The sequence below is a fragment of the Euprymna scolopes genome, chromosome 20 (genome assembly GCF_053919585.1).
Source record: "Euprymna scolopes isolate OS-2025 chromosome 20, ASM5391958v1, whole genome shotgun sequence".
In the NCBI taxonomy this organism is placed as follows: domain Eukaryota; kingdom Metazoa; phylum Mollusca; class Cephalopoda; order Sepiida; family Sepiolidae; genus Euprymna; species Euprymna scolopes.
In genome coordinates, this window is record NC_136501.1 from 3,709,714 (window position 1) to 3,781,802 (window position 72,089).

A 72,089-nucleotide genomic window follows, 5' to 3' on the forward strand; every position below is an offset into this window, starting at 1 on the left:
AAAATATGCAATCTGTATGATATTAAGACAGTATTTAAGAGCAACTCAACACCCCGAAAACGTCTTGCGCAAGTAAAACCCTCGACAGAAAAGTCATGACAAAACTGTATTTGGGATTTCATGTAAATGGTGGAAACGGTGAAATGTACCGCCCCCTCAAAGTAAGACTAGAAGAACACCAAACAGCTGTCACATGCGGAGAAATTGAAAAATCAGCCCGAGCAAACGGGAAAGAAAAAGGCACCCATTGCGCAATGATGTCAAAATACTTGACATAGAAGATGGAGGATCAGGAAACAGCACATATGGTGGAGAGCAATAACAATACCCTAAGCCGTCCAAGTATCAAATTTAACCACATTTGGATTCCATTACTTACAAATTTATGTGAGGAAAAATAAATACAAAAAATATGCCCAGCCTAAGGGAGGTAATTCCCTAATAAAAAAAAACTAACTTTTCTTATTTACCTCCCTTATACTGTGCTTAAAACACACACACAGAAACATGCAATTAGCAAAAGGATTCAGTTAAAATTGAATCATGGAAGTCAGTGACTCCTGAAGATGGACTTTTTTCTCAAACCCATGCTCTGATTTCTAGCAATACACAACTAAGCTCTTTTCCTTAGTTAAAAATGAATTTTTACACCCGAAACATTGTGCCAATAGTTGAGAACAATTAGCCGAACAATCAAAACAATACAAACATTAATACCTCATCTCAAATGCGACCATACCAGTGACTTATTCATGCTGACCATTCTTTTGTTGGTCAGATTTCAAATGACAAGCATACATATCTAAGCAGTTCTGACTGTCCATTGTCCACGCTAAATTTAAAAGCACTTTCATAGATTAATTTCAATTAAAACATTGTAATATCTAGCTTTTTGTTTTACTTGAAATTATGGTGAGAACAAAAAATATATAAACACACATAATTGAGTTATATAATGCCGCATTTTAAAAAAATTTAAATAAAACTTATATCTAATTTTTTTTAAATTTATATTTGCAAATTAAAATATGCACATATGTAATGGAGAGTTGTGTATATTTAATAATGCAATTTTTTTTAATATTTAAAAATAAATGTCTTATATCGAATTGAAATGTTTTATAATTTATACTTAAAAAAAAAAAAAAAAAAAAAAAAAATGCACATCTTTTTGGATTTTGAAACAAATCTTACATTCTGTCCACACAAATGACTTATAAATAATTACAAATATTTCGAAAGAGATCATGAAAAACGTTAACATGCAAAACAATAACAAGAGACAAAAAACATTCATGAAGCAGAGAAAGATACAAAAGAAAATCCCCAGAATAGCTACTTATCTGCCTCCCCACAAGGACTGGATGTGACCCAAGATGAGGATAATTGGGTGTATAATAAAAAATTTAATGTTACAGAAGATATAGAACCATCACCACACACCATATCGTTGGTGATATGAGTTTTTTAAAATGAGCATGCAAGATTATTCTGAATAAACAGAATATAAAAATGTTTTTTTAAGGAAAAAAGACTTAATGGTTTAGAACCTCTTCATGAACGTCCATTATCAAAAGTACAGGGGGACGGGGATACCATAGAATATATACTTTTTTGAGGAAAAATCACTACCCTGGTAAGTAATGTGGGAGCGTGTGTTATACATGGTTTAATCAACTGACATACTTCCTAACCTCCAATCTGGCTGCTATTGAAAGCAGTAACAAGGCAAATCAGTTTCTTGGCTTTTTTTTTTTCTCTCTCTCATACCTATATCTTCCCTATGCACATACTCTTTATTAAATTTCTACAAAAAATTTATTTGGTCTTATTTTAATAATTTTTTAAAATAATTATTAAAAATACTTTTTAAAATCTTAGAACTATTTTGAGAATATCATGTACTAGCAGTTTAGCCCAGCTTTGCTTGGGCCCCTATGTACAGTTCATTACTTCATGTGCATATATATATATTTAGTGGAGATGGTAATTAATAAAAACTGAAGAAAGTGCTCAATACTGTTGTAGAGCAAATATGCGTTTTATTTTTTATTACCGTATCTTTCTGTTAAGTTACATTATGGAATAACAATGTAACTTAACAGAAAGATACGGTAATAAAAAATAAAACATATATATATATATATATATATATATGAAAAGGCTTGACATGTCCCGGTAACCTACATGTAAATTTTCACGTGTTTAGACCCAAAATTGGCAAGAATTTGGTAGGATCCGCAAAGGTCCAAATTTTCGGCCAAAAAACGATTAAAAAGCTTTCTGCATAGCTGCATGCCCTTTATGTAAAAATTCAAATGCTTAGACCCAAAATTGACTGAATAGTTTGCTAGAGTTTTTAAATAAAAATGAACTTATTTTTTTAATTTTGTTATTAAAGGTATACAATAAAAATTTTGTTAATTTTTATTGTATACTTTTTTCAATAACGTCCTTTTATTTCAATAAATCGATTCACAATAGAAATACTGAAGAACAATAAAAGTGAAAGACCTGATTTGCCATGTGTTCCGGTAGCAGCCATGGTGGAAGTTAGAAAGTACATTAGCTGACTATAACCATGTATATGCATGAGTGTGTGTGTGCATGCACATACATACATATATATATACACACACACACACACACAAACATAACATACACGGTTATAGTTGGCATAATCACGTTGACACCAATTCTCATCAGACTACCAAAGTTAAGCAACACCAAACCTGACTAGTACCAGTTAGGTGACCATTTGGGAATTCTGTATGTACTTTCCGATTATCAACATTGCTTCCAGTCGTCCTGAACCTCCACTTGCCACTGGTATTCAACGATGTCGACTCAGGAGAGTCGTGGCTGGAGATTGTGCAACTCTTGCCAGAAAAATTCTACACACAGGCACTCTTACAGTAGGTATCTATAGTCTGTCAAGACTGAAGGAAGCTGTGTGTATTTGTGTGTAAGGGGAAACCTTTGCTATACGAATGTCAATATTGTTTCTAGGTTCAATTTATGTGTCAAGTGAAGACACTGCTAGAGACGGATCCATAAGTTTAAAAAAATGTTCTCGGTTAATTAAAATTATTTGAAAATACTCTCCTGCATTACTTAATTACTTGGACAACGGCCACAAAGGACAAAATATGGTATCCAAATTTAGCAAAAATTGTAGAAAATCAGATTTTATTTACCAAGAAGCGATTAAATTTAATTCTATGAAATTCCAATGTAGCATGTCTACACCTGAGGAAATGAAAGATAATATCACATTTTTTTTTTTGTTGTTGGAAAACAAATGAAGTAAATAAAAAAATTCCTAGAAATGTGTAATTTTTTACGCTAAAATATTGATTTCCGACCAGATAGAAAATACTTGGAATAAATAATTATGATCGATTTCTGTAAAAATATCCTTTTACAATATGCCATTTTTGATAAATGATCTTAAAATGTATTTCATTCATAAAATTACAAAACCATTGATTTAGGGAGATTCTATCAAGTTGAGACGTCGAGCAGCACTTCCTGCACAAACAGGTGGCTTCTCCTGTGACTGCACATTTGTGTTGGACCGCTTTAATCCAGCCAGAAGACTCAAGTGAGAAGATGAAGAATCCAAGTTTGAATTTGGGGTATTGCGGAAAAAAGAACCTGGAGTGGCAAATCGTTGACTATCAAACAGTGAATGAGGTGATTGGAAAGAGATTTGGTTGCACGGCGTTGACGTTAATTGATTGTGCATATTCAATGGGGTAGGAGTCTTCATCTGAATATTTCCTTGACCATTTGCATTGCATGATGATTGGACGAGCTGCACAGATGCCAGGGTCATGGCAGGCTGTTGAGACACAGGGAAGGCGACTAACGTCTGATTGGACTGTTGAGACTTGTCAGTGATGCCAATGGTTGGAACTGGCGAAAACGTCAGGATATGCGGGCTGGGCAGATGATGGATCTTGACACCACAGGAAGACATGTTAGCCAGAGTAGAGTTAATATCTGTATTCGAATAAGAGAAGCTGTTGGTCACCTGGGCAGGGCTAGCTGTGACACTGGCTATAGCCAACAGTGGAAGCTGCATAACAGAATGAGGTGGGGTCTGGTTCGGAAGAGGAAGTAATTTAGGGGTGCCTGGTTGGTTCGAAAAGAAACAATTACAATTGTGAGTCAAGCTGTTTGACACAGGCGTGGATGATATTGGGCGGAAACATTTATCTGTATCATTGGGCTCGGAAACTAGAGGCACAGCCAGATCATCCTTACCAGTTTCCAGGGATTTTCCATCTTCAGATTCTGAACTCTTTTCTATTTGAAATTCAGGTTCTAGATGTAAAACACGGATGGGCGATTGACGTTTACCATTTTCTCCAGATCCGGATCCTTCACATGTGCGGTCTACAGATTCTCGAAGTTGGCTTTGCTTTGAAGGTTTTTCAGTGTTTGTACATTCTGACTGTGTAGTCAGAGATGTTGGATCGCTTGGTTGTTCTGCTGTAGGAGATGACTGGGTTGAAGCATCGACCAGAGCTGATCCAGAAGGAGCAGCAACTGGAACCGGATCTTTTAAAGATTGAAGTACAGCTTTCATTAGTTCCGGAGTTAAGTGATTATTCGTCATCAGCGGCGGGTTTAAAAGAGCATTTGGGGTCAACTGTGACGTTTCAGTTGCATCTGACAAAATCTTAGAAGCCACAGTAGAAACGGGAAGTTCATGAGTTCTCACAAGGGTGTGAGCCGATGTGAGCGAAGGAATACTGACGGGAGTGGCACTATCACCATTCAGAGTTGTTACTGGCATAGCTGTCGTTTGAGGAACGGGATGACCAGGACTGGGGATCAAATGGTACTCATGAATTTGATTGCCTTTCTGCACCCAGATGATCTGTGGATTATCTTTTGGGGACGACACTAATTGTTTCCATTCTGAGGAGAGAGGAAAAAAAAGAAAAAAAAAGAAAAGAAAATTAAAATTTTATTTAAAAAAATTTTAATTAGAAAAAAAAAAAAGAAAATCATACAGATGGATAAATACCGACTCCCTTCACTCAATGTTATAAATTTTATATGAATGCATCTAAGTAGTTTATAATGTAGTCATTCAAAAAGTACGAAAGTAAAACTCACGATTGACAATTACTAAAATGCATCCAATTTCAACAGTCTCATAATTTTTTTTTTTTTTTTTTTTTTTAGATGCAATAATTATTTTTTAAATCACATATTGCTATCGAAACAGATTGCTGCTATTCAATCCAGAACATTTTTAAATACTGATAGTTATTTAACTGTTTAATTTGCATTACTTTTTAAACTAATGAATTGATAGTTATTTGTAATTTTACTGTTCTATTTAGCCACTTAGTCGTGAGGGGTAGGGAATTGGGCAGCGAGATGTCTTTACATTATACTTGGATTTCTGCATGTCAGTAGTCAGGGTAGCAGGGGCACAGAAGGGAATTATAAATTGCAGCAGTCTGAGGGAAAAATCTATTCTAGTAAAAGGCTTTACAGCATTTAGGTATCTCAGTGTAGTGGTTTTGCTGCTTGTCCGGTTTGGCGGCGAAGGAGTATTAGTGCTCAGAGTTTGAAATACTTGTAAAACAGGCATAAGGATGCCATGTTTCGGCGATTGGTAAGGAACTCTAGAGGAATACCTGCAGGCTGTAGCGTAATGAGGCGATAACTGGTTTTTAACGTTTAATGCTGCTAAAACTTAAGCTTATTTCATTTAACAATTCCAAGAAACTTCTCAATCACTGATTGCCATGTCTGTCGAATTATCTGCAGCACTTACGTTCCTTCCAAATGTGTGTATTTTGTAAAAATAATTTAATGTCATCTTACACATAACTTATTTCTGTTGCTTAGAATAGGTTTACTAAGGCACGTATATATAGGCTTAACATGTAATTCTAGTTATTTTTATTTTTAGTTTTTATTCAGACTGATACACAATTGAAATATGGGTGTTAAAAATAAAATAAATCTATCAATATACTCTCCTTTGAAGACTAAAAAAAAAAAAAAAAAAAAAAAAAAAAAATGGTACCTCATTTCCCTTTTAGTGAAGCCAAATTCTTTGTTTTTAAATTTTTTATTTTGGATTCTCCAATCCAAAATGGACAATTAGTAATATCATTCATGTATTTTCAAGATGAGAGGTTGTTTCCGAGCAAAAGATAGGTTAGATTACTGGTTGAGTAAAAAACAATTGAAGACAGATGAGAGATTCAATTCATTGTGAGGATGAATCTTATTTTAAATAAAGAGATTTGGTCAGTCTTTATGAGATCAGTTGGATTTATTTTTTATGTGTAGTTAATAGTGCATAAAAGGAGACACTAACTTTTAAACACACCGAAAGTTGGCACCCGCATCTCAATTGAGGTATGGAAGCACAGAATCGATATAATTTTCAAATATATTTTGTTTATTTTTTCACCCCCTTAAAATAAAAATATATAAACTTTTTGGGATCAAGTAAAGATTAGATACCCCGTAGCAGAAGATGAATACTGGCACAAATTTCAAGTGACACCGGTTGTTCGACCTTGACATTGCTTGTTTGTAAACACGTCAAAGAGCAGACATGCTTGAATGTTCGTGAGCAAGATTTTTTTTTTTAAATATATTTACAAAAACTTTTTTAAGATTTAAACGAAAAAAATACATATTTACAAAACTTTTAAGGATTAAAAAAAGTTTCTATGTACAAAAAACCTTTTAGTGTAAGTAACAAAACGAAAGTAAATTTAACAAAATATATTTAAATAAATGGTGTCTTTCTGAGTGAATTTTTTTAAATATATTTACAGAACTTTTTCACTAATAATAATAAAATAAATATAATAAAAATAAAAAGAATGAACTATATTAATTACAAAACATTAGAAACTGAGAATTTCGGATGCTAAACTTACTTTTATTTAATTTGCCCTTGTAGAGAAGTAAGCCAATAGGAAGTATTTTTTTTTTTAAATAAAAATAAAAATTATAAAAAGATTTGTATCTTGTGATACTACACTTCATCTTTATAAAAATAAAAGTCATAAAAGACATGTGAATAAAATATATTTTTTTTAAATCTCGATTGTTTATACTTGTGATTTTATTATGCATAAAAATTGCCTCGGTCTACAATGATTTCTCCTTCACTGACTACCTACATACATTGCACTTTAAATAAATATTGAATTGTATTAAAAACGCAGAAAAAAAAAACACACTGTATATAAAAATTAATCTTGGTCGCAAAAATCCAAACCAGTCAGTTATTTTATATTTGTTTCTGCCATTAAAAAGTTTGGTTATAATAATTTTATTTTATTTTTTAAAAAATTATGTATTTTTTTAATTGACACTATCCGAAAGTCTCAGTTATAACGGCGATGTATTAATTTGGTATTATTTTATGACCTGGCCCAGCGTAGTATAAATGCCCCCAACCACACTGTTAAGAACAGCTTTCAGAATAAACATCTCCCAACCTCCCCATTGAGATTGGGGTGTTTATTCTGAAAGCCGTTCTTAACATAGGGAGGTCGGGGTGTTTATAATACGCTGGGACACGTCATAAAAATTTACAATTTATTTATTTATATTATTAATTTTATTAAAAAGTTCTGGAAACATAATATATATATAAAAATGCACTCAAAGACACCCATTTATTTCAATATATTTTGTTTAAATACGTTCGTTTTATTACTTACATTTAAAAGTTTCGTGTAACTAGAAAAATTGTTTTTATCCGTAAGTTTTGTAAATATATAATATTAAAAAACATGTTTTGTAAATATATAATATAAAAAACATGTTTTGTAAATATATAATATTAAAAAACATGTTTTGTAAATATATAATATTAAAAAACATGTTTTGTAAATATATAATATTAAAAAACATGTTTTGTAAATATTTATTTTTTCGGTACTTGTACAGTTTAATCAAGACATAAAAAAATGAAAATATCGAAAAAATTTAAATTGTACGTATCTACGGAATGAAGTTCTCGAAATTTTTTTTTTTTTTTGCTTAATTTCATCAAGTAGTTTTTGTTTTACAGCGAAAAAAACAAAACAAAAATAATTTGTTATGATACCGAGCATAAGGTTCAATTTTTATGAAGAAAAGCTAGTATTACAGATGGAGAGGGAGTGTCGGCACTTTAACTGGAGTTATCTCCTCGTGGCATTTCAAAACTCCAAACAAAAATTAAGAAAAAAATGCAAGATCCTGCCTTCAACATGCTCTCATAAAAATGTGTTTTTCCGCTGTAAAAACAAACTACTCGATCAAATTAAGTGAGAAAAAAAAAAAAATTGGAGGGGGAGAGAGAGAAAGAGAGAGAGAGAGAGAGAGAGAGAGAGATATCTTCAGTTCAAAACAGATACGTACAATATAATCTTTTTTTTCTTCACTATTTTCATTTTTTAATGTCTTGATTCAAATGTACAAATACCATTTTTTCTTTTAAATCTTAAAAAGTTATGTAAATATATTTTTTTTAAAATCTTGCTCGCGAACATTCAACCATGTCTGCTATTTGACGTGTTTACAAACAACCAACGGCAATGTCAAACAACAGCTGTCACTTTAAATGTGTGCTAGTTTTCGTCTTCTGCTACAGGGTATCTAATCTTTACTTGATCCAACTTTTTTATCAATTAATTTTTTAAGTGCATATCTTCATTATATATATATATATATATATAACTTAATTAAACAGTTATTTAAAAAGATATACGATTAAAATTTTTTATTTTTAATTAATAGATAAAAAAAGTTTACATATTTTATAGATTTTTATAAATTTTACAAATTTTTTGTTATATTTTTTTCAAACATATTTACTTTTGGTCTTTGCATCACCGATTAAAAAATATAACTGTTTCAGCAATATCATCTACTAGATTCATACTTGCGTTTAAATTTAGTGTGTTTTTTTATAAACATATGTGAAATATTCATTTTTAAACTTCAACTATTTCCTGTTACACATTCACCATTTTTAAACTGCTAAAACTAAAAAAAAATTTTTAAAAATGACACATTCATGTTTATTTCATGTTTCTGTAAGTAAACATTTTTTAAAACATCTAAATAGTTTGATAAAATATAACATTAATTTAAATAAACATTTTTTTAAACATCTAAATAGTTTGATAAAATATAACATTAATTTAAATAAACATTTTTTAAAACATCTAAATAGTTTGATAAAATATAACATCTAAATAGTTTGATAAAATATAACATTAATTTAAATAAACATTTTTTAAAACATCTAAATAGTTTGATAAAATATAACATTAATTTAAATAAACATTTTTTAAAACATCTAAATAATTTGATAAAATATAACAATTTAAATAAACATAGTTATTGGAAAAGATATGCGATAAAAAAAATTGATAAAAAAGTTTACGTATTTCATATATTTTATTATAAGGAGGGTGAAAAAATAAACATAACTGAAAATTGTATCCATTTTGTGCTTCCATACCTCAATTGAAAGACGTAAGTGAAAACATCCTTGAAAGTTAGGCTCTCTATTCACAATTACCAATGTGCATAAACTAAATTGGAAAAAGCAAAACTTACGAGCCAAGTTTTTATCTTTGGATGGGCTACAAGGTTGAGAGGTAGACGAGTTAGGTGATTTGACTGAAAACAATTTCGTTCTTTCTTTTTCAGCCACTTCGCAAATGCTATCGAATGATGCATGCCTCAAGAAAGCCTTCTTCCCATTGCCAGGACCATTTAAAGCAATCGAATCATCTGCAAAAACAACAATGAGTGATTAAAAAAAAAGGTAGGCATCATATACAATTATATAAAAGATTCACTTACCATTTACAAAAACAACTTCAGTTTTTCTGGGTTATTTGATGCCAAATAATTATTTTCCTAACAACAATTATATTTACTAGTGGGATCTGTGGAAATTCCACGGCAGCATCTTTCATATGTAACAGAATGATGCTGGACATTCTGTAATATTATTGTAGCCATTTTGTTAAAACTATAAAAATATCTAATCTGGTAATGTATTTTTTTTTTTTTTATTCAATTTTCACCCCAAACAAGGCACAGTGCCACTTTGAAGCAGGGGGCTACTATTAGGGAATTAATTAGCGGGGTCATTATGAAGGGAGAAGAGTAGAAAGATGTTTGTTAACATTACACTTGAACTTCTGCATATCATTGCAGTTGGGAAAGCAGAATCCTGGAAGGGAGTTCCAAAGACCCACAGTTCTGGGGAAGAAACTATTGGAGTAAAAGGCTTTCTTGCACCTAGGGATCTCCACTGTAAAGGGATGAGACTTAGTAGCTTGTCGGGTTTGTTGGGGGTAGTTACGTCGGGGAGGTACAAGTGTTTGCAGTTCGTCAGAGCATTCACCATTAAAGTATTTGTAGAACAGGCATAGGGATGCAACATCTCGTCGATGGGACAGAGGTTGAAGCCTAGATGACAGTTCAGGACCTATTAGGTTGGCGACTCTTTTTTGAACCCTGTCCAGGAGCGAGAGACAAGCAGCAGATGCACCAGCCCAGATGTGACAACAGTACTCCATACATGGGCGAATGGTTGCCTTATAGAGGTATAGGATACTGTCAGGCGTAAGTAGTTTTCTAGCACGGTAGAGGGAGCCAACCTTCCTTGCAGCAGCCTTGGCAATGCTCTCAATGTATCTATTCCAGTTCATATTCCCTGTAAACGTTAGGCCGAGGAGTTTAAAAGAAGTACTTTCAGGCAATGTGCTCTTGGCCATTGCTATTAGTGGTAGAGAAGGTTTCTTGTTGTTGAAGGAAAGCTTAGTCTTAGCAGCATTGAATGAGACCAACCATTTTTGTCCCCATTCCACTACGGATTGGAGGTCATCCTCTAGTGTTTCTGCCATTTTCTTGGATATGTGTTCATTTGTTTTCCCCTCATATCTGTTATAGAGAGTGGTGTCATCGGCAAATATACCCATCTCCGAAACAATATTATCAGGGAGGTCGTTTATGAATATCAGGAACAATAGAGGTCCAAGGATAGACCCCTGAGGCACTCCCGCATTTATGTCATATTGTTTGGATGTACGTCCGTCGAGGACAACTTTGATTTTTCTATTACTTAAGAAGGATTTAATTACGTTATGAATTCTTCCAGTGATTCCATATGATCTAATTTTCCTTAGAAGACCATCGTGCCATACCCTGTCAAAAGCCTTAGATATATCAAGGGCCACCGGTCTACCCTCCCCTGTTTTATCCAATGAACGGTATATACGTTCAGAAACTACAGTTAAGATATCTGCTGTTGAACGGGCTTGCCTGAATCCATATTGTTTGTCAGTCAGGAGTTTAGCAGCTGTTAGGTGCTGGACTAGGACTTGATTAACTAAGGACTCAAATATTTTGGCGAAAAGCGGGAGGAGGCTAATGGGGCGATAATTTAGTGGGTCAGTTCTTTCACCAGAATTCTTGAACACTAGTACCACAGAGGCGGTTTTCCAGCAGTCGGGAATGTCAAAATATATCTGGTTATTACGGTCTCCAATATCCTTATAGGAGACTGTGACATATTTCCATTGTATGGATGCAAGCCTGCCGCAAACGGAAAAACTATGATATCATACCTACAGTAGACAGAACAGATACTACCCTTGGATTCTAGCTTAGGATTAATTTTGGTTCTATTCAGAGTTTTGTAACCATTTACGTCCCACGTTTTATGACAATAAATTTGATCATGATCGAAACTGACAAATTTGATGCATGGATCTGATGCTGTTTGATAATAATCACCATGCAAATATTCAGTCTGATCAGATAGTTCTCCATATTTCCATGAACTAAGTTTGGAATACTTCACAGAACATGAAAAGGTAAACAAGACCCTGGCACATTCTTACATTGACTTTTGTTCGTGTGTATGATGTCAAGCACGCATGATGCAGTGGTATAAGAATGTATAAGAAAAACTCACATTGTATTTTTTATTGCTGTATAATTTAGAAATACAATAAGCTCAACTCACCTTGAGAAGTAAGAGATCGGCCGATAGATTTCTTGCCAGGTTTACTAAGAATGTGAGCAACTGAAAAGCAAATGACCAAATAAAAAAACTGAATGAATTTGTTAAAAGGAATTTTTCAAACGATTAAAATTATTAAAACAAAATAATTTTCATATTTGTGCACTGCTATCTTCATAGTTGATGTTTCACATTTCGGCCAACTCATCCTCTGGCCTTCTTCAGATGGTTCACCGCAACAGGATAGGAATGCCAGAGAAATAGTTGACTGAAACGCCGCGAAACAACAACATGCAGGATAACAGTTTGCAAATAAATACACAAATTACTCAAAAGATTCGAAAAAAGGAAAAAGAAAATGTAAATAAACTGATTTTTCGATATATTTCGAAAACCAAGAATCTTGTTTTGTATATCGAATGTTTTAGAAGGTCTTGGTATATTTCAGCTAGTTCTCTCTTGCTATCTATGGTAAGGAGATGCAAAACGAGAAAAATAGCATCTTTTTTTTAAAGAAGCCTAATAATGAATCAACCGACAAATGACAGATTTTGTTTTTTTTTTTACAATTGAATATATTAAAGTTTAGTTACAGCTGTCTATTAGTTATATTTCCGGTGCTAGTGCACTTACTGATCCGCGCTATTTTTTTTAAATCGTATTTCCAAGTTTAATTAAAGTTTTACACTCTTTTTTTATTCAATCGTAAGGTTAAAGTATAGAATAGGTACAAAACACCCTCCCCTCACCATGTTAAGAATAGCTTTTTAGGGACCCGAACCTTGGATTAACCACTAAGGAGGCTGTCCTATCAGCAGGTGCAAAGTACTGGGGCTGCTGTATTGCCATTTGGTGAATGGAATCTGGACCATGCAGTAGCTTCTGGTGGGGCCTCTCGATGCCATACTAGTGGGTAATTGTTACGGCTTTACCTTATCATGTGGTACAAAAAAAAAAAAAAAATTCTTCGTTTCTTTTTCTCTTAGTTTCCCCTCTCTGTCCTGCTCTAAGTAAATCTGTCGACCTAGTCCACAAATTCCAAAATTTCATCATGACAAGTTTCAAGAAAAAATACACGATTAAACCCGGTTCTCCAACTTCCAACGTAGACCCCTACTACCATGTCTCCTTCTCCAACATCAGGGGTCTACGTTCTAACCTTCCAGAGGTTGAAACCCAATTACAGGAGACTAAACCAGACCTTTTATTTTTAAGTGAAACTGGCATTGGACAGGCTATTTCCCTTGATGAGTTTGCAATTACAGGATACTCTAACTTAACTTCTAAATCTGACCCCCAAGATCGCCATGGGCATGGAATATGTGCCTATATTAAAGATAGCTTTCCATGTGGGAGGGACATCTCCAGGGAAGATCCTAACTTACCTTATATGTGCTTCCGGGTTGCTTTAGCTCACACTACTGCATTTATATTTACTCTCTATCGCCCCCACAACAGCGGAGTTACTATCTTTCAAAGCATATCTGAGAAAATTGACCAAGTCCTTTCTACTTATCCTTCAGCTAACATTCACGTATGTGGAGACTTCAATGTTCACAACGTCGAATGGTTGACCCACTCAAACAAGACCGATGATGAGGGGAGGTTCTGTCATGATTTCTCCATTGCCTATGACCTCACTCAGATTGTTCAGGAACCTACCCGTGTGCCCGATAATGACGGCCAGTATGCGAGCCTACTAGACCTTTTTCTCACAACTTGCCCTGAACTATGTTCATTTTCTGTTCTGTCGCCTCTTGGATCTTCCGACCACTCTGTTGTATCAATTAAGATAAAAATGAAATGTAATAAGTCCCCAGACGTACCTCTTCATCGTACAGTATATCGATACACTAAGGCTGACTGGGATAGCTTCCGTACATTTATATCTGATCTACCTCTGCATTCCATGTTTAAAAAGGATGTGTCCTCTATAGTATTAGACCTAACTGAATGGTTAATTGTAGGTATTGACCATTTCATACCCTCTAAAAAATTTCAGCAAAAACCTAACAGCCAGCCATGGTTCTCTCCAGAATGTGCTGCTGCCATTGCGCACAGAAATCACTTTTTCCACTGCTTCAAACGTAATAGATGTATGGAAACTAAAGCCGTTTTCAGGACTGCCAGCAACCATTGTAAGAAAGTAATAAGGAACGCAAGAGAGTTGTATGCTCAATCTGTTAAGTCCAAAGTAGCTGAGCAGCGGCTTGGTTCCCACCAGTTTTGGCAAATAGCAAACAGAATCCTGAACAGAAGCGTGTGCTCCATCCCAACTATTATCAATGGATCTGAGGTAATCTCGTCAGCATCAGACAAAGCCAAACTCTTTGTCAAGAACTTTGCAGCTAATTCTACCCTTTGCGACCAAGACCGCCAACCCCCAATATTTCCTCTTGTATCAGAAAACACGCTATGTGATATACGTATATCTGTACGTGATGTTGCCAAGCTAATCAAAAACCTTGATTCCAGTAAAGCAACTGGCCCTGATGGTATTCCAATTATAGTACTCAAAAAACTTCAACCTGAACTAGCGCCCATACTTACAAAACTGTTTAAACGTTGTCTTAAGGAGAATAGTTTCCCATCTCCCTGGAAAATCTCATCAGTATGCCCTGTATTTAAGAATTCAGGTGATCGCTCATCCCCCTCTCAGTACAGGCCAATAAGTCTCCTGTGCGTCATGAGTAAGTTGCTAGAATCTGTATTAAATACAGAAGTAATCAAACATCTCAACAAAAATAACCTTCTTAGTGACACTCAATATGGTTTCCGTTCTGCTAGATCTACAGCAGATGTCCTTACAGTTATATCGCATAGGATTAGCAAATCTCTCGACGGTGGCAATCTTTCTAGGGCAATTGCTCTTGACATATCTAAAGCCTTTGATAGGGTATGGCATAAAGGTTTACTTCATAAGATCGCTAGCTATGGTATAGCTGGAAAAGTCTTCTCAATTATTAAATCATTTCTTTCTGATAGATTCATAAGAGTAGTAATTGAGGGGCAAAAATCAGAAGCTCACAATATTAATGCCGGTGTCCCTCAGGGATCCATCCTGGGCCCAACTCTTTTCCTGATCTACATTAATGATCTTCCAAATCATATCCTTACATCATTTGTAGACATTTATGCTGACGACACTACCATTTATGGTACCACATCTAAGACAGTAAACGAGCAAGTTCTCTCCAATTCTCTCTCCTCTGATCTTGAGCACGTAGTACAATGGGGAAAGGAGTGGCTGGTTACTTTTAATGCATCTAAAACCAAGCTTCTCTCTTTACATCATCAACATTCTAATCCACATTTGTCATCAATTGAAATGAATGGCTCTCGTCTTCAGGAGGCCTCAAGTTTTGACAAGCTTCTGGGCTTGACCATTACTCCTGATCTTAAATGGAACACGTATATCAAATCTGTTGCCAAGGCCGCTGGAAAAATGGTGGGATCTTTCTATCGATCCAGTAGATATCTCACTGCTGATGCTATTCTCTATCTATATAAGAGCCAGGTACGTCCAAGGATGGAATACTGTTGCCACATCTGGGCAGGAGCTGCTAGAAAGAACTTGTCCTGCCTTGATAGAGTTCAAAATAGACTTCGTAGCCTCGTAGGAGATGTCCTTTTCTCCTCCTTGCAACCTCTATCTCACAGAAGAGATGTTGCGAGTTTGTCTCTGATGTATCGTTATTTTCATGGAAAGTGTTCAACTGAGCTTCAATCTATGGTCCCCCCTCGCCAAACTTTCACAAGAAACACTCGTCTAGCTGTAAACACTATCAATAATTTCCCCCACTCTTTATCTGTGCCTAAACCTAAACGTAGATTCCATGAACAAAGCTTCTTTCTTAGAACTGCACGCCTGTGGAATTGTCTTCCGTTTTCCTGCTTTCCGGCTGACTACAATATGGTTTTGTTCAAATCTAAAGTAAATAAGTTCTTGATGAGCCGTTCCATATAAGTTATTAAATTTACCAAATTTTCATTACTAATGATTACTATATTGACCAACTTCTACTGTACACTCTTTAACCCTTATCCTTGAGTGGCCTCTGGGCCTTGATAATGTGGTGATGCCTTTGTAAAAAAAAAAAAAAAAAAAAAAAAAAAAAAAAAAAAAAATATTCTCAAAGAACATGCAAACTTTTTTGGTAATTTCAATCGAGACATACTTTTCTGGTTTTTAACACAATCCAACAAGGAATGTCGTGAACTCGGCCGATGACAACCATCTGTACTGCAAACTGAATAATAAAAAAAAATTTTTTTTTTTTTAAATTATTAATGACAAATGTATTCAAAAGTAGAGATAACCATATTTCATCCTCTCCAGAGGATGATAAACCAGCAAATAAACAATTTAGTGCATGTCCAGAATTCAACCTAATTAAATTTTTATCTATTTATTTTTTTTTAATTTATATACATACATAATCGATGTCATATTCCAAAAATCACAATTTTAGTAAAAAGAAAACCCTACTTGATAAATTTACATATATATTTTTTTAAATTTTTATTTAGTTAGATTCTGGATAAGAACTGCATTTTTGTATCTTCAAGAACAATACAAACTGAGCAGTAATAGGGAAATGTGTACAGAAGCGGAGACTTTAATAATGGAGAGTTTTGAGTTAGTAGACGTAGAACAGTTGAGGTAGCAAGGTCAGGTCAGAGAGGAAGGTTATGGAAAACGAGAAAATGATAAAAGTTGACCTGATGAGATAAAGACCTAGACAAAGATGTTGGTTTATTAAAGCTGTTTGATATATGATCTAGACAAAGATGTTGGTTTATTAAAACTGTTTGATATACGACAAAGATGTTGGTTTATTAAAGCTGTTTGATATATGATCTAGACAAAGATGTTGGTTTATTAAAGCTGTTTGATATATGACAGACAAAGATGTTGGTTTATTAAAGCTGTTTGATATATGACATAGACAAAAATGTTGGTTTATTAAAGTTGTTTGATATGTTTTTTAGTATGTAAAGCTGACAGCAAGACAAATTTGATAAAACATCACAAAAATATACACACAAATATGAAACATTTTACTTACTAGTGATATCAGTTGCGTTGTCAATTTCCGGACCAATGTATTTGAATGCTGGTTTCCGCCCTCGTATTTCAGTTACATGAACTTTTTTAATCAGCTCAAGACTTGTGAGGATATTTGCAATGTCATAAAGACGGCGGATTTTAGCTAAGAACAAGAGAAAAATAGCAAGTTTTTAAATTCACTCAATTCAATTGAAGCCATGAAACTCAGAATTCACAAATGCATTACTGAAGAAATAAAAATTAAAAACTTTAGTTTTTGTTAATGTTGAATAAGCATTAATTTATACTGTTGTGCAATTTTACTCCCCCCCCCCCCCCAGAAAATACTGAGCAGATTCGGCTGAAATTTTGTATGAATCTTTATTGTAAGGTGCAGCGATCTAAGTATTATGGTATCTGTTTGATGCACAGTAAGGGAGAAATAGCAATTAGTATTTAACACAAAAAATGAGCACAAATTTAATCATATTCAACCAACAATTTAGCGTAAAGCTCTAAGTCAATGAATTATAGTCACAACCTGCATTTAATTTAAGTCTTTTATATTTCTTTAATGTCCATTTAAATTTTAGCACTAATCACTACTGGGGATTGAGTGGACAAAAATTCCTGAAATGGAGATGATTTCCCAACCTTTAATTCTATTAGTAATAATTTTGAGTGACAAACAAAACTTTGTAAAACTATGTCATCTAAATATGTAGGCCTGGTAATAAAAATGACCTAAAATTGCTTGGAAATAAATATAGGATAATTTTATGTCCAGAAATTGTCGACTGTTTTAAAGCCATTCATTGCTGCAACAAAAACGCTTTCTGATTGATCACATTTTTAGAAGCTTCTTTACAATGGGATATAGTAATAATTCACTCCATTGCGTCATAATTATCTAGTTACGGAAGAAATATTGCTAGTATTGTTGAACTAATATACATTTTTTGAAACTGCAAACACGAGACAAACCCGTCCAAAATTCTTGTTTTCAACAATTTTTAAAAGGTTCTTAGTTAAATTCATTTGAACTAAAAAGTTTAGAATTCATATCATATACAAGGATCCTGAGCCATAAATGAATGTGTCCATTGTCACTTAGTCGATAGATTGAGAACAGGGTTAGTACACATACCAAACAACTAATGATTTAAAAAGCATTAAGTCATCTTTCAAAATATATATGGTATGTAGACTACAACCATTCTATTACTAAATATGAATTTTCTACACAAAATTTATGCAAAACTAAACCAAATTGTGACAAAAGGTTTTAAATTCTTAAAAAACTGAAAATATGATAAACAATTTCAAATTGATAATTAACCAAAAATGTAAAAAACAATTTCAAATTGATAATTAACCAAAAATGTAAAAAAACAATTTCAAATTGATAATTAACCAAAAATGTAAAAAACAATTTCAAATTGATAATTAACCAAAAATGTAAAAAAATAATTTCAAATTGATAATTAACCAAAAATGTAAAAAAACAATTTCAAATTGATAATTAACTAAAAATGTAAAAAAAAAACAATTTCAAATTGATAATTAACCAAAAATGTAAAAAAACAATTTCAAATTGATAATTAACCAAAAATGTAAAAAACAATTTCAAATTGATAATTAACCAAAAATGTAAAAAAACAATTTCAAATTGATAATTAACCAAAAATGTAAAAAACAATTACAAATTGATAATTAACCAAAAATGTAAAAAAATAATTTCAAATTGATAATTAACCAAAAATGTAAAAAAACAATTTCAAGTTGATAATTAACTAAAAATGTAAAAAAACAATTTCAAATTGATAATTAACCAAAAATGTAAAAAAAACAATTTCAAATTGATAATTAACCAAAAATGTAAAAAACAATTTCAAATTGATAATTAACCAAAAATGTAAAAACCACATGAGATTGAACATAAAAAATCATAAGATTTCCCAATGATAAAAAAATTCAGGAAGCTTTCTGAATTTCCATAACTTCAAATCAATGTTTTAAACGATACATCAACCGGTAAAATGGATGTTTAACAAAATGATGCGGTTTGTTTAGGATGGAGATTTTTTTTTCCTAAATGACAAATGAATAAAAAATGTAAAGAAAAATCTGTAATGAAGTTAATGTGTGTAGGAGATCTCCAGACTTGTTTGTGGGTTAAAGTTTTTTTCTTCCCTTCTACAAAGATTGAAGGTTCCTCCTATATAGCCCTACATCATCACATGAAACTCTTTTTATGGATGCCCAAGACTAATCAAGATGAAGTATATTAAATCAGGATACTCTGGATAATGTACTTTCAAAATGGTTATCTCCAAAACTCTAGGAGTCTGTTAACAAAGAGAATGCGATATGATCTGAAGACAAGCTCTTGACAAGTTCTGCCACAAGAATCACACACACACACACACACACTTGTTTAAATGTCAGATATTCAACACTGGCCACTTCTAGTGGGTTTTCCTAAAAAGTCACTGACCATAAAAAGTTAATGACCATGTTGAAGCCGTCCACACCAATGTTAATGGGTTTTCAGACTGACTAGCATCCTCAAGTCTCTTTAACTTGCATCTTGGACGCTTCCCACGTTGCAGCTCACACGTAACACTCGTTTAGAGAGCATGTCATCTTCCATCATAAACAGGTGAACTTTATGCCAGCTCGTAAAACAGTTGCGTCTCATGTAAGCGATTGATACCTTAGGATCTTCTAAAAGCATGTTTCATGTAGTGATGGGACAATTCCAATACTTTTTTGGATTCTTTTTAAATTTGTAAATATGTGTGGGTAGAGGGTTGAATCACAGCAAAAACCCATGAAAAACGCACACACATTTCTGCAAATGTCAAATTACACTTACAGATTTTAGCTTTATTTGTAGTTTATTTAAAAAATTCTGATTTTTTTAATTCCAGAGTGAAAGGGACAAAAGTTATAGAAATAGCGTATGATGGTTGGTGTTCTTCCATTGCTTGTGAAGATGATCGTGATCATGCAATGGGTTCAAAAAGAGCTTATTAGACTGATTTGAGTTCTGAAAATGTATATATGCACGTATTGAGTATACTCACTTTTAAATTTTGAACTTTCCGTCTTATCAACTGTCATATCACCGATGAGAATTTTAGCAGCAAGGTCTAGATTCACTGTTCTTGACTAAAAAAAATCAAATAAGAAAAAAACAAATGCATTATAAATAGCAATGATTTTGAAAGGATTGTTTTTTTTTTAAATATAAAATTTTTTGAAAATTTACCTTTAGAACAAGGAACAACATGAGAAATTTCTGACTCATGATCCCCAGAGATTTCTCCAAAAATTTAGGAATGTTATTCGAGAAAGCTGAAATAAAAAAAAAAAAAAAAAAAAAAAAGAGAATATTACATCTACATATTAAATGCATGGGGGGGGGGGAGACACACACACACACACAAAAAAAGAAAACATACACAACAGCCTGTAATAGGCATCACTCAAAATATTTCATCTATAATATAAATATCACCTGTCCGTTTAAATGTATGTATGTCTAAAACTTTCGACAGATGACAGATTTTCACGAGATTGGAAGCTCGACGGCTCGGGTGACAAATATCGAAAAATTGCCCCAAAACATTAATTCCTTCACCCTCAACTGGGCAGTTTTCTACAAGGAAGGTCGATTTTTTGTGAGTCATTTTTTGCAAGTCATCGTATCTGGATTGACTTTGCCTAATTTTAACGGTCGCGTCATGGAGTAGCGATAAAACGTCAGATTTTTTTCCTTCCCACTTTCTTTTTTGCCTTCGCATCACGGGTTCGAACCTACCTACGTTTTTTTTTTGCTTAACACACAACCTCCAAACATCCGGGCACCCAAGTTAGTCCCCTATGAATTATGAAATCTAATAGCTTTAGGGTTACTGGCAAATAACAAATTGACAAACTTTGCTAAAAGGAATGTTCAATGTTTTGGGTGTAATAAACGTAAAAAAAATCATAACAGGACAAGATCCCCATTTTTAGCAACTTATTTTATAAAGCTATCGTGCAATTGATTTGTAATGGTCTTCAAAAACATAGACCCAGGCTATCCGTCTAATGGAGAAGTGAAATCAAGTTATCCAGATCTTAAATTTTTTTTTTTTTTTTTTTTTTTTAATAGTCAATTTTTTGACACAATAAAAAATTTGGTTCAACTTTACTTTCACTTAATTCACCACATACTGGCATTATCTAATATAATTTACATACATATACGTATATGTTTGGGGGTTAACTGATCAGTGTGAATTTTGAAAGAAGCTAACAATAATACAAGTTTGGGTGTGAGCTATATTTAGTTTAATTTAGAGAGAAAGAAATAAGTAAAGGAAAACTTCAATGGATTCTTATGAAATACACAACAGCTTACTAGAATAAATTATATAGCAACAAGCTACATGTGAGAAGGGGGAAGAAAAAAAAAAAAAAAAAAAAAAAAAAAACCATTACCTTGCTCCGAATCCAAATCAAAATTGCATTTCTCCGTAAAAGAAAATGGTTGAAAACTATTGTCAAGGTCTTTTTTTTGTTCAAATTCTTTAATTCTGGCCATTTGTTCTTGAAAGCCTTCTCTTTCTGCCAAAGCCTACAATAAGAAAGAATTAATGAAAAAAAAAAAAAAAAAAAGGTCAAATTTTAACGCCTAAATAACATTTAGCAGCAAACCAAAACATTTTATCAAGAATTTTTCACAACTTTTCATGTAAAACAAAAAATGCAAACAATTCTAAATCAGGCACTGTTTTCTATAAAGTTTGTTTAACGACCCCATCAGCCATTCTTGCTTTGGTTCTACAGAGTGAAAGGATAAAATTGTCGCCCTAGAAAAGACAGCATAATTCCGTTTGATGAAAACTATTTCCATTTTTTGCGGCAAATCATAAACTAGTTTGCCAGTTGTGTACAAATCCCAAAAGCGATAGGAGCCTTTTATCATATGTGCTAACGAGCAAAACTGGAGATGCGCTGCAGCACAATTCATGCTATTGATCCAAGTTATGACAACAGGACCATCCCCACCACCCTGAAAATATAAATCTGGACATCCTTTCCGGCCAAGGTTATAGTCTTAGGTGTGGTTTGAAGTGAGGGCTACATCATGCCACCTCACATCTTCAAAGTCAGCTTTAAAGTCAACACCAAAGTGTACCATCCTTTGGTGCAATCAGGTGGCCGCTGGCAAACCCTGCGTGTTGCAGAAGGACTTGGCACTGGTTCACAAGTCCAAAAAGACCCAGACTTGGGTTCCGAAGGAGTGCTATGATTTGTACCCTTCTCTCACTGCCCCCCCCCCCCCCATAACTTGTTGAACTACCTGTTTGGAATACATCGATAACATTTCCCACAACACCGAAGCCAACCTGCTCAACGCCATCCACCAAGCTCCTTCCTGCTGGCGCTTCTGGAAAAGGCATGTTCCCCAGTTCTGGACCTGTCTCAAGGCGGTAATAGAGGCTGAAGGTGGCTACATTATGTCAGCTCTACTACATAATCAAGTTACCTGAATTGATTTTTTCAATAATTTTTTTTTAAAATAAAGCCGTAGTGTTGTTTTATTTAGGGCTAGAATTTTATTCTTCTACTCAGTATATTATGGTTTTGGTATGTTATTGTGTGCACCAAGTTTGGTTTATATTTTTAATAACAAGTTTATTTCTTTTGGAAAGCATTATTTCTATAAAGAATATTTCCAATAATAAATCTAATATCTTGAATATGTTTTCAAAGATTCGCTAACTTTTACAATCTGTAAAATTTGAAAATAGCAGAAACGTGGTTAGAGTAAAGCAATATTTTCTTAAACTGAAATGCAAAGATTTTTTAAAAATACAGTTTGTAAAAATTTATATTATGGAAAATTCCACGTGTTGATTGCTAGGTTACCTGATGATAATCCATAAAACAAAACTGAATTGAACTAATCAATTAAAAATTTAAATAAATTATGAAATATTATAAAAGATGAATAAACGGATTTGAAACTAAAAAAAAAAATAATAAAAGAGGCAAATATCAAATGTACTTTTTAGATCTGCATCTTCAAACAAAATAAAAAATTCCATCTTTATTGGCATGCACAAAAAATTAAAATGAATTATTGAAACGCTATCAGGTTTCGAGTTTCGAGATGATTGATATTTTGTTCTTATCTTTAATGTTATTTGCATGTACCAGCCAAAGTAATCTCTAATCTTAAGGCGAATCAATTTATCGAATATTTATAAGTAACTAGTGGGGATCCCCAATGTTGCCCGGGTGTGTCGAGGTGGTGTTGGATAAAAAAGAAAAATCAAAACAGTAGGCAGCCCGGGTAGAGAGAGGTGTTTAAAAAAAGTGAAAAAAAAGCTTGAATGTAAAGGAGAAAAAGGAAGGTTAAAAAAAAAAAGAAAAAAGTAACATCTTAGCTTATGTGTCCATGGCAAAACCGGAAGTCGCGAGCGTTGGAATTAAGGCTAGTCAATCTAACAGCAACGATGACTTGTGAAAATGTCGACGAAAAAACAACTCCTCCTTGTAGAAAACTGCCCAGTTGAGGGTAAAGAATTAGTGTTTTTGGACAATTTTTCGATATTTGTCATCCGAAAGTCTGATAATTTAAACGATACCAGCTTTAACAGGATCTGTCATGCGTGTCGGCAGTTTTTCACAGACATACATACACACACATTCACAGACAGGTGAGATTTATATAACAGATAAGATTGTTCATCTAAAAACATAGGTTTAAGGTTCCCAATACTAGAATTGTTCACAAGAACCTATGGCATAATGGATAAAATACAAAGTAAAAGCAGGGCAATACTAAAAATAATTGCAAAATCACTCAAGACTTAGTTATGGCTGACACAACAAGAGCACACTGGCCTTCCTCCAAAATTCCATGCAAATTCCCAAGTTCGACAAAACGCATCCGAAGTTTGAAGGTTACATAGTGCTAAGCATGCAAATAACATGAAATATGAAAACAGTAGCTGAAAGAATTCTAATGCGTAATTTTCGTTTTGATGCACTTATTTGAAAAAATCTGGAAAATACAGCAAAACCATCAAAATATAAAGACCAGTTGATAAGCAACAGAAAAGGGAAATAAATGATTCTTTGATAACAAGTGCATATGAAAACTCGCGGTTTTATTTAGTTTATTATAAGCACAAATGCACGATAATACTTGATTTTTACCTTTAACACAGAAGTCGTATTTGACAGTAAAAAAAAAAGTTCAAAATGATTTGAATTAATGATAGAAAATGCTCGGCAACTATTAAAAATGTCTGGATTAAAATGGCCAACTTTCTATATTCCTATTTGTTTGCCTCCCCATGAGGGCAGAGTTAGACACAAGTTGGGGTTTTTAATGTGGGGAAAAGGTGAAGTCTACACTGATCTTGGCCTGAAGAAATTCTTTTTATATTAGCTAAAATATTGAAACTAATTTTTAAAACTTTAAATGAGAGAGAGAGACCAAAATGAGAGGAACAAATTTCTGGTTTGAATCAAAGTTTAAACACAAAACAATTACATATTGAGACTTGTGGTCTGAAACCAGATTGTTCTCATGCACAGATAAGTAATCATTTAGAGATGTCAAAACTTCGAGAGTCACCGCATCAAACAGAAATGTGCAACTAGGTAAAATGTACTTAACTTTTCAATGAAAAAAAAAGAGAGAAATGGGTGGAGGCGGACACTAGAAACTCACCTTTAGTTTAGCTAGCGTGTTACGTAGATTCGTTTTTCCATGCCAAGCATACTTGTTCTTAGCCACACGGCTTACAATCTCCACACTTTCCAAAACATTCACAATATCATAGATTCGACGCCTTTCAACAGCTGAAAAATACAAAACCTCACTTATACAGACACAACCAAAGAAATCATATGTTTTTATGCAGCAGGAGGAGAATCCTTGATATATAATTTTTTTTTTTTTTTTTTAAAGAAAATGTTAAGGTATTAACACTAGATTAAGCAACTTTTTAAAAGTTGACTTCTAAAACAATTAAAAAAGGTCAACATTTTGTTCAAATTCAGATCTTTTGGTACCTAATATTTGAATCGGATTTTATAATAATTATAAAAAAAAAAAAAAAAAAAAAAAAAACTTTCATTAGAATTCAATTATAATCTTCTACCAGTTTACAAAAACTGGCCAGAATTTTTTCTTAGAACAATAACCCTTATGTGTGTACTAACTATAACCACTAAAATAAACTATCAAATACCTTTGCTTACATATATAAGTTTAATATACTTTGACTTACTAAGCCTAACACCAGCCAGACAAATACAGTTATTAAGTGCAGAAAAAGCTGCCACATGGATGTTAAAATGATATACTATATTAACAGTACATATAAAATTGTATAAACGTAGAAAAATAAAACAAAAATGTCTACAAACCAAGTTCTTTTGCAACTTCATCCAGGGAGATATCAATGCCAGCATTCTGGTCAGGGTAGATGGGATACTTTGCCAAAAACCTTAAAACACAAGTTTTAGAATATAATTTGTTTTTTTCTTTTTAAAACACAAGTCGAATAGAAATCAATTACAAGGCTAATTGTATTTAAACCCCCATTTGGTTAATTGCATATAAACAATAAAAAAAAAAAAAGAACTTTGTGTAGAGAAAAAACTTTTAATGTACATTAAATGTAATACTAGCAAAGCTATTGGGATTTGCGAAGACATCGAGAAGATTTAAAAAAAAAAAAAAAAAAAAAAAAAAAAAAAAAACCTGCTAATAGGCATATTTTTTTTCTCTAAAAATATCTTAAATTCTCTTTTGCAATTGTTTATAAACTTTTGCAATTGTTTATAAACTTTTGCAATTGTTCATAAACTTTTGCAATTGTTCATAAACTTTTGCAATTGTTCATAAACTTTTGCAATTGTTCATAAACTTTTGCAATTGTTTATAAACTTTTGCAATTGTTTATAAACTTTTGCAATTGTTTATAAACTTTTGCAATTGTTCATAAACTTTTGCAATTGTTTATAAACTTTTGCAATTGTTTATAAACTTTTGCAATTGTTTATAAACTTTTGCAATTGTTTATAAACTTTTGCAATTGTTTATAAACTTTTGCAATTGTTTATAAACTTTTGCAATTGTTCATAAACTTTTGCAATTGTTCATAAACTTTTGCAATTGTTCATAAACTTTTGTAATTGTTTATAAAAAGGCAATCAGTTAACAACAGAGAAAGGTGCAAAGATATACTCAACATTGATTGGATAAAGTGGTTAAAAATCATTTTTGAAATCATTTTTTAGTAAATTAAAAATCTTTAAGTGCTTGCAAGAAATAAATGAAAATCCTTCTGTAATTATCTTCACACCTATATTGACATTTCAGGGGTTTATAATTCCATAACTTCATAAATTGAGGTAAAAATTAGTATTTGCTTTGATAGATGTCAGACAAATGCAGACCTCAATATTAGTATACTCCTTATACACACCTAAGTACTCGGAATATGGGGGTGAGGTATAGTTTCAAAAATAAGTTTTTTTGTTTTTACAAACATCCGATCACAAAAGAAAAGTTACTACAGAAACATCAGACTAATAAACACAGCAGCAAACACATTCCAAGCAGTGCGAGGTCACATTCATCTTTCTCATGCAAACTGTCTTCTAGGCAGAAGTTACAGTGATCAGATTTCAGCTATTGACTGTTGAACCTACCAGATATCAAACATTTCGTTGAGTTCACGGACTGCCTTAGATGAGATCAATCTGCTCTTTAACACAGAATACAGGCAAATGACATTGCAACTAAACTGATTCATTCCATACAACGTTATTACCAGTCAACTCAAGTTTGTGTCTACAGCAAGGAATTAGAAAAACCTATGTGCACTCTCACGTCCATGTCTTAATTACAAGGCATTCCTATTTTTTTAAATTTCATTTTGCCTGAACGGATCAAAGGTATTGTTATATGATGAGTGAACTTATGCATTCATGACTTGAAAATCTCATCTGTCGCAGTTACTGACAGTGAGACTAAGAAAACCTGTCATAGACATGTATCAGAAACAGAGGAGTCACAAAAGTGCATCGAGAATGCTGGTGTCTATGCAGAAAAATTAATTCTTGAGCACGTAAGTTTACTCGTTTTAATGGTAGCACTCCCATCTTTGAAACTATTCAACGTTTTCATTTTTGAGTAAAAAAAAAAAAAAAAAAAAAAAAGGAGGCTTTACTTTTGGAACGACACTCATACGCCAAATAGATTTACAAATCAGTACGTTGCTATGAAAAGTGGAGTTGAGGTTATCAGATTATTATTGCGATTGATGGACGATTGACCACATGCAATTTATTGGGTTTTATCTACCTTGGCTGCAGTCGGGTTGCACAGCTAAGGTCAAACGTCACATTCGCTTTTTGTACAGTGATGATGATAGTTGTACGAAAGGAGAAAATCTAATCACCTACCAAAGAAAAGGGTGTATTTACGAATATTTACCAAGCAGCTGATGAAAAAACTTCTACAACTCTTAAACCTGGCAACCAATGGATGCTAAAAATAATTCCGACTCCTCATAGTCTCATCGATGCTGTTGGTCAATGAGCTTGCAATGAAGGGCAACATACTGATTGATTTAGTCATGCTATTCATGATACCTCACCCACAATTGCTGCGAAAGTGACAGAGGACATCAGTAAAGTCTCCACGATTTGCTATTTCAGTTGAGTGCCATACACAATCACCATGGTTAATAAAAATAAAAAGCGCAGCAACCCATCTGAGATAAATGCCACACCAAGAACAAAATTAAACATGCAATCTTAATTTATTTTTATTAACTATTTTGTAAAGTGAAAAATCTCTGTATTAGTTGATTGAAATGTTTATTATGATCATGCATGTCAAAATTATGAGCTTATATAAATTAATGTGTTTTTTTTTCCCCGTAAATCCACCGAACATAATCCTAACTCATCCATTCTTTCAATGCAACCAAATCAAAGTATCTTTCGTCATCAGAACTAAACTTATTTTTTAAACTATTCACATTACACATCTTTCATATTATTCGCATATGTCTCACCATGCAACGTATATACTCAACATTCTGGCCAGGTCTCACTTCCATACATCATTAAACTACATGTCTGATAGACTCTAATCCTTATCACGAGTGAGAACGATTTGTTTATAAATGACAGAAGTTGCATAACTTACGCCTTTACTCATACCGCTTGCAATCAGACTCACACCAGCTGCCACCAGTGTTCCAATCGTATCAAACTCATCAGCCAAATATTTCCTCACATCAGAGTCTGCATCCATCTGAATTGCCTTACACAAGACTTACAAAGTAAAAGTATTTATTTTGCAGGACGGAAGGAGCGAAGGAGAACAGAGAAAGAAAGAGCACTTACTTTTGACACAACAGACCCAAAGATTTCTCTTTTCGAGAACCTGCGGGATACATTTTGCTCGATTCGGTTTCAGACACCAAGCCACAATCAGAAAAGAGAGGTTTTGGGGACAGAACCTGGTCGTCATCTTCATCTTCCTCGTCAATCTGAGGCGCAGAAATGCACTGTCGGCATTTGTTAGATTCTTCCTCCCTCAATCGGTCCCTTCGACGCAGCTCAGGGCTCACGGCACTAAACAACATTTTAAGGTTCGCAGTCGGAGTGAGAGGAGGTTCAAAATGATCTGTGTTAGATTTTTTCTTGGGCGTCACGAAACAAGGAAAATTGTTTGCCCTGTCCGCACTTTGGTTTTCAAATAAAAGCTGCCTTTTGGGTGGTGACTGAAATTTCGGACCGTTGCTGTTCTTGTGTTGCAAAGATTCTGCAAGTCTTTGACTGTCAAACTGTTTCCTTTCTATTGTATTTGATTTAGAGTTGGCCATGCTCCAAGGTTCGCCAGGATCATTTGAAGATTTTTTCCTGGGGCTTATTGACCGAGTCTCGCAGACATTCGCCAAACACGACAGATTATGACGAGTTCCATTCGCACCATGGCTCTCACCCGAATGGTGCCGTTTCCGTGGCGATTGTAACTTTGGACTGATGCGGTTCTCCTTATCACAAAAGCGTGCCTGAAGTCTCTGACCAGAGAGCCGCATTCTTTCAAAAGTATCATGCTTTGAGATAGGTGAACTATAAGAGTCTGAGGGTTCAGTCAAAGTTTTTTTGGGGGTAACTGCTCCGCACACATTGGCCAAGCAAGATAGATAGTCTGCAGTTCCATTGCTGTTGTAATTTTCAGATAGATGAGCTTTTTTTGGAGATGAAAGTTTGGAACCAAAACAATGATTCTTCTGCTCGTATTCGATATCAGGACCTTTAGAACAGGTCACTTCGTTGTGAAGTAGATTGTCTATTAAAGGCAACCGCTTGTTGTAATTTGCGAGAGGGGTTTCTTCCTCAAAATCCTCTAAGTCAATATTACCCGCAAGGAGTACAGCCATTTTCTGAAAAAAAAAAAAAAAAAAAAAAAAAATTATGAATACTAAAATTTTTTTTCAGTGTTCATAATCCCCCCCCCCCCTTAAAAATAAAGAAAAATCTGTGGTGGAAAGAAAATTGTACCCCTCCCCATCACATAAATTGATCAAATTGCTTTATTTTTATACAAATATGAGTTTGCCCCTCCCTTCACTCCCAATTTAGAATAGATTTTTAAAATTTTGCAAATTTGAATTATTTGAAGTTATCTCCCCCGTTCCTTCTGCCTGTTTTCAAAATGGTGAAAGTCGCTCCCCAATTAATGATAAAATTTAATGATATTTAATAAATGTTGGAATACAATATTTATTTTCCATCCCAGATACATAAATCAGATTTTTCGTTTAGTTTATTTAATATATCAGCAAAATATTTCATGATAAAAACCATAAAATGGAAAACAATATGCAATAAATAAGACATTGTTTTACAAGCAGAATCAGAATGAGGTTTTGAAAGGAATCAGAATGGTAATAATTGGATTAAAATCAGACTTTCATTTTAGTGAATATTAAAAGAGTATTAAATAAGGAGTCAGCATCTTGGGAATCCTAAGTCTGACTATAAACTTCGACTGTAATCCTGGTTACAAATAGAAATCTTGAAACGAGTAATTTATCAATGAACTCCTATTTTAGTCACTTAAATTCGAATGAAATGATCAGCACCAACAATTTTGTACAACAATACAACATACATACACAATATTGAAAATAAGTCATAGCTAGTTTCCGCATACAAAGTCGGATTAAAATAGTCACCATCTTCATGAAGAAATCGAGAACCTGGCTAGCTAAAGAAAAAAGGATAACTAAAGTTTTGCCCGTTAACTAAATTATGAAGGTAATTTATCGTTCTTTCTCATTTTTATAAGTTTACTAAAAAAAAAAAAAAGACTTCTTTCAAGACTAATTTTTTTTTTATTTTATTTGTAAAAACTTTGGGGTTTCGAGTAAAAAAAAAAAAAAAAAAAAAAAAAAAAAAAAAAAATGTTTTTGAAGCGAGATTATTAGATTTAACCATGCAAAAATAATCATTTAATGAAATTATAAATGCTTCAGATTACGTGACTAGCATTTTTTTTTTGTACTAAATTATTTTTGCTTCTCTTTTCATGGATTGACAAGACTTTTGGAAACAGAATTGCGACTTGTTTAAGTTTAAAATTTTTAGATTTAAATCAAATTGTTTTAGTCATTAATAAACGTTTACGAAAAACTTCACTATTTGATGGCCAAATGTAATGCCAACAGACATCTTGCTGCTCAACTCCCTACATAGTATCCCTGCAAATTATATCCCAGATAGAATCTCCCTATATCAAAGTGGCACTATGACTTGTTTGGGGTGAAAATGCAAGAAAAAAAAAAAAAAACACACACACACACACAATCACAGGTAACATGAATTGGAACAAATACATTGACATTGCCAAGGCTGCTGCAAAAAATGCTGGGCTCTCTACCACGCTAGAAAATTACTCCTACTAAAATTATATTTTACAAAGGCACAATTCATCCATGCATGTGTTTCCATATCTGGGCTGGTGCATCTACCACTAGTCTAACTCTTAAATAGGACCCAAAAGTCTCAAATTTAATAGGTCCCGCACCCGCAATGTCAGCCAAGAAGCTCTAACCTCTGTTGCATCAATGTGTTTGCTTTATAAGTACTTCATGGGAATGTGCTCTGAAGAACTCTTAGTACATCTGCATCTCACTTCAACGTACATACTTCCAACTAATTCGACAAGTCAGCAAAATCCCACCTCTTCGCTGTTAAAATCACTGGATGATGGAAAGCCAACTAATAGTTTCTTTCTTCGGACTGCTAGTCTTTGGAATCCCCCTCCCCGACTAACTTGCAGAAATAATTTGAGAAATTTAAATGTAATGTGAACAGCGCTCTCGCTGCCCCCCCCTCACAATCCCAAATAGTCCCCTACTTTTAAAGTGGCAGTATGCATTTGTAAAAGAAATTCGATGCATTTCTCCGAATTTATCAAATTTGCCATTTTGTTCCATCTCGAATGCGTAAAGAGACATTTTTATTCAAGAGTTTGAATCAAAATCTACAGCAGTGTCAACAACTTTATGCCAGCCTCCATCGCCATTAAATTTCTTAACTAGCTACGACAGGAGCAACTGAATTCATGAAAAAGAATTTCAAAGAATATCTGAAAACTATACCGGGATACCCGATGGACTAAGTGCAAGAAAGATACAAACAATTGCAAAGGGAATGCTAGAATTTGAAAAAGATCTCTCGGTTTGGAATATGAGATATTGAATGTCAGACATTCATCCGCTGCAACATTTTTTTTTCCAATGTCGTCTGCTCATCAAGAACAAATGTATGAACTTTTTCATAACATTTTTTTAAATTTTTTTAAAAACTTTCTACAATGAAAACAAACAGTCAAAATGCATTTTAAAAAAAAATTCAATAAAATGCCATCATTATTAATAATAGTAATGGAATCTCAGTTCCAATTCAGAAAACATTTTTGGTAAAAGTGAAAAATGTAGATTTTCATCGGAATGGGTTTCAGCACAAGTCAAATTTAAAATCACTTTTTTTAGCAGAAAAAAAAAAAGGCGCCCAATTGAATATTAAACGAAGCAGGAAATTATCAGAATTATTCAATAAAAAAATATCAATAAATTCTGAATTGAAACTAAATTTTAAAGCCATCAATAATTTGCAAAATTTAGAAAACCAAGATATGACAAAAAATATTTTTTAAATTAGTAATTAAATTTTGCTTTTTAGTTCCATGGAAATGACCGAATAAGTTTAAATACTTTGTTCAAGAACAGATACTACACATGCTTCTAGACAAGATAAGAAAACCCTGTCGCTTGGTCACTAAATTAATTGAATTAAGGTACAGTTTTTGTATTACACCTACCGTAATTTACCCATTCCTTTACACACACAGATTCTACTTTTTTGAGTAATTACATGGAAACAAACTGAAAGATTTGAAAAAATTTTTTTTAGAAGCATGAGTAAAGGATTACTTCACTAATTTAACGGCGATAACGCATATTAACCTACTTAAGCATGGCCTACGTAAATAAAAGACCGTTATCTGCTGACATCACAGGATAAAATACAATGGCCGCGGTTAGACGACAGACGACTATTACTAAGTAATTTTCTGTTTCAATTCTCAAAGAAATTACCGAGGAAATTATAAAACTGGACCATAAATTGGTTAATTTCCTGATTTTTGGTAAAGGGAGCACGGCATTCATTTTGCACGTACCTAATTAAAGGGGGGGGGGAAGCAGTCTTGGCATTAAACGTTACCATCTAGTTTCGTCTCCATTCCATTAGATTTGGGGTGTTCACTGTTCCTCTCGAGTTTTCGCAATTTCTTTAGATGTGTGTTTATTAGTTTTATCCTCGAGTCTAGTGTCATCAGTAAATATACCCATCTCAGAGACAATTTCATCAAGGAGGTCGTTTATGAATATCCAAGGAATTGGCCTCTTGACACAGACACCCACATTGATATATTGTTTAGATGTACGACCATCAAGGACAATTTTTCTATTATCTAAAGAATTTGATTATGTTAAACGTCCAGTAACCATATGATTTAATTTTGATGAGAAGACCATCGTGCCAAATGTAACATAAACAGACATCTTGCTGCTCAACTCCCTACATAGTATCCTTGCAAATTATGTCCAAGATAGAAGCCGTGGCCAAACCCAGACTATCCAGTGTGATATATACGTTCAAAGTTAGGATATCTGCAGTAGAACGGGCTTGCCTAAATCCATACTGTTGGTCAAAAAGAAGTTTATTATCTATACGGTGGCGAACTAGTACTTACTACTTGACTAAGGATAAAGATTTTGGTGAAGAGGAAGAGGAGGCTAATACGATGATAATTGAGCGGGTCGCCAGAATTCTTGAAAACTGGTACAACAGAAGCCATTTTCCAGTAATTCCAGTCCTCCCCCCAACCGCCGTTTATTTAATGACTTGACATTGAGGGGGAGGGGTCGCTTTTAAATTATAGCGTTCTATTAAATTGATACTCCACTTTTCGATCAATCAGCAAAACTGCTCGAGCTATTTATTTTTGTGGTGTAAAAAAATGTAATAGAACGTTATGATTTTAAAATGATGCCCCAAGTCATGAAATAAAATTTGTAATTTTTTTTTTTCCTGTTAATATGAAAGTTAAGTCTGTTATCGACAATAATAATTGGAAAGCAAAATTCAGTAAGGTATTTGAGTTTGGACAGCACCGGCACCGGACCAACCTCAGCAGCGGAACATTTTTTGATAGTATAGCAAGAATAAAATCGGGCTCATATGCCTTCCAGGTGTTTTTTATGGCATTACGAACAAAGGAGGGGGTGATTTTCAGATTCATAATCCCCAAATAAACTTTTGAACAAGTCTTTACATTCCTCGGCCATTATGTGAAAATGGAAACCAAAAAATGACCAAGTCTATCATCTATCTGGCCATTTTGTACTTTATTCGGTGACGTCAGTAGATAACTTTAGTGAAACGGCCTTATATTTACGTAGGAAACGCTCGAGTAGGCTAATATGCGCGATCGCCAATTTAATACAAAACGAGCACTCACTTCCTGACCAGCTAGTAATAAATGGAGACTGATGATCAAATTTCTTTTTTTTTTTTTTAAACAAAAACATTCAATTGATTCGACATCGGGTACTAGTGCACTTATTGATCCGTGCTGGAATAATAACGTTATTATTTAAAAGCCATTCTTAACATGGGGAGAGGAAGGTGTTTTGTACCTATTCTGTACTTTAACCTTACAATTGAATAAAAAACATAACTTGATTAAACTTGGAAATATTTTAAAAAAATAGCGCGAATAAGTGCACTGCAGTAGTGCAGTACTGCACTAGCACCAAAAATAGTAAGTTTCGTAAATTGTAGAAGTACCAATAAGTTAAACCATTTAAATAGGGGGTGTGGCTTTTTATGTAGCTGCTAAAAAAAACTTAAAATTTAGAGACTAAGGTGGTAATCTCTCCATAAAATGATGTAAAGTGGAGCGATGTCGGGTGCTAGTGCAGAGAATGATCCGCGCTATTTTTTTTAAATAGTATTTCCAAGTTTAATTAAAGTTTTATGGGTTTTTTTTTTATTCAATTGTAAGGTTGAAGTACAGAATAGGTACAAAACACCCTCCCCTCCCCATGTTAAGAATGGCTTTTTAAATAATAACGTTATCATTTACGTCCGGATCACTGACACTGCACTAGTACTAAAAAAATGGTTACACATTCCTATTCACAGTTAATAGATAAAAAATTTAGGCTTTCTTCAAGCAAAATCCCTCGACGGTTGCTGCTGCGGGCCTGTCAGACTAAGCAGTCAAAAAAAAAAAAAACTTTGTTTCATAAACATTTTGGTTATCTAGAATTTTAATCTATTATACTAAACTAATTGAGTTGACTGATAGATTTCTTTTAATGTGGTGTTTTAAGCAACAGCAATACTTGTCATGTAGAAAATAGTAATATATCCAAAAATTACGAAAATTCATCGAGTAGAAATAGTGTAAAAATCTAATTTTTCACTCAAAATAGCGACCGACTGTGACGTTAATCAATCGTTTGCGTTTTTTTCACAATAAAATAGAAAAAAAATAAATTTTTTTCTAATAGTAAGCTCATTTTGTTTTTGATTTTAAACTAAGGACCAACTTTTTGAAACACGGCTTATTAAAAATAGATAAATTGACGCCACAATCGACCGCGATTTTAAGAGTAAAACTAAATTTATTAGAAAGTGACTGATCCCACACTCTAAAATCTAAACTACTTACATGTAAATCACACACAAGTAGAATGAGATCTTTTTTTCTTGAAAAAATTGGAAAATTATTGGATATAAAAAATGGTTTCAAACATTGTACATTTTTTATGAAAATTCACTAAAATAAGCTTAACTGGAATTCTTTTCAACAGTTTATTTTTTGGGCCCAACTATTGAAGTTAAAACATCTACTGTTTACGAAATCGAAATGCATTCTGCTAACTTTAATTTAGTTAATATAATTTATTAACGATTGTTATGAAATGAACCCATTTTAAAGCTATTTTATTTTTTTTTTAATAGAGATTTTTAGGCGCAATCGTTTAAACATGTAATCCCACTTGGTAAAGTAACTTCTCCAAAATACTGGGACTGAACAAAAACTTGGGATGATTTTAGATTAAAAATAGACACGAAATTGCAAAACCAAATTGAAATGAATGGCTCTTGTCTTGGGGAACTTCCATGTCTTGACAAGCTTCTGGAACTAACCTCCACTCCTAATCTGAAATGGAACACGTACATCTAATCTGTTGATCACTAGAAAAATGGTTGGATCACTCTACCGCTCCAGAAGGTTACACTGCCCATGTAATCTTCTATCTGTATAAGAGCCAGGTACGCCATAAAATGGAGTACTGTTGCCAAATTTGGGCAGGGGCTGAGGTGTGACAGAAACTTTGTGAAAAATATTGAATTAATTCGACCCCCTGTGTTTCCAAGCTTATGACTACTCGAAAAATGTAATTTAAACCCTAATTTTTTTTTAATTAAAGAAACAAGGACCAAGGTTTCATTAAAAAAAAAAAAACTTCGGACTTTACAGGTAAATTTCTAAAAAACACTACTTTTTGTTTTAAATTTTAATATATTATTTATTAATCTTTTATCTTCAATTTGTGATATATAAAACTTTGGTGAGTAAATTATTTACTTTTTAATCGACATTTCAAAATGGGGGAGGGAATTAAAAAAAAAAGTTTGTCTAAATTATATTCGGCTTATTGGAAAGATCATGAAATTTCACATTGACCCTGAAAATATCGTAAAAATTGAATGAATAGAAACATTTTGATAGATTTTTAAAGTTTAAAAATTGAAAGATACTGAATTCGTAAATTTCAATTAATTTCATTACTGTTTTAAAAAAAAAAAATATTTCTATTACTTTTTATACAACTTTAATAGTTTATTTTGGAAGTGATGGATGGCTCTCGTCTGGGTGAGGCCCCGTGTTTTGACAAGCTTCTGGGTTTGACCTTTACTCCTGATCTGAAATGGAACATGTACATCAAGTCTGTTTCCATGGTCGCTGGAAAGATGGTGGGATACTTCTACCGCTCCAGAAGATATCTCACTACTGATGCAATTCTCTATCTATATAAAAGCCAAGTACGTCCAAGGATGGAATACTGTTGCCATATCTGGGCAGGAGCTGCTAAAAACAGCCTATCCTGTCTTGACAGAGTACAAAATAGACTTTGTGGTTTAGTGGGGGATGCCCTTTTCTCTACCCTGCAACCTCTCTCCCACAGAAGAGACGTTGCGAGCCTATCCTTGTTGTATTGTTATTTTCATGGGAGGTGCTCGTCTGAACTCCAATCTCTGGTCCACCCTCGCCAATCTTTCACGAAAAACACCCGTCTAGCTGAATTCACTGTGAAAAATTTCCCCCACTCTATATCTGTGCCTAAATCAAAACGCGGATTTCATGAGCAAAGCTTCTTTCTTAGAACTGCACGCCTGTGGAACTCTGTTCCGTCTGCCTGCTTCCCACCGGACTACAACTTGGAAGTCCAATGTTAACAAATTCCTAATGAACCGGCTGAACCGCCCCCTTAAGTAAACACTTCATCAAATCTCCACACTAACGTAATGTACTTGCAATAACCCTTATCCCTGAGTGGCTTCCGGGCCTTGATAAGTGGTGATCACTGTGTAAAAAAAAAAAAAAAAAAGAAAGAGAAGTATAATCCATAAAGAAAATAACCCACTTTTAAAAGAGAAATTACATCATCTACTAGATTTCGAAGCCGATTTTGAACTCCATCAAGACTGGATAAGGTGTGTCGTGTGCGTGTGCTGGATTCAAAATCGGCTTCGAAATCTAGTAGGTGATGCTTTTTTTCTTCCTTGCAACCTTTCCCACAGAAGAGACGTCACGAGCCTGTCTCTGCTCTATCATTATTTTCATGGCAAATGCTCGACTAAACTCTAATCTATGGTCCCCCCTCGCCAAACTGTAAAAAAAAAAAAAAAAAAAAAAAAAACTCGACTAGCTACAACCACTATGATTTCCCCACTATCTGTGCCTAAATCTAAACGCAGATTCCATGAACAAAGCTTCTTTCCCAGAACTGCCTGCCTGTAGAACACTGTTCTGCTTCCCGGTTGAATACAACATGGTAGCCTTCAAGTCCAATGTAAACAAATTATTGTGGAGCCGTTCACATAAATAATCAAATTCTATAAAATTTACGCTATTAACGATTACTACACTACCACCGTACATTTATTAACCTTTATCCTCGAGTGGCATTCGGGCCTTGATAAGTGAGACTCCCAAGTAAAAATAAAACTCTTCGCCACGTTAACACGTGTTCACCTATATCGGGTTAGCTGTAGTAATCTACAATTAATTTCAAAACATGTATATATATATATAAAAAAAAAAAAAAAAAAAAAAAAATGCAAATCAACGTTAGCAGTGTCAGAAATTTCGTGAAAATAGTGAATAATTCCACCCCATCTTTCCAAGCTTATAACTCCTCGAAAAATGTAATTCAAGCCCTAATTTTTTTTTTCAATTAAAGGAGTAAGGACCAAGGTTTTATTTAAAAAAACAAAACAAAACAAAACAATGTGTTTTTTTTTTTTAAAAAAGGTTTTAAACTTCGGACTTTACAGGTAAATTTCTAAAAAACTGATTTTTTTTTTTGTTTTAAATTTGAATATATTATTTATTGACCTTTTCTCTTCAATTTGTGATATATAAACCTATTAAACATAAATTAATTATTTACTTTTTAATAGACATTTCAAAATGAGAGGCGTAAATTATTCGACCCCCTATCTTTCTAAGCTTATAACTCCTCGAAAAATGTAATTCAAGCCCTAATTTTTTTTTCAATTAAAGGAGCAAGGACCAAGGTTTCATTAAAAAAAAAAAAAAAGACAAAAAGAAAAAATGTGTTCTTATAAAATAAGGTTTTAAACTTCGGACTTTACAGGTAAATTTCTAAAAAACTGATTTTTTTTTTTGTTTTAAATTTGAATATATTATTTATTGACCTTTTCTCTTCAATTTGTGATATATAAACCTATTAAACATAAATTAATTATTTACTTTTTAATAGACATTTCAAAATGGGGGGGCGTGAAAATGGGGGGGCGTGAATTTAAAAAAAACGTTTGTCTAAAATATTATATTCGGTTTATTGGAAAGAACATAAAATTTCACATTGACCCTGAAAATATCGTAAAAATAGAATCAATAGAAAAATTTTGATAGATTTTTAAAATTTAAAAATTTAAAAATATTGAGTTTAAAAATTGAAAAATATTGAGTTCGGAAAATTCATTACTGTTTTAAAAAAAAAATAAAAATATTTTTATTACTTTTAAAACAACTGTAATAGTTTATTTTGGAAGTATAATCCATAAAGAAAATAAATAACCCACTTTTAACAGAGAAATTACGAGATTTTTATATTGTATTCGCAGTTTCGTGTTAGGGGTGTCAAAAATTCCTACAAAAATTCTGATACTGCTAAATCAACGTACATGAGAATTGTACGAACGAGAAATTTAAAAAAGATTACAGGAAATACAATTGATGAGATTAATATTTATTTTTGAAATCAATATACCTGAACAAAATTTTGGTGTTTGTGCACTTTTGCCACCGTGCTATTTTAAAATAGTTTTTTTTTGTTGTTTTTAAAGTTAAATTCTAGCGTCACGATATCTTTTTATTCAATTGTTAGGTGGAAGCACAGAATAGTTACAAAACACCCTCCCCATGTTAAGAATGGTTTCGAAAATAACATTTCAGCATGGTAGCTAAAGTGCTCAAGTACCAAAAAAAATGGAAGTATGGAAGGAACAACACTGTTGGCAAAATATTTTTAATAAAATTAAATAGAATTTAACTAATGATACGACAATAATTAAAAAATAGTTTTGATTTTGTTATAAAAACAAAAATCCGCGCCAATAAAAAAAAAAAAAAAAAAAAAGGGGGGGGATCAACAAGTTTTCAATTTCGAAAAGAAACGCGCGAAATGACGAACCGGTCAAATTAAACAAGTGCCCCCCCCCCCATTTCTCCCTTTCTATTCCTTGTGTCACACCCTAAAAAATAATCAGTCACCAAGATTTTTATATTATCGCTAGTTTTAATTTGGATAAAATTAAAACTGCTCGGATATTGAGAAAAGAGTCAAAAGAAAAAGTTTAATGCAACAAAATATAAAATTTGACGATTTTAAAAGTCTGAAATAAAAAATGCATTTAATTTTGTTTTCTTTTTAAAACTATTTTGAAAGAAGTTTTACTTTATGCTCGGAAAATTTAGAAAATTAAGGCAAAGAAGAAATAGGGACATTTTTTTTTTTATTATTGACGACAAAACGAAAATCTGACAAAAAAAAAAGTTAAATTTTTAAAAAATTTCCGCCATAAAAGATACCGATACTTCTAACTAATCATAGGTTTTTTTTTTTAATGTTTTAACGTATTTTAAAGTGTTTATTCAGTTCGAAGAACTAGTAATGATGCGAGAAAAAAGAAAAAAGGCCGACATAAGAGGGTCACATTTGAAGTCTGGATAATAATCACTCAAAAACAGAAAAATAAAAATGTGAGTGAGAGATCGTACTTCTGCAATACGGAACGTGCTGAAATAACATTTAGAAATCCATTCTTAACATGGGGAGTAGTTAGAAAAACTATTCTAACAATTTTATGTCATAAAAATTGAACATGAAAATATTAAAAAAAAAAGTACCAAAAATATTTAATGTCGTAAATTTGATAAAACAAAACGATTAATGATGACTTTTTTTTAAGTTTAACGTAAAATGAGCACCCACTTTTGCCCACCTAGTGATAAGGGGAGGGGGGTGGGGGGGTAAATTTTAAATCAGTTTATACTTGGCCTTTAGATTTCAGTGTAGTATCTGTTCTGATGCTACAGCTGCTACTGCTACACTTCATCCTTTCTGTCATGAGAAATCCTTTATGACTGGGACAATTTTTATGTTTCTATCCAGAGTGCCACTGTTTGGAGAGTTGGATTTTCCTTGTGTCTAACTGTGCCCTCGTGGGGAGCCAAGTAAATAGGAACAATCACTTTTATAATTACAACTTTAACAAGTTTTCGGGTATCTTTTAATTAGTATCGAAGTTTTAAATCCTTGAGAAAAATAAACAGCTGTTAGGCCAAGTGCTTGTGTGTGTGTGTATATGTATATATATATATAACGAATTTGGCGCTAAACTAAACTGACTGGTTATCAGAAAAAAAAAAATCAAAATTAAATTTAACATAAAAGTTCATTTCGGCTTGAAACAAAGTGTAGTATTTGTTCCCATACTACATTTCACTATGACTAAGGCAATTTGAATTTTTGTTCCTATCCAGAGTGCCCCTTTCTGGGGAGCTGGATTTTCCCCACATTAAAAACCGACCTTGTATCTTAACTACCCTCGTGGGGAGGCAAGCAAATAGAAAAAAAAAAAAAAAAAAAAAGTGAAATAAGTGAATTCCATAAAATTTTATAGTTAAAAACAGTGTTGCAAAATTAGACAAATAAGATTAAAAATAATGATCAATAAATATTTTAATTAAACAAAAATGTTATTTTAATTAAAAAAATCGAACTTGAAATTTATTGGCTTGGTAAATTTTTACGACGTGCTCCACTCTCCAGCGAATTATAAACACCCCAACCTCCCCATGTTAAGAATGGCTTTCGGAATAAACACTCCCAACCTTGAAAGCTGTTCTTAACATGGGGAGGTTGTGGATGTTTATACTTCGCTGGGGCAGGCCATTAAAAATAGGATCCTTCATGACTAAGGCAATTTTAATTTAAAAAGGAGCGAGCCTTTTTGGGGAACTAAATCTCCATCTGGAAACGACCTTGTGTCAAACTCCGCCATTACGGGGGGGGGGGGATATAGACATTGAAATTGATTACATACAAAACTCGAAATATTTTAAAATTTTTTTCAAATAGAATTCATTAATAAACATTAATAATACGATAAATAATAAAGTTAATAATTTCGACACCAAAATAATTTAATATCAGTTTTCTTTTTTTCAATTTGTATACATTTTTATCAAATGTTGAATTTAAATGCTTTTCCCCTTTTATTTATTAATTAAAACCGATCATGTATTATGGATTGGTTTGGTTTTCTTATGTTTAAGTTTTAGCAAAGTTGTTTAAATCGTAATTAAAAATCTAGATTTGTTAATTAAATTACAATTTATTTTCACAACAAAAACGATCGCATAAAAATCATTTCTGAAAAAGTGAATTTTTATGCGTCAATAACATTCTGTTACGTTAACCGCCAACGACATTTTGTTTTTTTACAAGGCGGTTTATATTTCATGAAATAAAGATCGATTTGTTTTTTAACAGTTCCTAATCTAATTACAAACTAATCTCACCGAAATTACATCGATCAGTTAAATACCAAAACAATTTTAAACAAAACATAAAAAAGGTATTAAAAAAAAACTCACCGATTAATGGTTGTTGTTTTTTAACAGTATCTCGTTGGAGAACACAACAAATTCTGCATAAACAAGTTCCTGATTTGCGTTGCATATAAATAAATGACAAAATTAATCGATAACATCAAACCATTTCAGTCGGATAATTACTTTTAGAAAAGTTTTTAAACTTATTTAAAAACAGATTCGTATGACGAATCTGTGGAAAACTAAAGTCGGGTGATAAAAAAAAAATTTCAAATTTTGGAATTTGGCGCGCATCGGTTTTATATAAGAAAAAGCCGCTAAGCCACGCCTACTTTAAATCTGACCAATCACAATGTCTTATTTGGATGATTGACAAGCATGACACTATGTCTGTCTGTCTGTCTGTCTGTCTATCTGTCTCTCTCTCTCTTTCTCTCTCTCTCTCTCATATATATATATATATATATGTATATATATATGTATATATACACATGTAGAAAGAGAGAAAAAAACAAAGAGATAAAGAAAGACAGTGAAAGAAAGAGATAGTAATATATATATATATATATATATACACACACATATATATACATATATATATATACACACACACACACACACACACACACACACACACATATATATATATATATATATATATATATCCTTATTTTCAACTGTACTTTACTTGTAGTATTTTTATTACTAGCAGTAGTAGTAGTGTTTTTATTTATTCCTGTAAATTTTTTGTCAATTTCCCGCGATATTTTTGGTTTGGCCCCTTACCCGCCAAATCTATGACAACAACATGTCGAACGTAAAACTTTTTTCTTACTTAAATTACTTATTTTGAAATGTTCGTTGAATTAAAACAAAAACTTTTTTTGCTTGTACCGATTTTTTCGAACTTTTTTATACATTCATTTGCTGTAATTTTATTCATTTTTTCTGTTAATTTTTTTTATGCAAGTGTTTTAGAAACTTAAAACTTTTTTATAAGTGTTAGTTATTATTTATTCAATTTGTATTTGTATCATCTTTCTTTTCTTTTTTTTTCAATATAAACTTTGTATTTAAATTCAATAAATATTTTATAATCCACGGTAAAGTTAATTAAAATAATTGTATGAATGATTTAAATTAAAGTTTAATATGTTTTAACTATGTTGAAAAAATCTGAATTCCTACTTTAGTCACGTAAATTATTTAGAATGATTTTTTTGAAGTTATAATTATTTTTTAGCCTTTAATATGGCTTAATTTTGAAAATTAATAACTATTGTGTATTGATTGATTAATATTTAATAATAGCACCATATAAAACAAATATTGTAAAAAAAAAGTTGCCCATTTTCTTTAGGGAACATTTTATTTTAATTATCGGGCAACATTATTGAATGGTTCTTTTTTTTAATTGCACGATTAAAATTTTTTAATCTTGTTAATTTACACTCAAAAAAGTTTTTTTTTTTAAAGTTTATCCAGATAATCCACAAAAATAAAATAATTTTTTAATTGAAAACAGTTTAATGTATCTGTGTTCAATGAGTTTATTTTATATTTAATTCTATAATTTCAGTTTGTTTTCATATTTAATTTAACGTACTCGTCATGAATGAGCATCCAGAGGTTTCAGTACTTACGGAATCAATCCCGAGTATTGACGGAGATTAGCAATTCCAGGAAATGACAGAAGCAGTTTACGATTTGAGAGCAACTTCTTTTTTTTTTTCTGCGGGGATAAATAAAAATAATTAAAAAAAAAACTAACCTAACCATTTGTATGCGTAGCGTCATCTACCCTTCCATTTTTTATTTTTTATTTTCGCAGCATTCAAATCGTAAACTGCTTCGACCATTTCCGAGACTAAGTTTGGGTTCCCCCTTAATACTCAGGAATGACTTCGTAAGTATTGAATCTAGTGGCTACCATCAATTACGAATGGTAAATTTAATCAAGTAATCATTGTTTATAAAATTTCTTATTTAATAATTTTCCCTGCTAATTATTGCAATGGCTTCTTGGTCATCATTTCTTGAACATGCATGTGATATTGATGTGTAGTCAGAAGAAAAATCGTTCTTCACTGAGGCAATTCTTGTTTGTTTGTTTTCTATAGCCAGTGGCCGGAATTTAGAAGGCTAAGTTTTCCTAAGCAAAAAACCGACCTTGTGTCTAACTTTGCCCCCTCCCCTCAAAACGCGGAGAGAAGGCAAGTAAGTAGGGACGCGAATGTGTTTGTTAACAACAAAAACAAAAAAAGAAAAAAAAAAGCTTCACTAGATTGCAACTATAAAGCAGAACTTGGTGAGTTTCCAATGCTGATTGTGTTACCCTGAAAGAAAAGAAGCTTTATACACGACTAGGAAAAACTCTAACCAAATATTTGAATGCATTACTTGAATCTATATATCTTTCTTTGATTTCAGATCTTGTTACATCTAGCCACACTGATGAGTCATAGAAACGACAAAACACGCTTGTGGATAACAATGTGTGTGTGTGTGTGTGTGTGTGAAACTATATAAACATCAGAAAACCCAAATATAATTTCACTTATAATAGATCTACATCTCTTATATTGAGCACTTTTGTTCAATACATTTGAACTTATTCAATTATATATATATTGATTAAAAAAATATTAAATAAAACTAAGACTAAGCTTGTTTCCATCAATAATTACAAGAAATCTTCTCAACCACCAATAGCAATGGCTAAAGATACATTACCTGAAATTACTTCGTTCAAACTACTCAGCCTAACGTTCACTTGAATTGGAACAGATACATTGAGAGCATTGCCAAGATTTTTGCAAGGAAGATTGGCTCTCTCTACTGTGCTAGAAAGTTACTTACACCTGAAAGCCCACCATTCGCCCATGTATGGAGTATTGTTGTCACATTTGAGCTGGTGCATCTACTACTAGTTTCTTGCTTCTGGTCAGGGTTCGAAAGAGTATCACCAACCTAATAGGTCCTGAACTGTCATCTAAGTTTCAACCTCTGTCCCATCGACGAAATGTTGCATCCCTCTACCTGTTCTACAAGTATTTTAATGGTGAATGTTCCAATGAACTACAAGCCCTTGTACCCCTTCGACATAAATACCTCCGACAAACCTGACAAGCAGCAAAATCCCACCCCTACACAGTAGAGATCCCTAGATGTAAGAAAGCCTTCTACTCTAATAGTTGCTTTCCCAGAACTGCTAGACTTTGGAACTCTCTTCCGGGTTCCTGCTTTCCCAACTGTACTGACATGCAGAAGTTCAAGTGTAATGTGAACAGAGATCTTTCTGCTCAACTCCCTACATAGTATCCCTGCAAATGTCCCCGATAGTAGCCCCCTACATCAATGTGGACTGTGTCTTGTTTGGGGTGAACATATAGCACTTTGGGGTACAAGGAAGCAAAGAAAGGGGAAATTCTCCTGGAAGCAAGTCCCAAGAACAAGGAGACTGGCCCGCACTAACAGGATCGGACTTCCCTATTCCAGCAGGATAAAAAGAATCTCTGGAGAAAAGAACAGGAGAGCAGGACCCCGGCAAGTTGGAAACCACAAGCCAAGAAGTCCCACAGGATTATAAGAAATTGTACCTGGAAAAATATAAGCAGTATACAGAAGGGAGTGTGATAAAGGTGATTCCAGGGACGCTCGAGAAACTGCAGGAAAGGCCAGTGGCACTGATAATATCTGACGTCAAGACCAAGGGACTGACCTGGGTCTCCAGAGAAAGAATCCTAGAATTGGTGGAAGAACTGGGAATACTGGCAAGATATCTAGTCTGTAAGAGCTACACCATGTGGGACTTGTTACTACCAACAAAAGGAGGAGGCAGAGAAATAGGCCAAGGGTGACATCACTTGGAAGAGCCTCTGGCTGCAACCAGAATACCAGTCCAAGAGGAGGACGATCGTAACTGTCCTTGGTGCCCCCTATTTTGTCAGTGATAAGCAGATAGGGACAATAATGTCCCAATATGGGGATGCAGAACCAGTGAGGGTCCCCCAAAAACATAATGGTGGAGGACTACCGACTGCAGATAAGAGTGAATAGGGCAGGATTCAAAAGCATCACGATGCAGCTGAGTTACAAGGGATGGACAATGTCCGTCATTGTGGAGGGGTGAAAACCACATTGTTAGAGATACGAGAAACCAGGACATATGGCCAAGGCATGCCTGAAGAAAACCCGGTACAAAAACAAGTACCAGCGAAAGAGATAGGGTCAGAGGCCGACAAAGTAGCATCTTCAACATGGAGCAAAGTGGCCTTTAAGAAGGAAAAGAAAGTAGAACCTTCCGGCAGAATGATTGCTGTGCCGGTAAAAAGAAAAGGGGTTGTCAGTACCTTGGAGTCAGAGAGAGAAGAGGGCCAGGAGATGACAAAGCCAAACAACAAGAGAAACCGACCTGGTCCCAACCTCAATTACCACACAACCTGCTGACAGTGTTCTACAACAAAAACATACAGGCAGGCAGATACATAAAAGACAAGGCCATCAAGCCAGATATAGTAATATGGAACAAGCCCGAAACGATTGCACTCATTATCGATGTCACAGTTCCAAACGACTTTGGTCTTAATAGAGCAGAACAGGAAAAGATAACAAAATATCAGGACCTAAAAAATGATCTAAAAACAACATGGTCTCTGAAAGAAATAAACATCATACCAGTTGTGACAGGAGCAACTGGCCTAACAAAAAAGAACCTTCAAAAATACTTAGAAGCAATCCCTGGAAAATCAAGCTGTAAGGAAATACAGATAGAAGCCATAAAGGGAACAGTGTCTATTCTTAAAAGAGCCTTCGGATATAAATTTAAATTATAATAGAATCAAGTGTTAGCCCCAAGAAGGAGCCCCTTGATATCTTAAAACTTACTGAAGTAAAATAAAAAAAATTAAAAAAAGTCAAGGAAATTTCCTTTTTGGATGGAGGAAAGGATCTGCGACGCAGATTCAAATTAGGTTATTGGGTATTTGAACAGGAAACAAAGAAGGTATATAAAAGTCTGGAGAGTCTTCGAACTGTAGAAGGAAAAAACGTAGAGGAACCGTGGCAGTTTGCGGACGCCCCAAGACTAATTACTTTTATAAGGGCCAACAAAGGAAACAGGGCAAAGGCGATGTGGAGGATGGCGGAAGCAACAAAAAAGGCCATCTTTGGTTTAAAACTTGTGAAGGAAGATCATCCTTCCCTAAAGAACTTTGTCGCAAAATGCGAAGAGAGGGTCCCCATTTATTTTCACCCTTCCTTTTATAGAGCAATGAAATGAACCTTTCCGCTAGATGTGGGAGGCCTGTCGAGAGATGGATGGGTTACATCTGAACTGCTTACTGGCAGTCTAGGACAGGCCTTTGACATCCTAACTCTCAAGGACTTTAGTCCCATTTGCGACACTGATGAGTTTATTAGGTAGAGAACTATGGGCTTAAACCTAGCTCCTTAAAATATGAGGGGCGTGAGATCCTGAAGCAAGGCTGCTTACATGCTGAGGGATCTTGTGGCTGCTCTCCAGGAGACCCACTTTGTTTTGTATGAGGATTGCAGTGTGCTGACAAACGATTTTGACATTTACTCAGCATATGGCAATCTCTGTAGTTGTTGGGTATCTGTGTTAGTGAGTTGCATCCTATCTGCGACGGTGAATGTAGACCACGCGGATGCTCAGGGGAGGCTGATCATGGTCAATGTTGCTGTTAAAAGTGGTAAGTTCCAGATTGTGGCAGTTTACGCACTCAATATCGCTACCAAGAGGGTTTCTTTTTTTGGCGTGTGGAGGTATTTCTCTCAGGTCGGAGTAGGTAGTGTTAATGGGGGACTGGAATGCCATCCTAGACCCCAAGATAGATAAGGTCGGGGTAATAGAGGGTTGAATAGGTGTGAAAGCAGTCTATTTGACCTGATGGCCTCATGCGATCTTGTTGACAGGTTTTGTCTGGATCACTCAGGGAGGGAGATGTGGATGTGGCATGCTAATGCAACCTTCTGTCCGAGTACCTACCTGGACAGAATATTAGAAGAGGCGACGTAGATTTTCTATCTTGTCCCACACTCCACTAGCCAGGTCATTTCGACCATAAATTAGTTATGGCCCATTTGAAGTTAAGTGATAGGCCTAGGTTGGCTGGGTACTCGAAGTTGAACTCCTCCTTGTTGGAGATGATCGACTTCTGGGATACATAAATATTTGTTTTGTATTTTTTAAAAATCGTAAATAAAGCTCATTATAAGCTGGGGATCTTTTAAGTAGGTAAATGTCATGGCGAGAATGTGGTATTTTGGTGCCTGGTGGCTCTCTCCTGGTAAAGTATACCGCCTATACCGACAATGTGGCTGTGCTTGTAACAAGCAGTGCCGAGACTAGAGTCATCGACATGGAAATAAGGTAGTATGAACAGGTGACACGAGCCAAAATCAACTGCGATGTCATTGGTGCCAGGAGGGGAAGGGTTATCCCTTCAGGGGCCCTTTGACTTGACTGATAGATACTCAGCATCTAGTTTGGCCCCGATCTCCAGTTGGAGAAAAATTGGTCAGAAGTATTGGAAGCAGTCTTGGCTCATTTGTAGTCATTGAGAAACCTCACTTTAAAGGGTCGATCGGAGGTATGCAAAACACGCATTTACTCTTGAATCTTCTACCGTCTATCAGTGCTTCTACTCCCAGAAACCACACTATTACAATTAGTGAGTGCTCTTTTCTCGTTTTTATGGCGTGGAAGGCAAGCCATGGTTAGTAGGGAGATCTGTTATCTGCATCTGTCGGAAGGCGGTCTGGGAATGCCAAGCATTGAAACCCGTAAATATGTGCTTTGCTTAACTTACCTAGATCGAACATGTACACTATTTGAGGGAAATGGTGAATTCTGGAAAGAAAACACTAAGAAAGGCTTTCCTGCTTTGAAAAGTGTGCACTCGACTAGGGGGGGGGCACACAGGTTGCCCTGAAACGAGTGCTCATTTTATTGTGAGTGTTGACGGGCCTTAAAGCTCCTCTTACGGGTGAAAGAAAGCCTCTCTGACACCTGACTGTTGTCTCATAAGGTACTATATAGGGTTATAGTGAGGGGATCTGTTCGAGATGTTAGGATTGAGAGGCTCAGTTAATATGGCGTTGGGTGCCTTGGTTGAGGTGTCTCGACATCACTCACCTGGCTGATAATTAGAAATGTCCTTTGGACCGGCAAAAAACTTTTTGCAGTGGGCCGGGTAGAGACACCACATTGTGTGCGATGTAGCGACTGGGAGGAGGATATTGACCACACTTTCTTCCACTGCGCTATCCTACATCGTTTGTGCAGATTAGTTGAAGGCTTCACGGTTTGCATGTTGAATAGACAGTTCTTTGTTCTGGAATCAGTTGGACACTGACAATGGGAAAAGAGGAACACTATGTTTTTCTCTGCTTACTAGGAATTATGAAAGGTGTGATTTGGTCGATGAGATACAAGGAATTTCAGTAAAAGGTGGGTGTATATTCACACCTGTGTCGAGTGAATGGTGTTAATCTGGAATGGTATTTGGACTTAGGTTTAGAATTTTGGTTAGCTGGACCGAACATAGTAAACATATCGAACCAGTGTTTAAATAAACTTGTTTTTTGGGGGGACCTACCTTTTCTTTCGACTGGCAAAACTGCTTATCTGCAACATCTCCTAGTGGGAGGGTTCTTAAAATAACTCACAATTTTGTCATTGTAAATATTTCATTTGTATTTTACATAAAATTTTTAATTCCCAACTCCCCATATCATGTATATATATGTTGTCATTTTGGGTAGGTGATTCATGGAGCGACTGTGGTATTTTGGTGAAAAGTTAGTTCAGTTAACAAATGTTAGGACATGTTTTTCCCCCTTCCCATTTTGTAGGCCTTGTGCCACGTTTTATATTTATTTATTCTGTAAATATTTATGAATAAATATCCAATTGAAAAAGATTGCTCTGTGTTAATGCGTTCGTGATCGTGATCATGTCGTGATTGTGTCGTGATCATGATCGTGATCGTGTCATGATCGTGATCGTGACCGTGATCGTGATCGTGATCGTGTCAATTCAACGGTATTGTTCGGTGTTATATTGTGTCAATCGACAGTGCTGTTCGAGATTGTATCGAGTTGACGGTATCGTTCGGGATCATGTCATGCTGAATCGTCAGGGGTGTTTGGGATTGCATGGACGTTGTACAGGACCATGCTGCCACGTATAATATAAATATATATACATATTTACATTTCTCTTTTGTTTTTTTGGCGTTCTCTCCCCCCTCGCGAACAAACATAGAATATAACTAGAAAAAAGGAAATAAATCATATGTGAATAGAAAGATTAAAAAATATAAAAAATGAAAGGGTAGTATATAAAAAAAAAGAAAATAGGAATCACCAAGAAATAATGGGGATCATTAAAAAAAAAAAACAGACAATAAAAGAAAGAAAAGAAGGGGAGAGAAAAAGAGGAAAAGGTAATAAAAAAGTGGGAATGGGGATAGAAAAAGCAAATACATTATATTTATAATTGCTCCTCTTAACAGTGGTGAGCTTTCTCTAACTTGATAAATTTGCTTTGTTTAAGATATATTCTTTGCTAGCTTCATTGTGTATGTATGTATGTATGTGTGTGTGTGTGTGTGTGTGTGTGTGTGTGTGTGTATATATATATATATATATAGAGAGAGAGAGAGAGAGACTGATGCACACACAATGTTCCTTCAATAAGTTTCCAGACTTTTTCGTATGGGCACTTTTATTGATAGTACAAAAATGAAACTCTACTCCCCTTCGAAGTAATTTCCCCCAACTGCAATGCACTTGTTGTATCATTCCAACAATTTCTAGAAAACTCCATGGAAGTCCTCTTGTGTAAGCGTGTCAATGACCCTCATCACAGCTTCTTTCATCTCCTTAATTGTCTCGCAATGACAGCCTCTAAAGATGTGTGTTTAGGAAATAACCAAAAGTCCTAGGGAGCAGTGTCTGGACTATAGGAAGGTGAGGAACTGTCTTGATGCCAATATTGGTCAAATAGTTTGTGACAAGGATGGAGTTGTGGACTGGAGAATTTGTGCAAATCTTCCACATCTTTAGTTCCTCGTGAATAATGATGTTTACAGTTCCCACACTGACATCAAACTGTGCACTTACTGTCTCTATAGACACACAACGGTCCTTATCCATGAAATTCTTTATTTCAATTCTGGTGTTCTGACTTACTTACTCCTCCCGCATTTTTTATTATCCCTCACAGACTTCCTGCCTTCCTTGAATCTCTTATGCTACTCAAAAACTAATGCTCAATTCATGGAAGATGGTCCAAAAGCAGTCTGAAGCATTCTATATGTTTCTCTGCCATTTTTTCCAAGTTTAAAACAGAATTTTATTGCATATCGTTCTTCTGAAGTATCCTCATGTCCAGATTGCATTTTTGAAATTCACGAGATGTGATAATTAGGCTTTAGTAGGGTGTATTCCAATTCCTGTTGTACCTGTTCATTTGAACTTGAAATCCTAAAAATTGGCCAGTCATCTCATAAGATGTATAGGAATAAGGTTCTGAATTTTCAATTGTCTACAACAATTTTAAATGTCTGTCGCAAAAAAGTCTGAAAACTTATGGAAGGCACCTCATATATATACTAAAGGATATCTTACGGAACTTTTTTTGGACTCACTAATTGCCCCACCTATTGAGAACTTTTGGATATCACTGGATATTTACAACCATACATATTAGAGTTTGCTGAGTATTCCCTTTCATTTTATCTATAAACTTTTACTTTTCTTTCAGTTTTCTTTCTTGAATGTTTTCAAAAATTGAGCAAACCAACAAAAATAGATACTTATCTATATTTACCTTTTGCTAATTTTTTTTTCTCTGAGGAGAAGAGCCTTTCTTTGAAACTCCATGGAATAAGGAACCTTTCACCTTTATTTCATATTTTTTGCTTTGAATAAAATGTTGTAAATGTAATTCTACAATATCTTGACTTTTTCTACTCATCTATATATATATTTTATATAGTTTAATTTCGGCCACCGATTCCGTAGTCAGGGGGTAGGACTGCCGACTGTCATCACGACGGTTCTAGGTTCGATCCTCGGCTTGGGAGAGGTGTTAGTCTAGCGGCACTGATGAGTTGTGAAACAACGAAACAGGTCTGTATGTCGATGACTAAAATATATTTTATATATTTTATATATATATATATATATATATATATATATATATATATATATATATATATAAATGTATCTCTTGGTTTGTTAGTTTTTAAAAAACTAAAAAACAACTGAACCGATTGTATCGACTCGACATTTTGGTATAGTATTTTCAGTGTACTCAAGCATGTTTTTATATATCTCTTTTTAATTATAACATTATACTTAATTTTTATTTAATGAATTAGGTGGTTTTATTTGTAACGATCTGGCCATTTTTTGACAAGTTAGAAAAGCATTTCATCCAACGCATGAAAATTGTTAAACAAAATGTTTTTACTATAGGCTTTAAAAATAAAGGTACAAGATTCAATTTGAAATTTATTTATTCTGTTGCACTTTTAAAAAAAAAATCATTGAAAATTTTATATCTATATCATTAATTGCTAGATGAAGATAATGTTTTTAAATTGCAACAGAATGTACATTACATAAAATAAATCCAAGGTGATTTTTTGATTCAATTTAAATTAAATTTACCTTACTTTGTAAAATTTATAAAAATACTTTTTGAAGATAAATAAATTTCAAATTGAATCTCGTACATTTATTTTTAAAGCCTATAGTAAAAAAATTTTGTTTAACAATTTTCATGCCTTGGAAGAAATGCTTTTCTAACTTGTATCTTATCTTTTTAAGATTATATTTTAAAACTCTCCTTCTCTCTATTTCAGTTTGTATTTCTCCTCACACCACAACTCATTTTTTGCAACCCCTTCTTTTTATTATTACAAGTCTGAATATTCTGTTTCAGTTTGTATTTCTCCTCACAACACAACTCATTTTTTGCAACCCCCTCTTTGTAATACAGGTCTGAATAATGAGAAAACTGAATTTATTTTAACAAAAACTTTAAAATAACTTTTTTAAATTAAATTTTTTAAACTTCTTTCAAAATAGAAAATTTTTAAAATTTAATAAGGAACATATTTCATATGGATTTCATTAACAAATATTCAGTACATAATGAGAAAAATAAAGATGAAAATTTCAAAAGGACTGTATAACTGGTTACGGTCAATAGTAGTCCTCGTCAGCGAAAGTCTTTGTTATTGTTATTCTATTATTATTATTTAAAACATTTTCTTTCACGCAAGGACTAATTTGGGGAAAAATCAGCATAACCGCCCGCCGTCACATGACATCACTAAAAGGAACTTTTCGTCTCGCTTCATAATGTGTTTACAATACGGGTAAATTTAAAATGGATAACATTTAATCACGTGACTAATGAAAATGTAATCATGTGATTGAAATTTAATTTAAATTAACCACATGTGGTCGCTTTCCTGTCAAATATTCATAAAAAATGTCAACGGTGAGTTGGACTTACGTAAAAAAAAAAAAAAATACCAAAAAGGTATACCAAATTGACTTGTTCGGTTAAAATTAAATTATTTCATTTTTGTTAATACAATTTTATTTTTATTAATAAAAATAAATAAAGTACGATTGTTGAATGTTATTCTTTGATCACATTCGTTTTTTAGGCGTACAATTAAAAAAATAAATTAAAAAAAACGATCAAAATGGCACGAAATTTAAATTTCCGTTCCATTTTTGAAACAACTCTAAAACAGCCCATACTCAGCAAGTTTTACCCTAGGGTATAAACATCTAGATCCTCTTATGTTATATTAGAAACTAAGCGACCCCTAAAAATCTGATAGCTAAGTGTCAAATCAATAATAACCTGCTTAAAATATTGAACAAAAAAAAAGGCGGAAATTGCTCATCTTCTAAATTCCACAAGTTTCACTTTTATTAAAAACTTTTTTCCTATATTATTCCTTAATTGGAATTCATTTTTTGAGATGAGCATTATATATTAATTTATTTTTATTTCGGACTACTATTCTCATCTTTATTAGTTGTTGTTTTTTGTTTTTTTGATCTTTTATTGGTTTTTGTTTTATTCACAACGTTTCGGCCCACTATTCCTCTGGCCTTCGTCAGGTGGTAACCGCGACGGATAGGAACTTCGAATCTCCTAACTGCATTCTCAACCATCACTGCCATCCGTAGTTGTTGTCGTCTCACCACATTTTGGCCAATTAACCTCTGGCACGCTTTGGGTGGGATTGAAACCGCTATCTTCAGACAATGTTCATCTGGAACTGTAGAGATTCAACGTCTCTATCAACTGCTTATTGTTTATTTTGAAATTCGTCTGCATCTGTTACTTTGCTCGGCTTCTCCGGTGATTGCCGGTCAAGCCCGAATCATAATTGACCGAAAAATCCTGAGGATCTGGGTCAAATTATGCAATGCAAGAGTACCAAAAATATGAAGTTTTTCATTGTACAGGTCTGCCGATAAAAAGGGCACATCTTCCTTATTGTAGTGAAATCAGCCAGCCGAAAAGTTGATATTTAATTTTAAAAAAAACATGATAACTCCTTAAATTTTGTTGTCAATCACAACAATAACCAATGTTATCTAATTGTCATATCACAATTATTTCGATTTTCAATGGTTACACAAAAAATGATTTCGGCTATGTTTGTTTGGTCATGTGACATTAGACGTAAACACAAGGGAAATAGCTAAAATTTTTAATTTCTTCGAAAGCTATTTCATTTAATCATTAATTTCTCCCTCATCGTTTTTCGTAAGTTTTGGTTACTTTCATTACTGTGACATAGCAATTCAGTAGATACTATTGGTTTCACTTAAAAATCAATAGTTCGATTTCTGAATTAGTATCAATAAAGAAAAAGCATCAAAATGTTTACGAATATTCTCATTAATTATATTTGAAAGCAATATATTAGATTTTCTTGGAATAAAAAACAATAGTTTACCAAACTTATTCCCTTTCTTTGAAAACTTATTCTACAACATTTTTACATTCTTTTCATCTTTCTTTCTTTATTCTGAATCATCATTGGTCTCCCACTTACTTTGTTGGTTTAATTTTTTAACAGTTTTCCTTTCAATTTTTCCATCGATTTATCTTTGATAAAACACTATACTTACATCCAAAAAGAAAATCGGCGAAATTTTTTTACTTTCCGAGATTTTCCAGCGCGTGTTCACATATATGTCTATAGTAAAATTTAACCCTCATGTTTTCCCTTCTGTCAACCGTCAGGAAGAACAGGCCGTGAACGTTCATTGTATGATTTAAACGGATATACCATTTTAATTTAAGATATTGCATTTGACAATTCGCTTGGCGTTTGCAATAACCATTAACACGGTTCAGGGACAATTTTTACATTTGTGTGACTTACAGACTTACATCTACAACATGATGTCTTTTCACATGGATAAGTATATGTTGCGTGTTGCACAGTTGGACAACCAGACAACTGCACAGAAAAAGGGACACCTCAAAATATTGTGTATCCAAAAATATTGCGAACATAAACATAAGATATATATTTTGTCTTTTTCATTTTTGTCTTTTTCATTTAAACAAACTGAGCCACAATAATGCGTGGCCGGGTACTTGCCTGTCTAGCCACACTGATGAGCTGTAAAACAGCGAAACAGTACTGTATATGGATGACTATAATGCCCCTCACCTTGAGTTAAGCATATTGAGAAGTGATAGACGAATTACCATTAGCATATAAGCGACGCTCTTTGTGTAAACAAATCGAGCGGAGGTATTTCGGATGATGTTAAAACATTGTTAAATTCACTACTCGTTCAGCAGCCGCCAATAGCGTAATGGTTAGGAGCCTTGACTGCTGTACAGACGGTCGGGTTTCAATCTTGGCTTGAGGTAGTTGCCTGTCTAGCCGCACTGATGAGCTGTGAAACAGCGAAACAGTACTGTATATGGATGACTGTATATATATATATATATATATATATATATATATATATATATATATATATATTGTCTGTATTTTTGAGATGAGGTGTTTTCATTGATTGAGATTGTCGGATTGACTTCCTCATCAAGATGAGGAAGTCAATCCGACAATCTCAATCAATGAAAACACCTCATCTAAAAAATACAGACAATTACTATCCAATCGGTACGGACCCGACATTAGGATTGAATGGCGACATCTAGAAAAGTGTCATATGAAGCTGGCAAGACTCGCTAACCATCTAACCTTCCTGTATAGATGTCGAGACTTAAAACTCATACCAGCAGAAAAAGAAAATATATATATATATATATATATATATATATATATATATATATATATATATATATATCTTTGTTCTTGTGATTACGGTAAGGGGTGTTTGATCAACATTGCTGGGGAGCAATGATTTAATATACTGTTTTGTCTTTAAATCCCCAAACAGTATTTCATGGTACACAACTGATGGCCACTAAAATTAACATTAGTACTATAGTGAATTCGAGAGAGCAATTCGATGCATTGATTGCAGGTGATTAAATGACTTACTGACTAAATAGTTTTTTAACGAATAATAAAAAATCTAAAAATTAAATAAGTTTTTTTAATATAGTTTTAAAGGTTAAAAAACTTCCAAGATTATATATATATATATATATATATATATATATATATGATTTGTCATCCACATACAGTAATATTTCGTTGTATCACAACTCATCAGTGCGGCTAGACAAACACCTTTCCCTAGCTGTGGATTGAACCTACCACCGTCGTGTTGACAGTCTACAGCCCTAACCACTTGGCTAAAAATCAGTGCTGTAAATATTTCTCCTTGAGTGTGTATTAAATCCATGCTCGTCCGTCGCAGACAGCGCTCGAACCATCATTTGTTTACAAACAAATAAATAGCGGGCTTCGCTTTATATATATATATATATATATATATATATATATATATATATATATATATATATATTATTGATAAAGATACAAGTAATCTTTTAGCAAACAAACCTATCAAGATATACTAGAAACTGTACATGATTAATTGGACCAATTAGTATCAATAAGGAAGATCGAAAAGACATTTCGAAGCTAAATGCTTCTCATCAGAAGAGGAGAAAGAGCTAGAATTAGAAATCTAGGAAAAACACTGGTTTAATGACATCAGCTTAGAAATTTTGAAGCTGATGCCGTTAAACCAGTTCTACTACTGTTCTCAGCTTGAGTGTCATTTTTTCTTTTTTAAAAATTTTTTTTTTATTCAATTTTCACCCCAAACAAGGCACAGTGCCACTTTGAAGCAGGGGCTACTATCAGGGACTTAATTTGCGGGGTCATTATGAAGGGAGATGAGTAGAAAGGTGTTTGTTGACATTACACTTGAACTTCTGCATATCGTTGCAGTTGGGAAAGCAGAATCCCGGAAGGGAGTTCCAAAGACCCGCAGTTCTGGGGAAGAAACTATTGGAGTAAAAGGCTTTCTTGCACCTAGGGATCTCTACTGTAAAGGGATGAGACTTAGTAGCTTGTCGGGTTTGTCGGGGGTAGTTACGTCGGGGAGGTACAAGTGTTTGCAGTTCGTCAGAGCATTCACCATTGAAGTATTTGTAGAACAGGCAGAGGGATGCAACATCTCATTTCAGTTCATGTAACCTCTGACCTTCTTCAGATGTATCTTGTTGAACTCGAGAATCTTTCTGTTGAACACGGGAATCCATATAGAATTTTGAAAAGAGTCTTTTATTTAATCCAGGAGATAGCATACTGTTGTTCCGTCAGCCATGACTGGGTAGAAATCCACAATTGCATGAAAGTAATTCACAATTGCGTTTTAAGTGTCACCCACAATGAAGAGTGAACCTTCAACCTCCAGAAAAGTGCGATTTTTGCTACTGAATATTACCAAGTACTACTTGGTAATATTCAGTTTCCCAGAGAAAGATTTACAAGCTTGATAAGATACACCTGAAGAAAGTCGTAAGTTAGATTGACCGAAAGTTGTGCAAATGAAACTCAAGATGAGAACAATAGTCTTGAAAGAATCTAAATACGAATAATCAATCCTCATCTCAAAAATTCAGAAATCTAATCTTGATATTAGTATTGTAGAGGAAGTATGTAAGACTGGATTTTTTGGTAATTAAGCATAACACGGTAGCTTAACTTTCAAACATCTCATTAGAGGTATGGAAGCACAAAATGGAAACAATACCTCCGTTTTCTCCCAAGCTGCTTACTTATTTTTTTCATTGCATACATATATATATATATATTTTTTTTTTTTTAAATAACTATGTTTATTTAAGTTAATGTGTTATATATTTTAGTAAACTGTTTAGATATTTAAAAAAATATATTTATTTACAAAAAAAAAAAACACAAAAAAAAACAATGAATGTGTCGCATTGCGTTCCAGCTTAAAAAAGTTTTTTTTTTTTAAGTGTTTGTTTCATTAATTTAGATATTTTGAAAATATATTTATTTATAGAAACGTGAAATATTGTTTGGAATTCTAATAAAATTATTCGCACAACTGTTAAACTATTTTTCTCTTATGCATTCACCATTTTTTAACTGTTAAAACTGTAAAAAAAAAAAAAATGTGATATGTTCATTGTTTTTTTTTTTTCATGTTTTTGTAAATAAATATATTTTTGAAATATCTAAATAGTTCACCAGAAATCTATCTATATATCTATAAAAGTGAACGTGTCTGTCTGTGTGTCTGTGCACATTTCCCTACCCATTAACTCTGTTAATTTTAAGTCTGCAGACTTTAAATTTGATATACAGGGTACTGAGATTTGGGAAAATCTTTGTGATCGGTTTTCTGCCAGAAATTTGGCTGTTAAGAGGGTCAAAGTTCAACGATTTAACCTTTGAGAACTCTACCAACTCCTCCGATGATTTTGGGTCTAAACACTTGAAATTTTAGATATAGGTTCTCTGGACATGGATTTTAAAGTTTGACGTTTCATACGACAAATATCGGAAAATTGGCTAAAAACATTAATATCTTCCCCTTCAAGTAGGCACTTTTCTACAGGGTGGGGGGGGGTCACCTTTTTCGCCAATATTTTTTAAAGTTATCCTCTCCTTTAGATTGTCTAGCCTTAATTTTAAAAAATGTCACTTCCAGTTTGGCGGTGGTCATAACAGCATAAACGTTAGGTTTTACCCCGTTCTTTTCCTTCTTTGCGGTACGGGTTCGAGCCTGCCTTCCTACTACCACTTTTTTTTTTTTTGCTCAACATACACATCCAAACACGCGGGCAAAGCTGGGCGCCCATGCTAGTAAATTAATAAAAATTGATAAAAAAGTTCACATATTCAAAACAATATTTAGCGACACATTCATTGATTTTTGCGTGTTTATTTTAAATAAATATATTTTTAAAATATTTAAATAGTTTACCAGAAATAAATTAATAAAAATTGATAAAATAAAGTTTACGAATTCAAAACAATATTTAGCGACACATTCATTGATTTTTGTATGTTTTTGTTAATAAATATATTTTAAAACATAAATATATTAACACCAAGTTCCTAACTTTACATCATCAGCGCTCTGATCCCCATCTGGCATCAATTGAAATGGATGGCTTTCGTCTAGGGGAGGCTCCATGTTTTGATAAGTTTCTGGGATTGACGTTTACTCCTAACCTGAAATGGAACACGTACATCAAGTCTGTTGCCAAGGTCGCTGGAAAGATGATGGGATCCTTCTATCGCTCCAGAAGATATCTCACTGCTGATGCAATTCTCTATCTCTATAAAAGCCAAGTACGTCCAAGGATAGAGTACTATTGCCACATCTGGGCAGGAGCTGCTAAAAACAGCCTATCCTGCCTTGACAGAGTACAAAATAGACTTTGTGGTTTAGTGGGGGATGCCCTTTTCTCTTCTCTGCAACCTATCTCTCACAGAAGAGACGTTGCGAGCCTGTCTTTGTTTTATCGTTATTTCCATGGCAAGTGCTCGTCTGAGCTCCAATCTCTGGTCCCTCCTCGCCAATCTTTCATGAAAAACACCTGTTTAGCTGAAACCACTGTCAATAATTTTCCCCATTCTTTATCTGTGCCTAAATCAAAACGTAGATTCCATGAACAAAGCTTCTTTCTTAGAAGTGCACGCCTGTGGAACTCTCTTCCGTTTGCCTGTTTCCCACCTGACTACAACTTGGATGTCTTCAAGTCCAACATAAACAAATTCCTGATAAACCTCCCCCTTAAGTAAGACACTTTATCAAATCTCTATTACTAATGATTACTACAATATTATCTCATTGATTACTGTACATGCAATAACCCTTATTCCTGAATGGCTTCCAGGCCTTGATAAGTGGTGTCATCTTCATATTTCAGTGCTGTTCACATGTACATCGTTAATATATGCAACAAACAGAAGCGGACAAAGAACACATACCTGTAGTACACTAAATGACATCTTATACACTGAAGAATGCTGTCCTTGAACTTTGTAGTGGTATGGTATTATTTGTGCATTCAACAACATAAATTAATGAAACCGAGTTTATTTATGTGCAACCATAGACTTTTTTAAAACAAGAATATAAATAATATTTATACATTTCTTTATATGGACAATACATTTTGGTGGAAAATGTATAAGACCATGTGTGTATTGCGCATGTGTGTGTTTGTTGATCTCTTCAATTATGTGTGGATTGCGATTTACATTTTGTTTAATGTGGTTACAGAGTTAATTCAGGGAGAATTTGTTTGTTCATGATTTTGCAAAATTTAGATTACCTCTGTAACCTTTCAATTTTGCCCCCTTAGAAGCTATCTTTATTAGCCAAAAACGAAATCAAACATGTTCAACAGTTATGAATCCCCTATATATCAAATCTATAGAGCAAAAAATCGAGAAAGGAGTTTGGTAGAGACTGTTTCACATATATGCACACACATATGTACAAATAAGGTCACTATATCTAAAATATAAAGCTGGATGTGTGTGTGTGTGTGTGTGGTCACGAATAGACTCCTATATGGTTGACTATTTTAAAAAACTGATTACATATAATGATAGAAGATGTATCGAGACACAGGAATGGGTATGTTTGATCCTGCAGTACGGTGGTTCATTAAAATTGTGGGGTCTGCGTTCGCACCTGGTCCACAAGTATGGAAATAAGAAATTTAAAATTTAACAAAAAAACGTTTACAAGTGTTTTTGATATATATGTACATAAGAATATTTGATAAGTATGTTTTTACTTAAATAGGGATGGTATAACAAAATTGTGGGGTCTGCGTTCGCGCCTGGCCTCCATAGAATGGAAATAGGCACAAAATTTAATAAAGACTTTTCATATCTATCTGCGTAAGTATACTTTTATAATTATGTTTCAATTTGAAAAAATATGGTATAATAAAATTATGGGGTGTTCATTCATGCCTGAGCTCCATAGAATGGAAATATGTCACAAAGTTTAATAAGGTTTTTTAATATAGATCCACAGAATATTGTGATAAGTGTTTCAGTGTGAACAGGTATGGTATAATAAATTATGGGGTTTATCTATTTTATTTTTACTTTCATCATATTTTGCTTTGGTTTTGATAACCCCAAATTCGAAGCTATCTCTTTACAACCCTTCCTTTTCATAACCTATCATACTTTCATAAATCAGAGTCCATTTTCTGTAGGCTGTTTTTGAACCCAGTCAACGATGGGTACTTTTGCTATATATATATATATATATATATATATATATATATATATATATATATATATATATATATATATATAACTACTTAATTTACTCACATAAAATTAATATAAGATAGTATAGATTTATGCGTAAACTTTAGGTATTTACTTCATATATATATATATATATATATATATATATATATATATATATATATATATACTACTAGACTACCTGTGACACGTGAAGTCATCCTCTAGTGTTTCTGCCATTTCCTTAGATATGTGTTCATTTGTTTTCCCCTCATGCCTGTTATATTGCTAGTATATATATATATATATATATATATATATATATATATATATATATATATATATATATATATATATGGTGGAATGATAAAATTGTTGCCCTAGAAAAAAAGACATGATTCCATTTCTGTTTGATGAAAACCGGTTTTCTTTTTTTTTGCTGCAGACTATCTAATAGTTGGCCAGTTATTCATAAATCCTAAGAGCTGAAAGTGACATAATGTTCAATGAGCAAGATCGAAGATGCACTGCTGTACAACTCATCCAAGTTATGACAACAGGACCGTTGCCAGCCCCCTCAAAATGCATCGCTGGATTGCCACGAATAGCAGTAATGTACCCAGGGTGATGAAAACAAAGTTTCCGGCCACATCATACCACCTCACATCTTTTCTCTACCCTGCAACCTCTCTCCCACAGAAGAGACGTTGCGAGCCTATCCTTGTTTTATCGTTATTTTCATGGCAGGTGCTCGTCTGAACTCCAATCTCTGGTCCCCCCTCGCCAATCTTTCACGAAAAACATCCGTCTAGCTGAATCCACTGTGAAAAATTTCCCCCACTCTATATCTGTGCCTAAATCAAAACGCGGATTCCATGAACAAAGCTTCTTTCTTAGAACTGCACGCCTGTGGAACTCTGTTCCGTCTGCCTGCTTCCCTCCGGACTACAACTTGGATGTCTTCAAGTCCAATGTTAACAAATTCATAATGAACCGCCCCCTTAAGTAAACACTTCATCAAATCTCCACACTAACGTAATGTACTTGCAATAACCCTTATCCCTGAGTGGCTTCCGGGCCTTGATAAGTGGTGATCAATGTGTAAAAAAAAAAAAAACCTCACATCTTTGAAGTTGGCTTGAAAGTTAATATCAGTGTACCTGGATGTGTTGAAGATTGTGGTGATCCCGTGGTGCAATCAGGTGGCTGCTAGCAAACCCTAGGTGTGGCAGCAGGACTCTGTGCCAGCCCACAAGTCCAAAGACTCAGACTTGGCTTCAGAAAGAATGCTACGACTTTATACCCCCCCTCCTCCCCTGACATGAACCAGCTGGACTACTTTATTTGGTCATATACCGAGAGCATCATCAACATGATCTCCCACAACACCAAAGCCAGCCTGATTGCCACTATCTGGTACTTGTAGAAAAGGCGTGCTCCCAGTTCCGGACCTGTATCGAGGCAGTTATTGAGGTTGAAGGCGGCTACATTGAATAGGTGTTAGCTCTACTAAATAATCAAGTTACTTGAATTGATTTTTTCAATGAAAGTTTTAAAATAAAGCTGTAGTGTTGTTTTCTTTAAGGCGACAACTTTATCGTTCCACCCTATATATATATATATATATATATATATATATATATAACTACTTCATTTACTCACATAAAATTAATATACGAAAGTATAAATTTATGCGTAAACTTTAAGTATTTACTTCAAAAGTGCTCAATACGTAGGTAGAGCTAGTTAGTATGTTATAAAATATATATGGCGATTAAGCTACACTGAATGTTCCGCATTTCATCCACTCTAGGATTCTTTAGGCTTATGCAGGAAATAAGTAAATATATTGAACATTTGAACATAAGACTTTAAAAAATATGTATAAAGATATGCATAAGCCTGAAAAATCCTAGAGTGGATGAAATGCGGAATATTCAGTGTAGCTTAATCGCCATATATATTTTATAAATTACTATATATATATATATATATATATATATATATATATATATATATGGGAAAATATCTTTATTCAATTATATTTCACCCTTTATTTATACCAATACTTTTAATCATGAAATTCGATGTATGTTAAATATAACTACAAAGCATATACAAACAAGTGACACAAATTCCAAATTCCCAAATATTGTTCATCTTACCATGTATTTCTTTTAGCATGTGAAAATATTCATTATTTTCCACTCTAATTCATCAGAAGAATAAGCACTCATTAACTTTAAAAGAAAAGAAAAAAAATGACATAAATTCAAGAAACACATATCAAGATACATTTTGGTATATTTGAGTTCAGTAGATTATTTTAGGCAAAATATGTTTGCATAAAGCTAATTGCAATTTGGTAATTTAAGTAGATATACCTGGTAATTATTGAATTGAATAGAATAAATTTTTAAGATTATATTTGTAATTAATAAAAACAAGTATATATAAATATATATTAGTGTTAATTGGTTTAAAATATCCTGGTTTAAATAAAAAAATAAATAAAAAATAAATATAAGTGGCAGAGGGGTGAAGTATAAAAAATTTAGAGAAATATAACCTTTAATTAGTACAGTCAAAATTCATAAAAAATAAGTAATGAATAAAATAATGATGATATTTAAGGAGGAAAATGCAGTATACTTTTAAAGTAGACTAGCGTCCCTTATGCTGAAAAGAAAACAAATGTAACTAAAAATTAAAAAATCTCTCATACTAATGCAAATATAAAGTTAATTAATTCTAATTAAATTGCATCAATTAATAAATGTCTGTTTAAACGTAAAAATATACCTAATAAAAATATTTATTCAGTGTAATAATTAGGTTAGGGTCGGACATATATTTAGATGATACAAAATAAGTTAAATAACATAAACGAATTCTATGAATTATAAATTAGTTTTGTATAAAAAGCCTAAATGTACATATTCTAGATTTAATCATTGCTAACATTATCTAAGACAATAAATATTAACTTTTTATAAATAATAAATTAAAAAGTATTATATAAGATATTTTTAGTGTTAATTTAAGCAATATGATCACGTTACATTGATACATTGGTAAAGCATGAAGTAAAATGTTGTAAAAATCAAAGATAGTGTAAATATTATAAAACACAATTGTAACTACTCTTTGGATTTTTTTCAGATTCATGTGGTCATGCTCCAATTCTTTTTTCTTTCTTTCTTAAAGTTAATGAGTTCTTATTCTTCTAATGAGTCACGGCAGAAAATATTCAAAAATTGACATAATAATTATGATTGTTTCTGTGATACGAAACAGGTGCTGTCAAGAATTGAGCATTTTAACATACTGAAAGAAATAAACGGTAAAATAAACAACATTTTGAAATTTGGAATTTAGATGTTTTCTCATTTATTTATATATATATATATGGATATATATTTCCCGATTCTATAGAATTAACGATTCTTGAACCTAAGCAAATGATGTTTCAATAAATCATATTACTTATATATATATATATATATATATATATATATATATATATATATATATATATATATATATATATATATATACTTGCTGTACACGGCCACGCGTTGCTGTGGCTCAGTTTGTTAAAATGGAACACATTCCTCAAGAAAAATTGCATTTTGTTCGTTTATTTACTTTTATTATATTTTGCAATTTTTTTAATCAATGAAAGTTGTTATTTCCCCTCCCCCCCTCCGCGAAAAAAAAAAGATGAATTTTTTTACCATAAATTGTTAGGTGAAAGTTTTTTTTTCAGGAAAAATTGCACTTTTTTTAAAAAATTTTTAAAAGAAATTTGGCAGTAAACGTTTCTCTTTGAAAACGGATTTTTTATTATAAAAAGAACAGATGAATGCTTTACATGAACACTGTAAAAAGGTATGTGAAAGTAGAGAAAAGTTTGGTTCTTTTTTCAAGAGAATGTACAAATTATTTTTTTTTAACAAATGTTCAGAAAATAAACAGAAAAATACTTCCATCATTAATTATGCAAAAAAAAAAAATAAAATGTTGATTTAGTGTTTCAACATTATGCTTATAAATTACGATAAAACTTGGTGAGTAGGCGCTGTTTTATGGTTGTTGTAAAAATGGAACAGAAACTTAAATTTCACTTTGTTTTAATCTTTCTTAATTTTTTAATTGTGCCCCCCCCCCAAACGAATATAATCAAAACAGTAACATTCAACAATTGTACTTTATGTATATAAAACACAAAATATTTATAAAAAAAACAAAAAAAACGTTAATAACAAAAGGGAAATATTTCCATTTTTAAACGAAAAAGTCAGTTTGGTATATCTTTTTGTTATTTTTTACATAAGTCCAGCTTTCACATTGGAAATGTCGACATTTATAGGTTACCGGGTACGTTTACAACGAATAAACACTCCAATCTAGTAGATGTATCAGAATTTTTGTAGGAATTTTTGACACCCCTATCACGAAACTGTGAATAAAATATAAAAAACTCGTAATTTCTCTTTTAAAAGTGGGTTGTTTATTTTCTTTATGGATTATAATTCCAAAATAAACTATTAAAGTTGTTTTAAAAGTAATAGAAATTTTTTTTTTATTTTTTAAAAAACAATAATGAATTTTACGAACTCAATATTTTTCAATTTTTAAACTTTAAAAATCTATCAAAATTTTTCTATCGATTCTATTTTTACGATATTTTCTTGTGAAATTTTATGCTCTTTCCAATAAACCGAATATAATATTTTAGACAAACGTTTTTTTTTAATTCACACCCACCCATTTTCAAGTGTCTATTAAAAGTAAATAATTAATTTACTCACCAAAGTTTTATATATCACAAATTGAAGAGGAAAGGTCAATAAGTAATATATTCAAATTTAAAACAAAAAAAGTAGTGTTTTTTAGAAATTTACCTGTAAAGTTCGAAGTTTAAAACCTTTTTTTTTTAAACCACATTGTTTGTTTTTTCTTTTTTTTTATGAAACCTTGGTCTTTGCTCCTTTAATTGAAAAAAAAATTACAGCTTGAATTACATTTTTCGAGTAGTTATAAGCTTGGAAAGACAGGAGGTCGAATAATTCACGCCTCCCATTTTGAAATGTCTATTAAAAAGTAAATAATTTACTCACCAAAGTGTTATATATCACAAATTGAAGAGAAAAGGTCAATAAATAATATATTCAAATTTAAAACAAAAACAGTAGTGTTTTTTTAGAAATTTACCTGTAAAGTTGGAAGTTAAAACCCTTTTTTTTTAAAAAAAAAAAAAACACGTTGTTTGTTTATTTGTTTTTTTGTTTTTTTAATGAAACCTTGGTCCTTGCTCCTTTAATTGAAACAAAAAAAAAATTAGGGCTTGAGTTACATTTTTCGAGGAGTTATAAGTTTGGAAAGACGGGGTGGAATTATTCACTATTTTTCACGAAATTTCTGACACACCTACCAATCTACCCATGTTAAGAACGGCTTTCGGAATAGACACCCCTAAACTTTGCCAGCATACCCTAAAACCTATAAAAGTGGACGTGTCGAATGTGAACGATGAGTTGAATGTAATGTAAAAATGTACCGAATTTAAAAGGGAAGGAAATTCAAATTTCCGTTCCATTTTTACAACAACCGTAAAGCAGAGCATTCTATGAAAATTTTACCTAACTTACTGTATTAATGCTATTTTTTTTAAGCAAAAAAAAAAAAAAAAAAAATGGTAAATATCCAGATACGCTACTACAGAACACTGACCACTCTAATTTGTTTTTTTTTATAGGTAATTGAGGTCGCTGACAACGAATCTGATAGTCAAACTTGGGGCAAATTTACCGTTTGCATGGTATTAACTCCCGAACCCACGAATAACTTTCCACCATTCCAATATTTAGGTTTGGCTATAAATTCCTAAACTCATTTCATCCTAAATAATTTAGGTGACTGAAATAGGAATCTAATTGAATCTTTAATTTTCTGAATAGTATGTGAGAATTAATTTTTCTTCGAGTTATATCGAATTCATTAATATGGACTTTAGGGGCTTTTTTCGTAATGTTACTGTAAAAATTATTTTTTATTGTTACAAATTACGATACTTTATTTATATAAAAAAAGCAAAAATAAATTCTTGCATTTTTTATTTACTACTGAAAACCATAACTTCAGTAAAGGTATTTTTTGTTTAAACAAAATAAAACATTTTCACTAAGAGTTTCCTGATTTTTGGTGAATTTTTAAGTAAAGGGAGGAGTCAAAATGTTTATACACTTTGAGCGTCGGCATTCATTTTATCTGTACCTACCATTTTTCGATGAATATTTGATATGAAAGCGACTATGTGTGGTTAATTTAAATCAAATTTCAATCACGTGGTTACATTATCAATAATCATGTGATTAAACCCATTGAAAATTTACCGATATTGTAAACACATTCTGTTTACATTAAGCCTGTAGTTTTTAGTGATGCAGTTTTGGCAACTGAGATTTAAAAAAAAAAAACGCGAAATCAGGAGAAATAAATGTCCAGAAAATCGCTAGATTTTTAACTTTTATCATCTGAAATTTTCAAAAATCGCTAATCCCCCCCCCCAAACTCCATATTTTAACTTCCTACCATAAAAAAATTATAAATATAGTATATTCAATATATAAAATGTTCCGTGTTTTCTCACTATATGTTTCTGGAATTATATTGAAGCGGTTAGCTCCCCAGAAGGCTTACATATTTTATCAGTTTTACCTGTTTTTTCAGAGAGGGTATTTTTTTTTTTTTTGCAGGAAACAAATCATAAACTCAAACTTTTTATAATAAAAGTTAAATTGAAATATACTGCAAATAAAATATCACAATAATGGTGCAACATATTTTGAAATTAGAAAAATAAAAAAACAAAAAAACTTTTTTTAGCATGTTAAAAGTATTTAGGTTGGTAGATAATTAAATTCTACTGTATTGGTATAAGTTTTTTTTTTTTTTTGCTGTTGTTTCTATCGTATTTTAAACTAAACTTCGGAGGTTGGAATGCCCCCCCCCCCACACACCTAAAATGTACTTGGAAAAATCGATTTTATAGCGAGATTTAAGAATGGTTAGCCGAAAAAAAGGTGAAAAACAAAACATATAATGAATAAATAATTGTTACCAAAGGTAATAAATGCTACTTTTTTTTTTTTACTTACATGAATGAGTTTATTTTATGTTTTAAAGTATTTTCAAGCGCTTTTCTTTATTTTTTAATCTAAAATTGCGGGTGTGTGGGTGCGAAATACCTCCAGATTTTCTAGAATTCCGCGCTAGATTGCAAACGAAATCTCCAGATCTACCAGGAAAACCGCTAAATTGGAACCACTGGTCACGTGACAGGAAGCAGTAATAAATAATTGTCCCTAAATAAAAAAAATGGCCTATAGGTACAAAGAAAACCACCTATTTATCATAGAAAAATTAAGTATAATGTTATAATTAAAAAGAAATATATAAAAACACACATGGATATAGTAAACATATTATACCAAAACGTGGAAGTCATACGTCCAGTGGTTTTTTAGACTATTAATTGCGAACGAACCAAGAGTTACATTTTTATATATATACGAGATAAAGTGATTTATTGAAAAATCATTTACTTAATTTCTAAACATATATATAGTCCTAAAAGATCATGTATTCTTTCTTCTTTTATTGTTAACTAGCAGGGGTGCCTGCGTGTTTAGAAGTGTTTGTTGAGCAAAAAAAAAAAAAAAAAAAAAAAAAAGAAAGTGGTAGTAGGCAGGCAGGCTCGAACTTGTACCGTAAATGATGAAAAGAATGTGAAAAAAAGAGGATAGTGAATTAAATGGTAATTAACTTTTGCTCGAGTGGAGGATATTGGCATAAAGATGAAATTAAAAAATAAAAAGATAGAGAGGTGGGATCGAACTCGAAAACGCTAACCACTATGCCAAAGAGGACAGTGAATTTTTTGAGTTGGTAATAAAGTTAAGAATCATAGGAGTCTGCACAGAAATGAAAGTTGCTTTTAAACCTGGTCGACGGCCAGTTAAGCTTTCCGCTTTCTGTCATGGTATTTATTTGCTTCCCTATGAGAGCAAATTAGGCACAAGGTTATTTTTAATGTGACCAAATAAATAGCAATTGTCTGATATGAAGGGTTTCCACCACATTGATCAAACCTAATTGAATTAAAAAGTAATCCCGGCCCGGAAGGCCAGGTATTTGTGTTTGCTTTGATTAGTTTTGCTTTATTTATACGAGAAAGACAAAAAAAAAACGCTCAGAATTAGATAATTTTTTAAGACTCGATCAAAAGAAGATAGAGATGATGTCCGTTTGCAAATCTGAGATATTATGATATAGGAAGTATAAGAAAACTTCTCCCGGAATATAACCGACATAAGAAACCTGATGCAAAAAGCCTTCCGTGGACATATACAAATGCATGCGGCCATATATGACAAGGAGATCCCTATTAGGGATCACTGAGGGTTCATAGGGTGAGGCTAACCCTCTCTGTTAGATGGACCCGTGGATCTCAGGTCATCCATCTAGGAGAAGGAAAACTTTATGCTACTGACCCCATATGTCTTGGCACCAAATAAAAGGGAGGCAGGCATCTTCAGTCCTGGTCAACGACCTTCCTAGAGCTGGTGACTTGAAAAATTACTAGTTTGCAAACCTAAACTGCTTAAGGAGTAGATAGGCTCTGTCTATCGCCCAGCTTTCATACTCCTTTTTTTGCTTATTAGCTAGGCGCAGAGGTGCGATCACCGGGATTCGACAGAAACACACAATGGTTGACCTTGTTTCCTAATTAGGGCAATGAATGCTGTTATATTCCTAAATACTTAGGAAATAAAGACAAACGTGAGTTACACCGAGTGGTATGTGTAATGGGGTTTATTTATAATACAGAAACGTAAGGCTGCTCGCCTAAGGTAAATAGAAGTACATAGTAACAAGTATGGGGAAGAAAGTCTGATAATCAACACGTAAGACTATCCGTCTTACTGCGACTGCTTGTCTGCCGCTGTCTGCCAAACAGTCCAATATATATATACAGTTTGTAACCGGTGTATAGCCAGTTATGTTCCTTCACAACACCTCCCCCTGAAGCTGAAATCTTCCTGATTTTAGCTTAAATACCTCTTCCTTTTAGGGTCAGGGCTTAATCTCCTGGTAACTTTTCTCTTTCTTGCGCTTTTCCTTCTGGTCAGCGTTACCCGGGGTAAAGGTTTCTGTCCAGCCCGTATGGTCGGTTCAGGCGAAATATTCATTGTTTGCGGTACACACGCTGGTTTTGGTATATCAAAAATATCGCACAATGTTTCCATTGGTGTCTCTTCCACATTTGGAGACAGTCTGGGACGTATTTGATTTCTGTGTCTTTTGCAGACAAAACTTAATCCTTGGATGGTATAGACCATGCTCCCAATCCTTTTTTTGATAATACCTTCAACCCACTGATTTCGTCCATTTTGAAAATTTTTGAAATATACATTTTCACCTGGGGAGAAGCACTTGGTATTAAGGTTTTCTTTTTTGAAAACTTTCTTTTTCTCTGGTAGCAGCCTATCGAAGACAGATCTTATCTTTCTTGCAAACATTAGCTCAGCCGGGGAAGAATTGACATTATTATTAGGATTTGGTGTCACCCTGTAAATTGCTAAAAATGTTTGAATACATTGTTCGTCTGTGTCCGTAGTAAGATTTTTCTTAAGTGCCCTTTTAAACGTATCTACAAATTTTTCGGCCAACCCATTCGATCGTGGATGGTACACAGGTGTTGTCATATGTAGAATATTTAGTGAGTCACAGAATTCTTTGAATTCATGAGCAGTAAATGCTGTTCCATTATCGCTCACTAAGGTTTTTGGCACTCCAAAACGGCTAAAAATTTCATTAAGCGCACTCACAGTGTTTTTTGCTGTTGGATGTCTAAACTTAAATATTTCTGGCCATTTTGAAAAAGAATCTACAATAATCAAGTAAAAATAACCATTTATAGGTCCCGCATAATCAATATGCAGACGTGACCAGGGTAGGTCCGTCTTTGGCCATGGCGTCGTTTTTACTGGAGGATCTCGAGCTGCTAATTGACATCCTCTGCATGTCTTGACACATTTTTCAACTTCCTTGTCCATACCAGGCCAGTACACATATCCTCTCATAAGGGATTTCATTCTCGAAATGCCC

At 33.2% G+C, this 72,089-nt stretch overlaps 1 protein-coding gene across 1 annotated transcript; it reads right to left on the reverse strand.

Annotated features, from left to right (window-relative positions):
- Positions 1 to 3,275: 3,275 nt before the first annotated feature.
- LOC145241297 (uncharacterized) lies at positions 3,276 to 42,446 on the reverse strand. The gene is made up of 12 exons (XM_080104045.1): positions 42,184 to 42,446; positions 28,521 to 29,566; positions 25,524 to 25,603; positions 24,823 to 24,953; positions 21,573 to 21,708; positions 20,356 to 20,441; positions 20,171 to 20,255; positions 17,101 to 17,244; positions 16,210 to 16,281; positions 12,035 to 12,094; positions 9,610 to 9,786; positions 3,276 to 4,929 (listed from the first exon to the last, which is right to left on the reverse strand). The coding sequence occupies exons 2-12, from the start codon at positions 29,561 to 29,563 to the stop codon at positions 3,491 to 3,493; spliced, it is 3,453 nt and encodes a 1,150-aa protein (XP_079960171.1). The 5' UTR covers positions 29,564 to 29,566; positions 42,184 to 42,446; the 3' UTR covers positions 3,276 to 3,490.
- Positions 42,447 to 72,089: the final 29,643 nt, after the last annotated feature.

Coding starts and splice junctions, on each gene's coding strand:
- LOC145241297 (XM_080104045.1), bottom strand. CDS start 29,563: ATGGCTGTACTCCTTGCGGGTAATATTGACTTAGAGGATTTTGAGGAA. Junction 20,442..21,572: donor TGATTTGGATTCGGAGCAAG/GTAATGGTTTTT, acceptor TTTTTATTTCAG/CTTTCTCGAATAACATTCCT. Junction 9,787..12,034: donor CCGATCTCTTACTTCTCAAG/GTGAGTTGAGCT, acceptor TTGTTTTTGCAG/ATGATTCGATTGCTTTAAAT.